The 71,249-nt window shown below is 40.4% G+C and overlaps 4 protein-coding genes across 8 annotated transcripts in view; 3 read left to right on the forward strand and 1 right to left on the reverse strand.

Annotated features, from left to right (window-relative positions):
- Nucleotides 1-1,421, reverse strand: part of redic1 (regulator of DNA class I crossover intermediates 1) — a 6,200-nt gene extending 4,779 nt beyond the window's left edge. The window contains exons 1-5 of one of the 3 annotated variants that reach the window (XM_008401176.1): nt 1,282-1,421; nt 1,158-1,197; nt 901-1,051; nt 129-258; nt 4-55 (exon numbers count right to left, since the gene is read on the reverse strand). In XM_008401176.1, coding sequence (XP_008399398.1) covers nt 4-55; nt 129-258; nt 901-1,051; nt 1,158-1,197; nt 1,282-1,304 — 396 coding nt within the window. In that variant the 5' untranslated portion in view covers nt 1,305-1,421. Of the gene's footprint in view, nt 1-3; nt 56-128; nt 259-368; nt 475-900; nt 1,052-1,157; nt 1,198-1,281 lie in introns of those variants that run through there. The other 2 variants (XM_008401177.2, XM_008401178.1) reach the window with 2 other exon arrangements.
- A 534-nt stretch (nt 1,422-1,955) lies between these two features.
- Nucleotides 1,956-15,323, forward strand: abcd2 (ATP binding cassette subfamily D member 2). Its single transcript, XM_008401179.2, has 10 exons — nt 1,956-3,083; nt 3,630-3,810; nt 3,913-4,034; nt 8,411-8,573; nt 9,370-9,464; nt 10,412-10,557; nt 11,893-12,038; nt 12,463-12,547; nt 12,813-12,938; nt 13,721-15,323. The coding sequence occupies exons 1-10, from the start codon at nt 2,139-2,141 to the stop codon at nt 13,980-13,982; spliced, it is 2,271 nt and encodes a 756-aa protein (XP_008399401.1). The 5' UTR covers nt 1,956-2,138; the 3' UTR covers nt 13,983-15,323.
- A 3,167-nt stretch (nt 15,324-18,490) lies between these two features.
- On the forward strand, nt 18,491-49,079 carry LOC103459533 (kinesin-like protein KIF21A). Of its 3 annotated transcripts, XM_008401171.1 has the most exons (37): nt 18,491-18,873; nt 30,472-30,694; nt 32,839-33,021; nt 33,427-33,576; nt 34,738-34,872; nt 34,974-35,138; nt 35,279-35,394; nt 35,471-35,666; nt 35,748-35,937; nt 36,092-36,155; nt 36,629-36,835; nt 37,011-37,058; nt 37,523-37,583; nt 37,846-37,957; nt 38,043-38,231; nt 38,318-38,517; nt 39,202-39,309; nt 39,399-39,467; nt 39,571-39,716; nt 39,787-39,931; nt 40,646-40,840; nt 40,940-41,041; nt 41,492-41,657; nt 41,918-41,938; nt 42,876-42,939; nt 43,809-43,863; nt 43,966-44,180; nt 44,353-44,526; nt 44,905-44,937; nt 45,470-45,606; nt 45,682-45,766; nt 45,859-45,948; nt 46,034-46,192; nt 46,316-46,433; nt 46,805-46,975; nt 47,056-47,252; nt 47,330-49,079. In XM_008401171.1, exons 1-37 carry the CDS (start codon nt 18,830-18,832, stop codon nt 47,385-47,387), a joined length of 4,791 nt encoding a protein of 1,596 aa, XP_008399393.1. In that variant the 5' UTR covers nt 18,491-18,829; the 3' UTR covers nt 47,388-49,079. The 3 variants fall into 3 exon arrangements, with proteins under 3 accessions (XP_008399393.1, XP_008399394.1, XP_008399395.1); XM_008401172.1 differs by lacking the exon at nt 41,918-41,938; XM_008401173.1 differs by lacking the exon at nt 37,011-37,058.
- A 6,505-nt stretch (nt 49,080-55,584) lies between these two features.
- The window catches only part of LOC103459532 (copine-8), a 73,239-nt gene continuing 57,574 nt past the window's right edge, over nt 55,585-71,249 (forward strand). Inside the window, exon 1 of the mRNA XM_008401168.2 lies at nt 55,585-56,057. Coding sequence (XP_008399390.1) covers nt 55,960-56,057 — 98 coding nt within the window. The 5' untranslated portion in view covers nt 55,585-55,959. The remainder of the gene's footprint in view (nt 56,058-71,249) is intronic.

Genomic DNA, 71,249 nt, shown 5'->3' on the forward strand with positions numbered 1-71,249 from the left:
AACCCGTCCATACGCGATCCTTTGTGAATTCTTTAGTTTTCTGATTTCTTGAACACTAGACACCATTGAAAAAGATGCAATAAGTAGAATGGTTTGTTCTGTATTTAGCTATTTGGTGTGGATTTCACCTGAGCTGAGTTGGGCTATCAGCAAGGCTGAGGTTTGATGGAGAGCACGGGCTCATTGGGAGCACCAAGGGCTTGTTTCTCCAAGGCTTGGATGCTTTAGACCTGCCAAAGACTGCAACTTTTGGAGGTTCTTAAAAAACAAACACACATTTATTTCATTTAGAAATGTTTCCAGTTCTAAAGAATATAGAAATACAGTTGCGTAAAATTTTAGACCTTTCGAATTCACAAAATACCTACAGTGGACTTGGTCATACTGGGCCCTGTAACAACAGTGACCTATAATTCATTTGACCGATGTTGTTTATCAGGGGTGTCAAACTCCAGTCCTCAAATGCCGCTGTCCTGCAGTTTTTAGATGTGCCACAGGTACAAAACACTGGAATGAAATGGCTTAATTACCTCCTTCTTGTGTAGAGGCCTGCTAATGACCTAATTATTCTATTCAGGTGTGGTGCAGCTGAGGCACATCTAAAGGTTGCAGGGCAGTGGCCCTCCAGGAGTTTGATCACCTGTGTTTTAGCTAAAGAGGCAAACACTAGCTTGGCTAGGGTGTCAAAACTTTTTCTTCAGTTATAGTACACATTTTCTATTGATAATTTAAGTAGCAAAACAGTTATATAATTGCTCTTGCAATTAAATTACTTTGCTTTCCATGGATATCTTAAAATAATTTAAGATATGTGCATTTCTTGATAAAGAACCAAATATTTAATGTGTTGCATTTTTTTAACATTGACTGTATTTTGACAGTGATAACCTGGCTCTTTACCTTGATTTGTTTTTTTGGAAGCTATCTGGTTGACAACAAACAAGGTCAAAAGGTCCTTGCTCCCGGAGCATTTGTCCCCAGCTGAGGAGACGGGTGGAGTCGCGCCCAGCGTCTTTAGTTTTTGCTGCAGTTTTCTCTTTGCAAAAAACTCCTTTGACAAACAAAATAAAAGACGACAAAACTTTACACGGGCCATGGGCTCGTCGACATTAGCCGCAACTACGTAAACCCACAGAAATTTAAAGTAGCAGACTCACCCTTTGCTTTTTTGTGTCATTCTTCATCACTAACCGGTTCCTAAAATGTTAGCAGAACAACCGTTGTTTCGTTAGCTCAACGTTATTCTACGAGGGGATTTTTTTTTTCCCTCTCGACTCTTACCTGGAGCCTCCAACCCAATTCATTTTTATTGGTTGTAAGTAAGTAGTTTTCAATATTATAACTAAGTATTAATATTTAGTATTAATCTGAAACTGAAACTTACTTTGCTAGTAAGCTTGCTAACGGCACCTAAATCTGAGAAAGTGGAGGCAGTATTGCACGCGCTGCACAGGAATCTTCTTCTACCGCCTGTGGTTTAAAAATAGGGACTTATTTTAACTTTTTATTCGTTTTGGCACCATTAGCCAGTATTTAGGTTTAAATTGTTGACATTTTTCTACATAATACATTGAATTAAACTTGCACATAATGTTTAAGGTTACCTCAATAAATATATATTTTATTATTTTCTTGAGATGTAATGTTATTCCACATTCTAACTCGAGTACAAAACGACTTAATTTTTCAACACCAAAGTACAAAACCAAAAAGGCAGCAAGAACTGTAAATTTACTTCCTCCCGCAGCTTACCAATTACATTAGCGCTTTAAGTCTTCTACAGGGGGCGCGACCAATCAGAAAAGCTATTCCAAACAACGTCATCAAAGTATCACGAACCACTGCAGTTTTACAGGAAATTAGTTAGCTGTACAAATTAAAACGTCCATTGGGTGTTGCTAAAACTCAGTTTAATTTTGGTAACACTACCCGGAAGTGAATTTTTAGTGTACATTGTTCCTCTTGTCGCAGGTGGAAGTGCAGCAGAATGTAACGGTGCTTCTTACGGACTGTCCTCGCATCTTCTCGGCCATCACAAGTCCCCCTCTTTTCCGCTATTCGGACCGTGCGGAGATTCGGTGTTTTCGGGGGATGGGTGTTGCAGGGACGATCAGCAGAGGCGACTAACGTTTGAAAAGATGTCCAACATCCTCGATGCGGCGTCCAGAGTGAAATGGGACCGCACGACTGCGGCGAAGAGAGCCGTGTTCCTGGCGGCTGCAGCTTACGGCGTTAAAACGCTGTACCCCATCATCTGGAAGCAGCTCTGCGGGAACAAAAAGCCGAACCGCGATCGCCGGGCGTCGAAGGCAGAGAACGGCTCGACGTGCTCCGGGAAGGCGCAGATAGACGTCGTGGATGATAAGAAAGCATCCCCGGGAGTCAATGCGGAGTTTTTCAAGCAGATCCTGGAACTTGGTCAAATCCTCTTCCCCAGGCTCGTTTCCAAAGAGCTAGCTTTGCTGTGCTTGCACTCGGTGGCGCTGATATCCAGGACATTTCTGTCTATTTACGTGGCCAGCTTGGACGGGAAGATAGTGAAGACGATCGTGGAGAAAAAGCCCCGGCACTTCATCATCCAGCTGATGAAATGGCTCCTCATCGCGATCCCGGCCACGTTCGTCAACAGCGCCATCCGGTATCTAGAGTGCAAGCTGGCTCTGGCCTTCCGCACCCGGCTGGTTAACCATGCTTACCGGACCTATTTCACCGATCAGACCTACTATAGAGTCAGCAACATGGACGGGAGGCTCGCCAACCCGGACCAGTCGCTCACCGAGGACGTGATGATGTTCTCCCAGTCGGTGGCCCATCTGTATTCCAACCTCACCAAGCCGATCCTGGACGTGATGCTGACCTCCTACACGCTGATTCAGACCGCCACGGCGAGGGGCGCCAACGCCAGCGGGCCGACCCTGCTGGCCGGGCTGGTGGTCTTTGCCACGGCCAAGGTCCTGCGTGCTTGCTCCCCCAGGTTTGGCAAGCTGGTTGCGGAGGAAGCGCACAGAAAGGGCTACCTACGCTACGTGCACTCCAGGATTATTGCTAACGCTGAGGAAATAGCGTTTTACAGAGGACACAAGGTAAAGTGGCCTGCTTTTGCTTTTTGCTGACACATAAGCTAATACTTGAGCTGATTATTCTAGGCTGTGGATTTTATCTAGAGCAATTTTTTTGCATGCTTTTCTTAAATTTAAATAGGCAACTAATTTTATATTGTCATTTTTTCCTGATTTTGTCATGTCACCAACAGGGATGCACCATCTACTTTTGTTGTTGTTGTTGTTTTACTTCCGCTACCAATATGTACGATTTAGTATCGCAGATACCGATTCGATGCAGAGAAATAGCGCTGAATTGACTCAAAACTTTTATACATTTTTTTTAGAACACAGTCCTAAATGTGCTGAATTGCAAGTCTATTTGACAACTCTGCACACTTAAATACACCAACAGCTTGGTCAAACATGTAAAAACAATAAAACTTTAATTTGTGTAGTCAGTGGAATTAGGAGTAGAACAGCCAATAATATCTAATCTAGAATTATTTTTCAATATCGGGACCAACACAGATACTATTGTCAGATCGATGCATCTCTAGTGACCAACTTCTGTGTCTATTATTACAGGTGGAGATGTGTCAGCTGCAAAAGTGCTACCGGGCCCTGGCCGACCAGATGAACCTGATCCTGTCCAAGCGCCTCTGGTACATCATGATCGAGCAGTTCCTCATGAAGTACGTGTGGAGCGGCTCCGGCCTCGTCATGGTGGCCGTGCCCATCATAACGGCCACGGGCTTCGCCGACAACGGTGGGGACCGCGTTGCCCTCGTTGCCCTCTCGAACAGATGTGTTCGAACCTGCGTCTCATCCTCCCTCTCTCTTCCCCGACCCGTTCTCGTCCGTTTTGCAGAAACGGCGGACGGACAGGCGCAGATGATGGTGAGCGAGAGGACGGAGGCGTTCACCACCGCCCGTAACCTCCTGGCATCCGGAGCCGACGCCATCGAGAGGATCATGTCCTCCTACAAAGAGGTTTGGACGATCACACGTTGCGATGCGAGTCAGAAGATATTCACGCGCAACTTAGTTGTCGGAAGCCGGGAGTGTAACAACTCCAGAAAGAAAACTAAAAGTGCAGCCCCGTCTAGTGTTTGCATCAGTGTGCACTCTGCAGGTTTACACGGCTTTGACGACAGCATATGTCACAAAGAGGATGAGTAGCTTGTTCCTGTGGTGAAGAGGAGGAATTGAAAGTCGTGTTGGTGGCATGTTTTCTGCTTCCTTATCTGTGTCATCTCTCTTATACGTCCCATTGTGCCACATTCCTCCAATGAGAGTGATCAGCAAAGCGTGGGCTTAAAATAAGTACAGCTGTGTTTACAAAAGTAAACCAGTTCATCGGCATTTCGTTGGGTCATAAATAACATATAGTGAAATAAGACAGCGGTTCTCTTTCTATAACACATCAGTGAACAAATTGTGCCGGTAAATGAATAATAGAAAACGCTAACAGATGAAATAATTCTGAGAATGTAAAGTACATGATCCAAACGGTTTCTGTAGATGTCTTAAATTTAATCTTCTCAATATGTGTCTTAAAGGGCAGTGTCATGTATTTTCCAGGCATAAAGTGCAATTTTACAGCACATGCAAGTAACTACAGTTATGAAAATTTCGTGCATATCAAATATGATTTTTTTTTTTTTAAACTAGTAATTTAACACCTTGAAATTAGGTCTCTGTCTCTTTAAAAACTCCTGCTCTTTCTAAAACTTGGCCTTCAGGAAGTCATCACAACATGGCTTCTCTATTAACCCTTTAACAACGCCTTTACCAGCGTCGCACTGAGAAGGAGCTCCTTTAATGAGCTCAACCGACGCACAGTTCCACCAGATGTTTGCTAATTGCTGCTGGCTAGTCTGAAGGAAAAAAAAAAGATTTTTGTGATTAAAGGAGGTTACATCAGCTTTAATTTGAATCTGAATACATGCTGCTGCATACTGTGGTCCAGATGTGTTCACTTTACCTTATAATCTCATTCAGATCCGTCTGGTTAATTTATAGAGCACCACGTCACAATAAAACCATCTTAATTCACCTTGCAAAAAAGATGCAGCCCCTACATAATTACACAAGAAATTACAATCCAAGTATTCCAGTTATTTTAGCTTCGTTTTGTTAGCCTGGCCAGGCTGTTCTTTATTTGTTTTGATTCCTACAGTTCCATTGGAGCCTTATCAAATATCTGCAAGCCTGACCCAAAAGATCAAGCACAATATGGCTCCGGCTGTTATTTTCTACCTCTTCTATAAAAAGAAATCCGTCGCAGAAATGGCAACTAATGTCACCGGAACGAATTACTGTTTCCGACACGACAATATCTGCATATCGTCACGCTCCAGATCCCCTTTTTCCTCCGCTCTTCGGAGGTTTGATTATGTCCGTCTGTGTTGCACCCCTGCATGTGTATCAGCATGGAGTACTAAAGTAACAAGCATCAAAATGACAGGCATTCTCACTGGTCAGCCGTGAACTGTGTGTGTGTGCGCGTGTGTGTGTGTGTATTCAGAGCTCCTTCTTTCAGGCTTAGCCTTGCTGTGAATAATCCACCATCTGTTGATCTTTCGGCCCTCTTACTTTCCCTCTCGTTCTGCTTTTCTGTCTGGATTTACTTCAGTGCTCTCTCTCAGAGAATGCAATGGGATATATTTCTTTTGATTTAATGTTATTGAGCAAAACGAGACTCCGGGATTTTTTATTCAAAACATTTCTGTTAAATTCTGATGAAGAGACTCTCTGCGCTAATGTGCAAAACGGTAGGTTTTGTTTTTTGTTGGTTCTGCAAGAAAATAGTTGGCCATCTAGAAGTGAATATTTCTGTCTTAATTTTGACAAACTTTCCTCTGTTTATCAAAGTTACTGCTCACAGTGACACTTGTTTAACTATCAAAAGTTAAAAAATTTTTATTAACCTATTGAGTATTGGAAATTTGGCAAAAATAAATATGCTAATGCTAACTATTAGCATGCTAACCCTTAGTTTTGATGGCACTTGTTAATTTGCTTTCTGACATTTTTCATTTCGGTGAAGTTATTAACTTTTTTTTTTCTTTGCAAAATTTCACTTGTTTTGCTTAGGGAATTTTTAAGAATGTATGTTCTCCTAATGCGTATTATTTATTAATGAGCTGCAGTTTTAATTAAGTTTATTCTTGCCCTACATTCTCTCACAAACATTCCTTTTTGATTATCAGATTCAGTGCTACATCTATGGACTATTTCTTAAGATTTAAATAAACATATGACATTTGGAAACATTCTTCCTTGTCTACATATTCTGTAATTATACAGTAATTTTTGTGGTTCAAGTTGGCATACAACACCACAGATTTGCAGTATTTTATTTTCAGTTTTTATACACATCCTGGGAGATATGTAACGCTCAATACCTGCTTGATTCAGTTCAAGAACATTTTAAAAGCAGAAACTCCTGGTATTTTGATGTATATCTAAAAGTGACAGAAAACCAACGGAATTCTCTCTCTAAAAAGGAAGTAGAGTTATCCAGTAAGATAGACGAAAGCCTAATATTGACATGACATTCCATATTGCGGGTAATTTCAACTGTACATTCTTTTGCTCTTGAACTTCGGCAGCCGGTCGGCTGTGCGGAGAGATGTGACTGGGTGAAAGAACACGAGGTAATTTTATCTGGGCTGTCCCACGTCGGTCTGTGGATTCTTAGAAATTCTCTGCAATGTTTAATATTGTCAAGCTGTGTCAACAGGCAGTATTGTTTTACTGCAGGGTGCAAAGACTCCAGTTGCCTGAACAGACATCTGGATCCTTTTTCTCATTCTGAACTCTGAGATTTGCCTGCTATCAGCCATCAATGACAATTTGAATTTGGAGTGATTGTTTCTTAACTCTCTAACCAGCATTTCAGCCCATGTTCATCCCAGGCACACAGAACATCAGTTTGTACTTTTCATCACATATATCCATTTGAATAGATCAATATGGCAATTTCAGGCATCTGGAAATTAGATGTAATTTTGGATTATTGTTCTGACTTTAAATTATGGCAAAGTCTAGATCAGAAGGTATTTTTTTGTATCTTTTTTCTTACTCAGTAGTAGGCTAGCTAAAAAGTTAGTTTCGCTAACCCTAAAGCAAATCATAACCACTTGGTGATAAAGCACTACACCAACACACCAATTAGTGAATGCTAATCCTAAAGCGCTAATTTCAGTATGTGAAAAACTGCAACCCTTGAGCACCTATTCGATTTTGTCATTGTAATTTACGTGTTCTATAATGCCCTTGGATATTTTATTTTTTGTTCCTGTTTGTTGTTTGTTTGAAGTAAAATTACTGGGGGAGGGGGGAAAGAGACAGAAAACGTGAGGAGAGGAAACAAAACTGCTGCGTGAGCAATCTTCACCACTGCAAAATAAGAGCGTGAATATAAACGTCCAGCTACGTGAATAATTCTTAACAGTCAATAACCAAAACTTCAACAAAGATGTCAAACTTTATTCAACTGAAAGCTTACAAAACACCAATTACATTAGCACATTATAATTTGTATGAAAATATGAATTTTAGGAAGCTAAGTGAGCTAAGCGGTGTGTTAAACATTTAGCAAACAGTAAATGCGTTAAATGAAAAATTGGCTCTATTAGTGCTTTAGCAGAAAGCAGAAGTCTACCCACTGCTGTTCTTCTTTATGTGAAGTAAGAATAGCTAAACAGCGAAGTTTAGCTATTCTTTTTCTCTTTTGCTAACATTTTCAAAGTTAGCAAAAGCGCTAAATGAAAAGTTAGCTCTGTTATTAGTGCATTAGCGGATTAGCAGAAATCTGCCCAGTGCTGTTCTCACTTATGTGAAGTAAGAATAGCTAAACAGCAAAGTGGGCTAAAAGTTTTCAAAGTTAACAAAAGCGCTAAATGGAAAATTAGCTCTTTTATTACCAGAGTAGCAGAGGGCTGCCCGCCGTTGTTCTTACTTATATGAAAGTCAACATATCTCCCAGCGTTTCATCATTTTTTCTTTGTTTTATCTCATTTTGAAGAATGTGTAAGACAAATGTTCCCTTTAGTTGATCATAATAGTTCCTCAGGTAAACAGGAAGTCATGGGTTACTAGTTCCAACTTTTTACATACTCTGTGCCCATACTTGTACAATGCAGTTAGATTGTGCAGATCTTCTGTCTGCCAACACCCTTGGGGGTTACTCCAGTTCAGACCCACTGGTCACACACACACACACACACTGCTTGGCAGAGATAATGCCCCATGACACTGTCTGCTTCCCTCTCGGATTGTGTCGACCTTGTTTTCTGACGCCTTCCTCGATGACCATTGTCCCACCTTCCCCCTGGCCCCCTGTGTTTTGGTTGCCACAGGTCACAGAGCTGGCAGGTTACACGGCGAGGGTCCACAACATGTTTGTAGTGTTTGAAGACGTCCAGAGGGGGATCTACAAGCGCTCCTCTCTGTCCGCCACCACAGGGACGACGCTGAAAAGCAAACCCGAGATGCATATAGATGGGCCGCTGGAGATAAAAGGTGGGTTAGTCCTGCTGTGTGTGCAAATTTCACCTGTGAGGGGACTTTGAATGGGTCATATGACTGTATAAGCAAGTGAGGCTCTGTCAGGATAAAACACAGCTACACCCACCGCGAATATTGATTTTGCAGTGTGTGCAGAGTGTTGCGGTGTATTCTGGTCCCGTTTCAGATCTAGAGAAATGGACACAAATGTCCTACATCAAAAATTTTAACTAGACTGACTAGAAGGATTAAACTTGTGTCAGATGGTGGCTATACAGTAAGAGATGGAATGGTTATAAACATAAAATAAACCTCTTAAAGTTGTTTTGAAGTTTTGTTATTTGATATTTATGCCAACACGACATGTTTATTTTCCTTTTTGAGTTAATGCGTATCAAAATGACATTAGAGATCAGATAAGTGAATTGTCTCCAGAGAAAAAAAAGTAAATTAAGAATTCACAATATATCAACACCAACATCAGTATCATGCAATTTCAGTCAATTTTTAAGATTGTATTGGTCTGATTAAAAAAAACTGGGTCAATATTAATATTTTACAGCAATGTTGCTATGCGTTATCCTTTTTGACCTTTCAACTCCTGCCTGTTCGTGGATTCTAAACACATTTTACAGTAATAGTAAAAACAAAATAGAACTATCTTCTTATTCTCCAGCTTCTTAAAGAGAAATCCAAATCGGTGCTTCCTAAAACTCAAGAGCCGGGACTTCTGCTTTAAAATCTCCGGATTTGGTTTGACATGAAGGTAAAACGTCATTCGGTTTTTAAACTCGACCGTTTTGCTTTGCAGGTGAAGTGATTGACGTGGACAGAGGCATCGTGTGCGAGAACGTCCCGATCATCACACCGAACGGGGACGTGGTGGTGTCATGCCTGAACCTAAAGGTGATGTAGACGCACTCTTTTTTTTATTTTTCCTTATTTTTGAATCCCACAGCCCCACACCGGCTCCTTGAGGACCGAGGTCTGAAAGGTGTTTATTAGTGTTTCCTAGAAATTCCCTGCAGCCTCATTAGTAAAGAGGTATTTCCTTTGGGGCGTCGACGTGTTGCTCCCCTCTGGATGCTGGCTTTTGTAATGAGATATCTTGAAATACTTAAAATTACAAATCATTCCTAAAGGTTTCAAACTCCAGTTTGCGGCGGTTATTTGTGCTTTTTTTTACAATTTGAAATCAGCTGTGTGCAACGTTTTCCATCCGTTTTTCTGATGCACAGCTGTAAATCTAAGCTTGATTAAAAGTTTCCGCTGTGTTGTCTGTGAAAGAGTTTTTTTTCATAGAAGCTACTTTGCTAAGCGAGTTAATGGGCAAAGTACTTTCAGAGATAACAGCGAAAAGATCAGATAGGGCGACATCATTGGAAATATTCACACCCTTCCTGATCATCAGGTCCAGCGTGTGTTTGTGTGAGTCAGACCAAAATTATCAAGAATATCAGAGTTTTTTTTTTTGTTTTTTTTTGCCCCTCTGTATTTTGCCCCTCAGAATGTACAGGGTGTGATAATTAGCTCAGGAACAGTGTAGATAACAGCTGCGCCCAAGTGTTGCAACACCTAACGCAACGCAAGACGTCGGTTGCAGTTCACCTCATTCATTTTGTTACTGTGGACACTTTCATATTTTTCACCTCACGCTTTCAACTTTCCTCTAAGTGTAGCTTACAGAGGTTTTTAGAGCATCTGCTGCACTGACATTTAGGGTAACATTGGGTGGATAACGCCATCTAACTCTGCACTCAGCTTCGTATTCTAATGATGCGCTGTAATTATCCTGATGGCTCCCCGCACTTCAACCGGTTTAATGAATTGTCGCTCCCTCTCCTTCCCTTTAGGTGGAAGAGAGCATGCACCTGTTGATCACGGGCCCAAACGGATGCGGGAAAAGCTCTCTGTTCAGGATCCTCAGCGGCTTGTGGCCCGTCTACGGCGGCCGCCTACACAAACCTTCGCCCGAGCACATGTTCTACATCCCTCAGAGGTAACCGCACTGACGACAACCACCACATTCCACCGCAGGGGCAGAGCTTTAAGCCTGGAGCTGCCCAACTTTCCCAGTAACCTAATACATTGTAACAGGACCTCTGTGTGTTGGCGGCAGGGAAACCAGAGCTTAGGAGAGAGTGAAACGTTCACTACGATTTGCAGAAAGAGCGTGAAAGCTGATTTAGATTTTTGGAAAAAGCTCATTTGTTGGAATTTTTTTGACACCGGTGAAGAAAAATGTATATTACGATAGTTACTTCAATGGAGAGATCTGAGACAGATGGAAGAAAAGAAATTGAACAAAGGTCATTAGGAAGTGAACACAAGCTTTTACTTTTTGTAGGGTTTTTTTTATGTGACATGTATTTTGGCGTTGAGTGTTGAGCATTTTTAAAAGGAAGATTTCCTTTTATATGCAAAGAAGATTCTTAGTTTTGCATATAATATTTGAGTTCTTAAAAAAAATAAACATTAACATCTTGTAATACTAATGTTCCACTGAACCATGACAGTTTGTTTTATTCAAGTGTTTTTATTTACACTTGGTAGCTAATTTTTTTTGGTTGACCAAAATCACCTTACATTTATATCGATCTGATTTATTTTTGCTTTGACACACTGAACATATTGTATATATTTATATATGAATCTGACTTTCATTCTGGTGACTGTTTATAAAGGAAAGTAAAAAAAAAAACTATTTTGAAGTTACATATAAATTTTTTTTAAAAAGCTGAAAATGTGGAGTATTGTCTGTGATATCGTTATCGAGGCTTTTAAAAATATACATCGTGATTTCTTTTTTTGGCAATATCCCCCAACTTTACTCTAAAGGTTAGTTTTAAAACTGCTATCTGCTTTATGAAACAGCTTTTAGATCATTTTCTTCATTTTTTTTTGTTTAGAATTTTTGTGTAAAGGCGTTAAAACTGTTTCGTCGTAAGAATGACGTCGTTTAGACAATTACAAATTACGTTGGTTTTTGAGCTAGCTGGAACTGAGCAGCTGCCCGATCGTAATGCCGCAACAAAAAACGAAGAGCCTTGTCGTCCTTTAACTGAACCAGCAAGAAACCACCAGTGTAATCATACCCAACGCTGGTGAGAGGTACCGACTCCCTCCTGCAGAGCAGTGAATATTTTATAGTCGCTACAAGAGACCACCTGGTAGCCGCAACAGAAATCCTTACACTACGTACGTACAATAGAAATAAAAGCAGCCAAAGTGACGTACGTACGCAATATCCCTTATTAGTACAATGAGGCTGTACTGGAGTCGTTGGTATAAGAAAGAAACGCTCTGTGTGTAACGAGTTCATGCGTTTCTCCAGGCCATACATGTCAATGGGATCTCTGCGAGACCAGGTGATCTACCCAGACTCTGTGGAGGACATGGCTGCCAGAGGGCTGACCGACAAGGACCTGGAGGCCATCTTGGACATCGTCAACCTCTATCACATCGTCACCAGAGAGGGAGGTAAGCAAATGGCTTTTCAAGGTTTGGAAAGTGCTCGACGTTCAAACTGAAACGGTTTTCGTAATAAAGTGCAGTATGACGTTTGATCACATGCCTGAATTTGGAAAACATTATTTACAGCTGAAACCAGATAGAAAGTGACACACATTAATTTGTTTCCCCTCGTCGTCTGAAGTTAAACCAGACTAAACATTTCTTGTTTTAGGTTTGTTAGAATTACCAAAAATAATTTCTGTTTGCTAAACGCCAGAAAAATGAGCGAGAACATTTTCTAGGAGATTTTTTTTTTTTTTTTTGTGTGTGTGTGTGACTTTCTTTGTTTATTTTGTTTAAGCATTTAATTTGAGCAGGGAAGGTCAGTTACGTATGGAGCATTCTTTGAGAAAAGAATATCCTCCATCAATGCTATGTGCTTTTTGTTGAGGCTGGGATGCTGAGCTGGACTGGAAGGACGTTCTGTCTGGAGGCGAGAAGCAGAGGATGGGCATGGCTCGCATGTTCTACCACAAGTAAGACTGACTTCTTGTCGTTTGCGTTTAAATTCACCCATCTCTTTGTCATCAACGAAGAAATTGAATGAAGATTTTTGGCACAACTTTAGCTGAGAGAATTGCAATTTCTTCAGTGTGATTTTCCCCATCGACAGCAGATTTTACATATGCTGTGCTTCGTTTGTAAAGGATAAAAACAGTGACATTGGAAAGACTTCGAACAGATATAGAGATTCTATTTGAATAAGTGATGTAATTACCACTCTGTGTACGGGTATGCCAGGCCCAAATACGCCCTGCTGGATGAGTGCACCAGCGCCGTGAGCATCGACGTGGAGGGAAAGATTTTCCAGGCTGCCAAGGACGCCGGCATCTCGCTGCTCTCCATCACCCACCGGCCGTCCCTGTGGTGAGACGTGTTGCTCTCTGGAAATCGTCTAAGGGCACGATAAATTAAAATGAGCTCAATAATTTCCATTCTGACGATTAATATTGTTTAGTTGCCAAAGCTTTGTAATCCACTTTTTTAAAGTGTCTTTCAGTGTCAAGTGTTTTTTACAAAATGATGCCATTATCGATATATTACTTGAAAACGGTCTCAAAACAACAATATTAACGTTTAAAGCAATAAATATTGGGACGATTTGACGTCCCGTAAAATTTATCATGACATGCCTAGTTGTAATATTAGCAGAATAAATATGCAGTTTTACTAGGAAAATGTCTAAAAATTATGAGAAAAGTCATTTTAATAAGAAAAAAGCTGGCATAATTCATATGTTATTTTTTTCAATCATTCTCCCAACGTTACTGCTTATTCTGGTAATATTAAGACTTCTATTTTTTTGTATTATTTTGACTTTTTTGTCACACGACTTCATTCTGGTGTTACCACAACTTTATTTTTGTCCATATAAGTAGAAACAAGATGGCGGGCTTTGGGTGTGCTGACATCACTCTGAACTATGGAAACCCAAGGAATGCATTGGTGGGGGAAAAAAAAAAAGTGTGTCCAAACATTAAATCTTAATAAACCAAGATTCGATTAATTGCTAAATTCGATCATTAGATAAAATCGCAATTTGGGAACCAACATATTGTGAGTGACCAGTTCTCAGTTTTCCCTTAACTGCTTGTGTTGGACGCTTGTTCTAACGCCAATTCAGCCCGATCTATCGCTCTCCATTTCAGGAAGTACCACACCCACCTGCTGCAGTTCGACGGGGAGGGCGGCTGGCGTTTCGAGGAGCTGGACTCGGCGACCCGCCTCTCCCTCACCGAGGAGAAGCAGCGGCTGGAGGCCCAGCTCGCCGGCATCCCCGAGATGCAAAACCGCCTCAACGAGCTCTGCAAGATCCTGGGAGACGACTCCGTCCTCAAAACAGCCGAGGAGGGGGGTGTAGGTGTAGGCCACGGCGACCAAGGAAAGCAAAATCTAGCAGCTTTCCGTTAGCTTTTTTTTTTTTGCTCCAAATGGGAGCTTCTAAAGACTTGAGCCCTGCTGTCTTCACCCCCCTTTTATTCCAACACACCGACTGTATGTTCAGTCGTACTTTTAAAAGCTGGGTTTTAGCAGTTGTTAAAGCAAAAGCAACAGAAACAACGACCCCAGATTAACTAAAATGATTGTTCGGTTCGTGATCTAGCACTTTACATTTAGAGGGCCTCCTCTACGAATTGTAATTGTTCATGCTGATATACAGGCATCAGTTATTCGTTTTTTTCTTTACCCACAGCAGTATTGCGAGGGACGGCAAAGACGGCTGTCGTTCTGTTGTTTTTGTTGTTGTTGTTTACCTCCAGCTCAGCAAAATATGTCACCGTAACGAGAGTTCTGCTTCTATTTTTCATACCGTTTCTCAAACCGTTTTCTGGCATTTCGCATCGTCTCCCTTCTGCCGAAGGGAGCAGAGGATCAGGGACGGAGCAGATGCTTGGTTGTCCTTCAGCGCGCGCGGACGTTTTGCTGCTGGTCAAGCTCGTGGCTACGACAACAGTCGTGGTTCGGCTGTCGACACAAACGCATACATCCGCTGAGATATATCGACCGGAGAGCGCCTGTAGTTTACAGTTTTTGTCCGGTCTCAAGCAAAACTGAAGTTCAAATGATGTCTCCACTGACCGTTGGGGGACTTTTTATGGCCTTCTTTCGGCGAAGGTACGCTTCTCCTCTTAAAAACCTAGTTCTGTCCGAACGTTTAGCAGGTTGAACCCAATTCTCAATTATACAAAGTGCTTTTTTTTTTTTTTTTTTGATGCACTTTATCGTTCCCGATAGCTGTTGATAGCACATCCTGCGGCGTCTACGGAGGAAAGGCTGTTCTTGAGGATTGTTTAGATGTTCTAGATTTTTACTTTCCGCTGTTTCATTTTGACGACTGATCGGATCGGAGGTTGCGATACTGTGAAACTACCGAATTGTGACGTAAACTCAACCCCATCCTTCCTCTTCAGGGTTTTTTTTTTTTTTTCTTTGGCCTAATCGGGTTCAAACCTGTGTACACGCTCGCTACGTCCTGCATGAATCAAATCAGGAGCAGGAGCTTATGCCTTATGAATATGAATATTCAAGTGATCCTAAAACATTTTTTTTTTTTACCTCAGCACAACCTGTTAATAACTTGTTTTATGTAGATGTTTAAGGTAATGACAACATTTAAAGAACCACTGCTTTATTTTATGAAATTCGTCAAACAATTGTTTTCAAAACTGCAACTGAGCAACACAGTATTTTCCCACCCCCACATGTTGCTGCCTGGCTTTTTCAGACATTCAGCTGCCTAAAAAAATCTTTTAAAAAAAAATCGCCAATTCATTGCAGATTTATTTTTTATTTTTTGCTGTGGTGGGAATGATCTACCACTTTTTGGTTTTAAATAAACACGGTTCCATTTTTTAATTTTTTAAAATTTGTTTTTTGTTTTTTTTAAAAATCTTTTACCGTTTGTAAATTCTGTGTGAAAACAGCGCCGCAGTGAAACTGTGAGGCTTTTACAGGATCTCCAACCAGCCCGAGCCCATAGCGGTAGAGTAGTAAAACTGACAATCAACACCGCCGTGGGCAGAATGTAAACAGACGTTCTGCTGTTTTTAAGACTTAAAGCATTTGACCCGAATGTGATGACGTTTCCTATAATGTGTCAGGACGGAGCAACCTCAAAACCTTCAATCGCTACTTTAAAGAGAGCTTTAGATCGGCTGGGTGTTTCTCAGATTTTTGATGGACTTTTTTCCCTCAAAAAAGGAAAAAAATAAAATAAAAATGGCTACTGAAAATGTAAACAGCTACTAGTATTTTTTTGAATAATGGTCATGTAATGCTATGAAATACATAGACATAAAGAATTTATTTGGTATGAAAGAAGCACCTTGTAAAATTGATTTTCTTTTCTCATCTTTTGTTTGTAAATGAACTGGATTTTCTGTTTCCAGCCCAGACTTTGTTGACAAGAGGACACACAAGCCGCTGAATGACACAGAGTCTGCCTAGTAACATTTGAGCATGAGGCCAGCTTTAAGTGGTGCTTGGTCTATACAGTTTGTTTTTAAGTGAGACAAAGAGAGAATCTTCACGTTGAAAGGATGGGATAGAAAATGATGGCGTGCCCTCTTCCTGATATGATTGTGCCCATTTGTTAGATCGTGATCTGTTCAGATTTTGTTTGAAATATTTTACATGTTTTAGATAACGATGGCTCTCTGCGCCAGTTTTTTCCCCAATAAAAATCCTAAAGCTTGATACTAAACTGGTCTCGATTGCTGGATTCTTTGTGTAAGTCTTTCACGTATTTCCGGGTGGAAAACGAGCGAGATGTTCTGATGCCCCCTGCTGGCTAAAAGTAGACAGTGCTATATTGCGATAATGCTGTTGGTGGGTTCAAAATTACAGAGCTCACGACTTAATGTCTCTGAACGACTTATTTATTTTGTGAGAGCGACTAGACTACAATAAATCGTGGGCATTCTATATTAAGTTTCTTTTTTTTTCTCTATGTCTCCAGACGGCTCCGTACCGTAGAAAGTTGTCCACATTCAAGTAAAAAACAAGAAGGCCCTAATCAGCATAGAGTTTCAAAGTCATGGCTGCTGCACATTGAAAATGCAGTAAAAACCGCGGCTATGAACTATTTATTTGCCCTCCTAATTTTTATCTGTCAGTATCTTTTTCAAGGTACTGAGATTAAATGTTATAAAACATTATATTTTTGACCCGACTCAACTGAGTTGAATACTAAAAGACTTCATTGTTAACTGAATAAATTCTCATACTGTCTGTATCTTCAGAGAAATACATTTCTGAAGAAACTGGCTTTTGCACCGTACATAAGGGGCAAATGATATCGGGTAAAGTTTAAAGCTTCAACAGAGTCAACACCTCCAGAGAAACGATACTGAGAAAATATCGTTTCTCAGTATCGAGAAACGATACTAAGAAACGATATACTCATACTCATTTAGTATATAAGTATACTAAACTCATATATAAATATATGAGTATAGTATTCATATATATAAAATACCCATAGATACATCCTATGGGTATTCTATATATAACCATAGTATACTATACTATATACAGTATAGAATACTATAGCCTACACAAAATGTTTGTGTCTGTCAAACATTTTGAAAAGCTTTTCTTCGTCCCGCCAACATCTTTATCCTCCTTCCTCTTTTGTTTTCTGTTTTATTGTACCCCTGATAGTTTTTTTTTCTACCACTCCATCGTTACCTCATTATTATCAAGAGTACTATATACGACGATTCAAATTTAAAAGAAAAAGAAAATATGTCTGAGTGCGTTCTCGAAAGGGCGTGTGCCCAAGCGACATGTTTGGGAGGGGAAGTGAAGGAGCGCCTAATCAGTGCCGTTCCTCTGCTATTGATCATTTCATACATGTTCAAACAGCTTTTAAATACAGAAAATGCAGAATAGAAAAAAAAATCCCGTTTTGGCGCCCGCTCTAGTGCAGCGCCCCTATGCGTTGCATACAGTGTATACCCACTTTTTGCTCCACTGCCGCTTAGACTTAATACTCTCAAGCCACCTGCTGACCGAAATGGGCGCAGTTTTATCCTTGCAGTATCAGTGCACAACCACTAGAGGGCAGCAAAGTCCAACAGGTTTCAATGACTCCACTCTTAAGTATCAAAATGAAATAAAATGACTGTTTAAATGTTTACGTATGTATCAGTTAAAAAAAAAAAAGCTGTATTAAACAGATTAAATCAATAAACATATATTATTTAGTGTATCATTTACACAAACAAGAGGTAAAATAACATACTTTAAATACAATTGTAACCACATGAAATTATGTTTAGTTAATTAAAAAAATTAACTAAAAATAATTAATAATTCACACTTGAACCGATTATATTTTGAAATAATATGCAAATATTTTAGTATTTAGTTACTGGAGTATTCACCCAATATATTTGACTGGTTGATCTTTTCGGCATGTCAATAATACTTACATTTATGAGGACGATGAAACTGAGAACTGTAAAAGAACAACTTTACATGTTGCTTAATTCAGTTATTTCTAAATTCAATTATGCATTTTATAAATGACCGAAACGATCAAATGATTATTTATTTAAATTATTTCCAGATTTCATCCCGCTATAAATATTTATTAAAAATTGTAAAAAAAAAAAATATATATATATATATAATTATAATAATAATTTTTAAAAAGTTACTAAATTGTGATAATTTGGGTCCTCCATAGTTTTAATTTATTGTTCTAGCTAATCTAATACTGTATTTGTGTTTATGTCTACCAAATCATTAGTTAGTAGATGGTGTGGTGGTAGATTATTATTATTATTATTATTATTATTATTATTATTATTATTATTATTATTATTATTATTATTATTCTGTGCTGTTGTGCTTTGTCAGGATTGGTACCGCTCGGGAGGAGGAGCCTTGTTACGTCCTCAGTCTTCGTGGAATCACACGCCAAAGCGGTTCCTCGCGCTTCCACACTCTTTACCACGCGCGGCTGGAGCGAGAGCGAGAGACGATGCCGCTGGAGGACTGACCACCGCCGGCTCCCTTTCTGCCCGGTGCCGCCTCATGTTCCGAGCAGACACTTCGCTGCGGAGCTGCATAGAAATGAGCCTAATGGCAGGTTGAATGAGAGCGGCCGCCGTGGAGGCTGCAGACCGACGCGCTTCGCCGAAGGGAGGCAAGAGGGGGGGAGGGGGACGCTCGGCCGTCTTGTAAGAGGATAAAGGAAGGACGAAAAGGGAAAGCGAGCTATTTTTAAGGCGGACTGTTTCGGTGACGCCATGAGCAGCGGAGCGGACGAGAGCTCGGTGCGGGTTGCCCTGAGGTAAGGATGCAGAGCAGAGGACCCTCCTCTGGAGAGATGCTCATCTGTCACACCTGCTAGGATCCGCACTATTCCTGCTTCAGCATCCCGCTATGTAAACACTGCATCCTAACCTGGATTTACACTTCTAGATCCATTTGTATTCCATTCAAAGTGCTTTATTTAACATTTAGCAGCATAAATCCTAACTTATCTGCATTATGAAGATCCTAGTGTATGTTAATATGGAGCTACTCCTTTTCAGTTTTGGCCTGTGGAGTGGATTTATGAATGAAAATGTTAGGTGCAGGGGGATTAGGCCTGTGCAGGTTGTCTCTTGTGCTCGGATTAGATTGTAATATGAGGATGGGGGATCACACTGTGCTTTTGATCGCCTCAAATAGATCACACTACTCAGCAGTACCTTCACTTTTAATACCTTGGATCTACTTGATCCGTTTCTTTGTTTTCAGGCTTTTTCTATTGTGTATTCCTGCAGTGTTTTTGGTTATGTTTTGATCTACTGGCGGAGCGCTGCCCCCGATCTGACCTTTGCCCCTCATTTGCTTGTCACTGACAGCATACTCAACTAAATCCTACCTATGTTTATCTGTGAAAAGAATAAAATTAAATAAACTAACATAAAGAAATGGCATGGCTTCACCGAACGCGAGTTTGTCTGCAAACATGCGTGTGTTTGTATTGGAATAGAGGAGCTGCAACGTCATGTGATCTGAGTGGAAGAGAGAGGACAAAAGCTGCTCCCTCTCATGTTTCTCGTCCCCCGCCTCGCTTGCCTTTTCTCGTTATTTTGCATTCAGACTTTGACCCAGAGCCGTGTTTGCTAAGCCAACTCGGTTTACAAGCCGGCCTCTCTCTCTCTCTTTCTCCATCTTAGATAATAAATAATCTATAAAAAGCAACCTGATTTCATCAGTGCAAGACAACCTTCAAGAGCAAAAACCCTTTTACTAACTTAAGGTTGTGGCAATTTTGCTTGTGAAAATAACTTATTTCAGCGACTCTTGCTATTGTATGATTGTGTACTCAAACAAGCTTCTCGGAGCATCACAAAATAGACTGCTGAACATGTTTGTTTATGTAATTTGTATAATTTGAAGTTTAATCTTTAACATTTTTTATTGGGATTTCATGTTTTAGTTCAACACAAACTACCACATAATTCTTAAGTGTGAATCTCAATCTCACTGGACGGAGACCATCTGTCATCACAAATTTTGAAGTCTTGTCTTCTACTCTCAGTTTCATAGGCTTCTGACTTTAACTAGACCATTCTGACACAGGAAAATATAGCTGCAGCTATATGTGTTGCCTCTAGCAGGGCTTTTTTTTGTTTGTTCAAGGTTAGCCTCCTCTGATCAGTTCATGCAAACTAATATAATTAATCGTAATGACATTTGCTCCAAAGTGACTCAGCGTGTAATTGTAAGGCGATTTAATGACTCAAAGCCAGTATGATCTTGTCTGAGGTCAGCAGTGTCTGAAAATGCTTTGTCACTGAGCTAAACTCACACACACACACACACACACACACACACACACACACACACACACACACACACACACACACACACACACACACACTGACAAGGTAATCCACTTCATGGTATCCTGACATAACTCTGTAATGGTAAGAAGATGGATCCAGCTGCTGTTTTACTGCAACTTCATTACAAAACACACTAGACTGCAGAAACTAATGCAACATTTTTGGTTAATTGAAAGAAAAATTGAAGATGATGGCAAAGATAGGAGCGTTTTGTAAGCTCTATGAGAATACCACAACAGGCTAACAAAAAATGCTAAAGTTTGTGTCTGTTTTGCAGCGTCACACCAATATGAAGTTTATAGTCTAAACTTCATATTGTTATTTAGTACAAGATATACAGTATTTAGACAACTGATATAAGGAAATTCTACAAACTAAATTAGATGATTCTATTCCCAACATGCTTTAGCATCTTTAGCATCTCAGCCACTATCAGATGAAGGCATTCAGCTCACTTAATAAATGATTGATGTACAGATTGTGAATGTATGATGCTTAATATATTAATAACATACATTAGAACTATATTAATACACCAAATATTGTACCTTTGTTGGAATATTACAGAACCTGATATTAGAATGACGGCAGTCCTAATTGAAATAAATGGAAACCCATTTTCATGTAGTCAAAAAGAGATGAGGCAAAATGTAAATTTATTTTCATTTAACTTTCATATTAAAGTTAAATATGATGCAAATCATTAGCTAAGTCAAATTTGCAGTTCATTCACTCTCCACAACTCAAATTGTGCAAGCAAAGCATGTGCCCCCCAATGATGACATCACTTCCCATATATGGTAGGGGAGAGGGTTTCTGACATTGGCCTAATAAAAAATTTTGATAAAATTTTTAAATTATTTTTTTAAAAATAATGCTCCTCAAACAAACTCATCAGATTTTGACATAGTGCGTTCTGCACCAGTCCTTTGTTAAGATATTAAAATGTGTTAAAACATTTTTTAAAAGTTGGTTTCTGATGACATGGTGAGACAAAACTAGGGCTGCACCGAGACCAAAATTTGGGCTGATATCGATATCCAGTATTTATATATTTGTCATGGCCGATATTTACTGATATTATGTATATTTCGGTTTCGACACCTTTGAAATAAAAACCCAATCAGAAACGGATAAAAATAAATATCGGTTGTTCATATTAGCCCAGTTTTATTTTTCCGGTCAATAAAAAATGACTAATATCGGCCGATAGCAATGTAGGTGCCGATATATTGTGCATCCCTGAACTAACGCATATGGACTTTCAGTGGATTCTCTCTTTAGCCTCATATAGCTACTACTGACCTGAGTTGATGTTGGGTATAGCCATAATCTGTGTTTAAAATTGTTGAGACACATTGGCAATATCTGTCAGCAGATGCATTAATACCTTTTGGTAATGGTGCTTTAATAGTTATTTAAATTATTATCATGTTGTTTCTTCTGCTTAATAGTTAAATCAACACAGATGGAGACTGATGACACAAATAGTTTTGTGTCGTAACAAAGAAAACAAAGTATAAATCAAAGTAAATGCAGTAATGTGTGTTTCTTAAATTTGTAAGACTTCGAAAAGAACACGTCATCCTTAAATTGACAACGGTGCCATTTGCATTCAGCGCCTAATAAATCACTCATCTCATTCCTTCGTAAGCCCCAAACCCCACCTCCACGTCTGTGTTTTCACCACAGCTAATCGTCATGGACACATTCTAATTATTCTAAACCTTTGTAGCTAGTGAATCTGGTCTTCTCTATCTCTGCCATATGGAGTCTGTCAGGCTCGGCTAGCAGGTCGCTGGCGTATACCTGCCTCAACTTGTGCCACTAATGCCGTCTTTTAACAAGTTCCGTAATCCGCCATCCCAACAAGACCACGGTGATGAATCGCTTTATCGTCTTTTTTTTTTCAGGTGTGGTAACGGACAAAAGGTGCAGGCTGCTGGGTACACAAAGGGAAGGCCCCAAATTTTGATTTATTAGTGGGAAAATGATCCTTTCTCATGTGTCCTGACAGTAGTATTAATCCTTAAATCCTGCTGGGAATCTCAATTGTAGTATTTCTACCTTGATGACAGAGAACAATTATGTTGCTATGTTACACCTACCTTACTTCACTGTCCCCCTAAGCAGCTGCCCCTTGGCAACTTTAGGTGTTTTGCTACTTACGTATTTGTGTCTATATTTTGTTTTACTGTTGGACACACCTGTCTTTTATTTAATTAAACATTGAAAAGAGGCACATAGTGGCGAGATGAGGCATTTGAAAACAAAACTTGCCTGTTATTAAGTAGACTATGTCAGTAACCTTCAGTAATGCTCCTGTATCTCTAAGTGGTACAATAATTGTACTTTATCATATTGTCAAATGTATTGATGTTAATTGACATCTGGAGCCAACAGTAAATTGAAGTCAAACTGTTAGTTTTTAGAGGTACACAATTATTATTATTAAGAATTTATCACGATAACACTAAATTCCTATTTACAATTTTTATCAAGTTAATGCGTTTCTGCTCGTTCTGAATTTAAAACAAGTTCTAGTTCTGAAAAAAATGTAGAGACTTGCTTATTTTGGCAACAGGATTATGTGTAAATGAGACAAGCATGAAAAGTGCAACAAATTGACCAAATATACCTTGACTAGTTTTTGTGGTTAGCTGTTGTTAGCTGCTAGCTGCTGTTAGCATTGTCCAACGGCTAGGTTTCAAGCAACTTCTATAGCAGCAAACGTCTGTAACCACTAAAGAAAAAAAAAACAATTTTCAAGGTGAGATTTTAAACTAGGAAGGGAACAAATGTTTGTTTATAATGACACAATCTGTAAAGTCGTGGTATGAAGAAGGTGCACTTGTCAAGTCTAGAGTTTGAATATTTTGATACACTCTTTATCAAGTGTCATTCTACACTGAGGAATGTAACATAACAAAATCTACAAGTACAACACAAACACCTTAGATACACACAAATAATAAGAACCTAAAGCTTAACGAATGGGAAGCATTAGCCAAAACTTGGTCGTTTTTACTCCTCGTCTGGAAGAAATCCTTCTTCTTTTGACCTTTTTACGTCACATTTGAGAAGAAAGACCTCTTGTTTCCGACATAAAAGCCGCATGTGCACATGTGTGTTCTTTGCACACATGCATAATCTGCTGTTCGTCCAGGCAAATCAATCCTAAATATTCATGAAGGAAGTCAAGCGAACTGAGACACAAAACAAAGCAAGCAGCAAGCCAGCTGCCAGCTGATGCCATGTGATATTCCCCCCTCAAAGACATTCGATTAACAAAGGTTAATTTATTATGGATTCCACAGAAGAGTTTGTGGTAGGCTTTAGAAATTCATCATGTTTTAAATACTGCTTTCTTCATCTCCAAATGAGCCTTGCATTCTTTTATTAATTGTTATCTGTCTTTCTAAGCATTTTCTGCATTTGAGTTCATTTCATACACGAGTCATGATTAGGTCACGCTGCCCTTGTGAGAGAAATGTTTTCCATGAAGCTAAAAACAGTGCTGGAGGCCAAACAATGTATGTGTCCTTTGTCGCTGCCAATCCAGGTATCATCCACCATGCTAGCCTTGCTCCTCCGCCTCTCTCTCCTTCCTGCTGGGTGACCTTTAGCCAAAGAAGCACTCAGTACTCTGCAGTCAGCGCTCTGACAATGGAACGGGTTCTGTCAAAGTCGCGGGTGTGCTCAGTGAAGGGATAGCGGTCAGTCACCACACCAAAGGAAACCAAAAGATGGCCTCAGCGGAAATAAATCTCCCTCTTTTTTTCCGGGTTTTCCACTCCATTTTGCGTCATTCCCAGATTCCCTCCGTGACTGCCGTTTCCAGATCAACTCCGGAGTTCAAAGTCTTCTTGAGTGGCGGTGAAACACTCCCAAACAGTGTCGACAAGATGTTAAATTATGTCTAATTTCATTTGCCTGTCCAAAATTCTGATGATTCTACACCAGTCTACTCTACCCAGCTGGAAAGCACTTCTATAGAGAACTTGTTTCAGCTTGAGTGATCCAATGAACAGGCCCTTGATGTCAAGACCAGCAGCAGGACAATAGAGACTGTTACTGAGATGCACTCCCACTGGATCGTGGTCAGTTACAGCACTTAACATCTCTGGATTTATGTCTTTCTTGTTTCTCTTCAAGGCCGCCATCAGACTTTAGCCTTCAAAAAAGGCATTACACAAGCCAGCCTGGTCCATAACCATAAGAATAAAAATACACGAGCGCCTGCTGGCTAAACAAAACATATGCTTTTTCCTATATGTGGTTGTTACGCAAGCGAGCTTCTCTTAAGAGATTCGTCAGGCAATCTCCAGCTACTTTGGTATGAGCGTTGGGTGGGTTTTATTGATCCCTGCTCTGTTCTTGACCAATTTTCCCGATAATGACTCTGGTTTCTCAGGTGCAAACGTAGCCTTACTGCCTTACTGTTCGCACCGTCATTGACAGGATGATTTGATGTCTTCACGCCAGTTCATGTCTTCGTTTTTTACCCCTCTACCTGCCACTGTATTCTATAGTACATAAACTACAGTCCATCTTTAAAGAATAATATCCATTCCTATATATTGATCATGAGGCTTTCTGAAGATCTTCAGCTCCTTAGTTGTCTGCTTGAACTACGAGTCAAAGCCAATTTAGGTAAATACCACACTACTTAGACTACATGTTGTAGTCTGAGTTGTACATTGAGCAGTTGACATATGCCACTGGAAACAAGGCATATAATGAGATAGAGCTCCAGTTATTCAATAATAGGGTTGTATTACAAACACGTTTGGGAACTTGGACATGTTTATTTGCCAAATTGTGCCTGATTTACGGCCTTATAAACATGGGGATATGATGATGTCAGGTGATGATGTGCTTGTAAGTCTTTTCGGAGCCTCTGAAGGAACAGTCTTGTTTTCTGCTGCCTTTTGGGCTCAGATGTACCTTTCTATTTCTGGCAAGGCTTTCTGTGTCGTCAGCCGGACACAAACTGGAGCGTAAACAAAATCCTAAGGGTTAGGTTGCAGGGCCCTGAATCAGGACTCAACGCTCTCATTCTTGTTAACGTTGGTGATAGTCAATCCTAAGGGGAATGGCTGCAAATCTAGGGAATTGACGGTTTGGATCGTTGTCAATAGAGACTGCTGTCAGCAAGCAAACTGATGGTGCGTTATTCAAGATGGATGACATCAGCGGTCAGGTATCTCTCTACTGTTCTTGTTTCTCCATCTTTACCCTAATCTGTTGATATCAAGAGGGAGCAAACATGACTTCATGAGTGATTTATGGATTCATAAGAGTAAAGCTTCCAAGTTTGATCATGTAGGACTTATTATGACATCATACAGTTGAAACCAGATATCTACATACACAGAATAAAAAGACACATGCACCCAAAAAGATTGTTCCAAGTCTTTAAAAGACAATTATCCCAGTACTGAACAACTGTATGTTGGCTTAGGAATTTGAAGAAAGTTACAAAATAAATCTCTAAAAGGTTCATTTATCATTTAAAAGTAGAAATCATTTTCGGTAATTAGTGCACTTTAGTCGAACTTCAATCTGAATATTATGTGTATATATATTTTTATGTACACACCAATTCTTTCACACTTGGAATCCAATTTGACTCTTTATTTTGTTACACAAATAAATATGTCTTTTTGTTTGTTGAAATGCATTTAATCACTTAAAACACTAAAAAGGATGAATAAAACTCTCAATTAAAATTGAGAGAGAACAGCTAGCAGGATTGCTACACGTTCCTGCTGCGTAATTTTATTACTATCTCAACCTGTGGTGTAAGAGAGGTGCAGTCAAAGCAGCACAAGTATAATTTGGAATTAACTTGTTTATTTTACAGCGTATTAAAACAGCTTAAAAGGGGCTTTGTAAAATCGGAGCTCTTATGTAAAGCCAAATCGACCATAAAAAGTTGGTGTCGGTTTGTGCTTATATTGCAAACTTTTACTACAGAGCAACCGCCAGTAGAGTACTGAAAAGGAGAAAGAAGCTGCGCAAGTTAGAACTGGCTGTTCTCCAAAACAAACATAGACAAGGCGAAGGGTATGGAAAATGGAGCAGAAGCAGAGCGGACTGGGTTTTGTAGAGGTCAAGTAATATGATTATGTCTTCTGGTTAGCGCCCTTTCAATACAATCTACACATCAATCGTCCCTTAGACTCGTATAATGAAATATCTTAACATTTACGTTTTCTTTTCTTATGGACTGCAGCAAAAGTTTGACAATCATAACTAATCCCAAAAGAACACATACATACATATGCTTGACCAATAAGCATGTGACGCAAGCATGTGACCTGACCTGTCACAATAACAAGTTTTGCTGGACGATGAATTGTCCCGGAGGTTATTGCTATAGACGATAATATTGTTTTGAGACCAATTTCAAGTAATAATATAACGGCAGTGCCATAATAATGCAAGACCCCATTCTTAAAGATGTTCAATTCTGATTAACATATTTAACACTGGAAGTGGAAGACATTTTAAGTATTCAAAATAAACAAAACGACAGAAACAACTAAAGAAAAAGAATTATAGCGACTCTGTAATCAAAATTGACCTTCAAAAAAGGGCCAGTTGAGACCAAAGCACCAGAATGAAGACACTTATCACCCCTGTTTTGGTAGAAAGACAGAAATAAACAATGCAAATGGAAGTAATTGAGTCTATTTTAATTTATCAAGCGATTAATTGACTTATTTCTTATTGCGACAGGCCTATTTGTGATGTTTCCAGTCATTTCCTACTGCGTGTACTCGTCTCTGTTCGAGGTTCACCTGTGATTTAGCCTCGGTTTATTAGATGGTGCACAGAGATTCTTAATGTTGTTGGGTGTCTTTTTGTTTTTGTCTTTGTTCTGATGAAAACAACCACTCAGATCGGGCGTGTATTCCTTGTATAATAATCCTCGTTCCTGTGGTTTCCTTTGTGTAACCGCTCTTTTTCTTTCTGCAAACATATCTTTATTCTAAAAGTAAAAAAGATATAGTGTTGCTATGGTTTTGGTGCAGACTCAGTTTAAACAATAACTCTTTGATTTATTACTGTCACTGCGAGCACCCATGAGTACCACCGTTATTATTCTGGATTAGAGTCCTGTGTTGAGTTTTTGGGAAGGTGGCCAAAAGGGGATTATTGTACATTCAACCCTGTAATGCCTTAAATCACTCAACTAAATCACCGCCTGCTCAGATCACCTGAGCCCTATGGCTGTAATGCTACAGTCGGTTTCACTGGGGACAATGTGGTTTAATGAGACCTTTTGAACACGTTTGTCCGTGATTGTAGGTGTTGGAGGTAAAACAACTGAACGTTTCTCCTCTACCGAGCCCACCACAGTGAAACCACAAAAAATATTGCACTTTGGGGAGTGGCAAAGTGCTAAACTGATTATTTATTTGTTTGTTTTACTAGTTAAAGTAAAATATAGTAGTGAAGTTATTCAAATGCAGATATTGCGAGAACTATTTTCAAATTTAGTTTGTGATTGAGAGCTTATTTAAATACACTGCGAAAACAGTTTTTAAAAAAATAAATCAGATTTCTTAAGAAAATGTAGATGTAGACTTTGTGAGAAGATGAATTGGATTTTGGATACGTTTAGGATGGCTCCCCATTCAGGGTGGCATCAAAACCAGGGCAGCACAGAAATTCAGAATTGTTTTCTTCTTTTTTTTGTTGTTTTGTTTATTTCTATGTCTTTAATTTGCCGTTTCCTAAGTTGAATGTCTCCAGACACCTCGAACTCAAAGTACTATTTGTTAAAAAAAATAAAACTCAAAATATTAACTTTAGCTAAAAAATATAAAGTAGTGTCACTGGCTCCTCTCCTGTTGTCATCAGTGCTGTGTAATCCCCTGGAGGCTTTTTTTTTTTTTTTGAAGAGATATGCTCTGAAGTCTCACAAACACACGCATGCATACACACACAGTGACCTCTCTGTAGATCACTTATGTGTTCACGCTCCCATTCTCCTTTTCAGACACACGCACACACACACACACACACACACCCGCACACATATACGCACACACACACATACACATACACACACACACTCATTTGGACAAAGAGAGAGACTTTCATGCTTTTCATTACATCCAAAGACTCATACTGTGGTGAATGTCAGTCTTTTTTAATGTAAACACACACAAGTGTACAGTACACACAAGTACTGCACATAGAGTATAAAGCAATGCTCTCTCTCTCCTCTCTCACATACAGCTTTAACGTCTGCCAGCTGAAAGGCACAAAAGCAGTCATTTAACTAAAGCTCTCAGGTGTCTGCTTATGTTTTGAGTTTATTTCCATTTATTTATTTATTTGGGTTTGGATATAGCCTAGAAAAAACAGGATTTAGAACCGGAAATTTTGCTCCCTACTCCTTACTATTATCTCAACACCTGAACTGGGTCTCAGACTTGTTTTTGCTTAAAAATTAAACTTCATTCTAAATTTTAATTCCTTAGAAAACATCTAGATATGTTATCTTATGACAACCTCTATGTTTAGTTTTAAAAACTGGGTCAGGCTATGATATAATAAGAAAGTTTTTTTTTTTTAAGTGAACGAAAGCAAACAGAGCAATTTCTTAATGAAATCCAGGGCGGGACTGTTTGCTTAGAGCTCACTTCTCGCACCCTCCCTCAGGACTGAACACTGAGAGGTCTGTGTATGGGAGTGTGCTGGTACTGCAGGGTTTTCCACATGTATAAACACACACATTACACAGTAGCTACCCTCATCTGCCTTCTCCTCTTGTAAATAGGTACACTTTTGTCATTACTCCCACAATAGCTTGTCATGGTGTCCAGTGTTTTATACTCCTTAATTAAGTGCTGCTAAAAAAATCTTCTAGCAATTTAGAAAAACAAATGGTTAACTGGTACTTTAATTTATTATAGCTTCTTTGGTTCATTATTAATTTTACTTGTTGTGTTTACTGCTAACTGGAAAATGTTAGCATGCTAACACATTGAAGTTTTTTTGTTTTTTTTATCCTATTACTTAATAGATGCCTGGCTGGACTATTTCATAATAGTTAGTGATGAACACAAAAACATTATCAGTTTATCTCAAAATTTTTGAAAAGCTAGAAACCTCATCATCATTGTTTTTTTGTGCTAATTGTTAGAATGCTAATGGATTGAAGTTTTGTTTTTATCTTTTTTAATAGATAAAAACAAAACTTTAATACTATCTAGTGTAAAATAAACCTAGCTAGTATAAAATAAAACTTCTGAGCTTTATTTTAGACTAGCTAGCAACAGACACAAAATACAATTTCTTGTAAAGCTAGAAAAGTTATTATTGTAATAATAGTTAGCATGCTAACACATTGAAATTTGGTTTTATCTTACCATTTAATAGGTGCTGGGTGTATTTTATTTTATACCAGTTAGTGACAAAACTAATCAGTTTACCACTAACTTCTTTCAAAAACTAGAAGCCTTGTCATCATTGTATTTTGTGCTAATCATTAGCATGCTATAGCTTTGATATTTAGTTTTTAAATTAAAATGTAATAGGCTCCTGAATGGGCTTTATATTAGTCTAACTTGTAATTGGGGCAATTGGCTTCTTCTCACAAAGTAGCTAAAAGAAAGCTAGTGTTGGGTACTAGCTTGAAATTGTTAGCATTCTAACACTTTAAGCTTTTACCAACATGTTAGTAACAAGCTGAATTCACACAAATTCTGATCTTATATTGTACTCTGTTTTATTTGGGAGTTGAAACTTAGGAGTGATCTTCTACTGAAGCCAAATGTGTGGATAAATCAGGAGGATTTAGCAGAGCAGCTGGTAGATTATGTTTATGTAATGATACTACAATTTCCAAGTCATTTGGCCAGCAGTGATGGCACAGAAAAAAATAGTTCAAATAAATTAGACCACAGGATACTTAGCAACCCTGAACAGGAGCACCTAGTTTACATACTTTAGATCAACATTAGATTATTTTACTTATTTTGCTCATGGTTAAAATGTCTCTTCGCCTCTCTTTTTTTTTTTCTTTCTAGGATCCGTCCTCAGCTGGCTAAGGAGAAAATCGAGGGCTGCCACATCTGTACTTATGTGATGCCTGGAGAACCACAAGTGGTCCTCGGTAAGGACAAAGCCTTCACCTTTGACCACGTGTTTGACATGGACACGCAGCAGGGGACCATCTACACCCACTGCACAGAGCGACTCATCGAGGGTTGCTTTGAGGGCTACAACGCCACCATCTTTGCGTACGGACAGGTTGGTCAGCTGATATCTCTCGGGCATGCCTGCGCGCGTTTCAGTGCAAATAACGCAGCGCGCGTGCGCGCTCATGCATCACTGTCTGAGGATTTCTCAAGTTTGTATCTCTCAAGGTAATGGAGCTGCTTCAAGAATCCACAGATATTTGGCAGTGCAGGGCATGAAGCTGATTTTATGCCTCACCACCTCTGCCGGAGCAGCTTGACATGTTTTAACCTGCCCTCAACACCACAGCTTCAAATTGGCTCACTTACATTAGCCTGAGAGGGAGAGATGGAGGAAGGAGTCTATTACCCAATCAAAGCAAAGTGAGGACAATCTTATCTCATACTCGAGCACAGAAGTAAGCTCCAAAGTAAAAACATATCCTGGAGACATTGAACGCTTGCTGCACTAACCTGTCTGTGGACAGCTGGGATTTCCCAGGAGGATCAATAACTCATGTCTGCAGCTACTGACACTGCTGCAGCAGTGGCACAAGTTTTCACAGTTTACTGTATTTCCTTCAGTCAATGAATGAATTCATGTGGAAGCACTAGAGAAAGGTAGTTTTGGAGTGGTTTTAAAAAAAATGGTGGTGTTTTTTTGCCTTTTTGCGCGTAAACTGTGGCCAGTTATGCCTGCATACTTTCTGGAAGCTGTAGGACTACTGCAAAAAGAATAATTCATGAACCATCAATTATTTTTCCTACATTTCTCTTATTTTATTTGACTCTAGTTCTTATTTTCATAGGCATGGGGTATGTTTATATTTTAAGACCGGCTTCTTTGTTCCATTGTTTGTTATAATAAACAGATGAACATCAGTTTTCCACGTAGAAAAGCTCTTTTATTAAAGATGCACATCTGTCCATTGATGCACTTGTTACCCTATCCCTAAATCTGTCCGTCCATTTATCTACTAATAAATGGACTGTCCAGAGGGACTGTCCATCCAACCGTCAGTCTCTCTGTCCATTGATCAAGCATTCAGTAAGAAAAGATTCTGTTGTGTCCTTTGGACTACTGGTCCATCAGTCTGTCCAATACAACATTCCATCCAAACATTGATTAAACTGTCTGTCCTTTATAACATTCATTCATCCAACCAACCATCAGTACTCCTATTGATTTATCTATTAATCCAACATTCCATTGTTGTCTTTAATCTATTCATTGATCCACCAATTGATCTGTTTCAACAACCCATTTGTCTATCAGTCCAACAGTTCCAACTATTGATCTCTTTCAGTGAAACCATGAATCCTCGTCTCCCTTATCAGTCGATCCATCAGTTTTTCCATTCACTGCTTTCCTTCCTTCCTTGCAGTGTCAACTTGTTTGTAGGTTTCACATCCTCATAACGGCAGAATTATCTGCAATGAATTAAAAATTCAATCAAACAAAGTTTGTGCATATAGATTTAGAAAGATAAGTGGTTGAACAAAGGACTTCTCAAAAAAACCAAAGGCAATCCTGGTTATAAAAGTGAAGTTTTATATTTTTTGGGTCAGAAATTGATTGGGAAATCTGGAGACGCGAGTTTGGAAAAGTTTGATAATTTGACCTGAAATTGCTATTATAAGACTTTGTTGGAGGTTTTAGTTGTTGAAAAAATGTAACGGACAAACGACGCAGTTCATTCTTTAAATTGTAACTCTGCTGTTGTGCCTCATCTCTGCCAAGTGAACCGGATTTAACCGGAATAAAATGAGCAATGTCTGCATTGGGTTAATATTCTTTCTGCGCATTCGTTCCGCCTTTACTTTGATGTATTCTCATCTGAGAGCTTCTGACTGGGGAGCAAACATTCACGCAAAGAAACCACAGGTGTGATCTTGGAGAAGTCACACAAACCTCCACATGACGTATGCTCCTCCTGCCAGGGTCGTTTTTATTTTATTTTATTTTAACGGTTTCAGCAGGGAGAGGCAGGGTGACGCATGAATTTAAACCCAAAGTTGCATTCCTCCTTTGGTCACCATGGAAATCGCCCCCTTCCCTCACAACCCACCGTCTCTCCCTTTCACCCCCAAGTGTGAAGGAGGGTTGACTAACTGAAGCAACAAGATGAAGTTTTTACTTCTTTTTTTTTTGACTAAAATAAAGAAAACAGACATTATGGAAGAAGCTAAATTAAAGTTGTGTCCTCCCGTACCCAGACAGGTTCAGGTAAGACGTATACCATGGGGACCGGCTTTGACGTCAACATCGGAGACGACGAGCAGGGCATCATTCCGCGCGCCGTCCACCACCTGTTCAGGGGGATGGAGGAGCGCAGACAGGCGGCCACCGAGCAAGGCAGGCCCGTCCCCGAGTTCAAGATCAACGCGCAGTTCCTGGAGGTACGCCAACTCTCTTCCAGGTAGATCAAAGCGGAGTCAGAGCGACGCGTTCGAGCGCTGGCAAATTAAAGCAATTTTTCAGGGCACGGTCTGAGCTCTGAACTCGCTGATCTGGAAGCATTTTGGCTCAATTAAGCAGACGCTGAAAGAACACGCTGACAGCCAGAGGTCAAAGGTCTGCCGTGGGTAGTTAAAGTGTCCCGGATGACCTCCAGCGTCATTAAACTGTCATTAGTTTGTCGCCGAGGTCGACTTCCGGCTTTATTTTTAACCGACACCAAGTAGCTGCTGACAGCTGCCGAGGAAGCAGCTGAGTGTTAGAAGATGACAAATCATTTTCTTGTGTTTTACCTGTTTTTTTGTTTTTTTGTTTTGTTTTGTTTTTTGCTCCCTCCTGGATTCTAGCTGTACAACGAAGAGGTGCTGGATTTGTTTGACACGACCCGAGACCTGGAGGCCAGGAGGCAGAGATCCAACATCAAAATCCACGAGGACGCCAACGGGGGCATCTACACCGTGGGGGTCACCACCCGCACCGTGACCTCGGCTGCTGAGGTCGGCTTTAAGCCGCCAGAATGCTCTGGAAATCTGCTGCTTTTTAAAAAATGTTGACACTAAATCTTTATGTGCTTTTTATATAATGCAACCTCCAATATAGATGCAATTAAATGAGTTTTCTTTTTCTTTTTTTTTACATCAAGTTTTCTCTTTTTCAAATTACTAGCGCCACAGAATTAGGACCCATACTGTTTTCTTTAACCCAAATGTAACCAAAGCAGGAGAACATTCAAATAAAACCAATGAGCAATGATGATAAGGGTGATAAGAAAGATAAAGAGTAAAGAATTACATTTTATGGTCACCATAGTGACAACCAGGCTTTCTACAACCAGTTATTGCAAGGTGTGGCAAGGAGAACCACAATTGTAAACATGAGAAGCTTGCTAAGTTTTACCAGAAATATAACCTGGGATTGTGTTTTGTTTAAGTGAAGACTAAGATAGTATTGCATGTGAGGGAAAGCCCCTAATGAATAAAGCCACTGAGGCCCAAAGCAAATAGTGAGAGATCCGTCTGTATCAGCAGACTAATTAGTGCTGCCTTATTGTTTAAACGGGGTTCTGTAATGTAGAAACACCAGGAGTCCCCATAGCAGTGCACTGGTTATTCTCTTCAGAAATCCCAGTCATTTCTTAATATGATTTTTGTTTTAATTCCTTAATTGGATGTAGAAACATTACAAAGTTTCAGTGTGACAAAGTTTCTGAAAGAAGATCTTGTTTGAAGGCTTGTGTCAGGTTCGCTAATAAGTGCGGCGCTTCCTGTATTTTCTTTGTTCACCATAGTGATTTCGGGATATTTACAGCTCATGTGAAGCTTTCCAAAATGTTTTACTACTCAACCCTTATTGCAGCAAACAGCTGTTGTGGGCCTGTTGAAGCACATAAGAACTCTTAAAAATAATGTAACATTTGCCTGTGAAGGAAGTGGAAGGATTTATGATTTAAAATATTTCAAATCTGTTTATGTTGTTGTCTAGAACAAAGAGCAACTGTGAATGGATGGTACATAAGTCATTCAACTTGTGTCAAAAGATTTTATTTTGTTTTGTACCTTTTTTAATCTCCTTATATGCCGATGACACCCTCCTTGTTTTTCCCTGTGTTTCTCAGAGTGTGCAAATGCTCACATTGTTGTCTCTTTGCCCTATAACAGATGATGCAATGTCTGAAGCTGGGCGCCCTGTCCCGCACCACTGCCAGCACACAGATGAACGTTCAGAGTTCGCGCTCCCATGCCATCTTCACCATCCACCTCTGCCAAGTCCGAGTCTGCTCTCCGGATAACAATGTAGGAAACGCATAAGGCTAAAGATTTGAAAACTGTCCCCACTGGTCATAACCAACAGATTTAAAGTTCGAGTGTTGCACATGTCGCTCCTTCTCATCCAGGACAATGTCACTGACAACCGGCTGGCTAATGACTCCGAGATTGATGAGTTTGAGACTCTGACCGCCAAGTTCCACTTCGTGGACCTGGCCGGTTCCGAGAGACTGAAGAGAACCGGAGCGACGGGCGACAGAGCGAAAGAGGGCATCTCCATCAACTGTGGACTGGTGAGGAAGCAGATTCTGATCTGTCAATGTGGAAACACTTAAGTGGCAGATCACTTTGGGTAGCTGAGTAGGGGAACATTTCCATGGAGCGACAGAGACCGCTGGTGGTTAGAGAAGCAAACACTCTTGGCTCTCCTCAGCTTGCCTTGGGAAACGTCATCAGCGCTTTGGGAGACCGCAGTAAACGTTCCACCCACGTGCCTTACCGAGACTCCAAACTCACCCGGCTCTTACAGGACTCTCTGGGCGGCAACAGGTTTGTGGGTCCGATTACTACAAGGCGACATTACAGGACACATGTTTATTCATTTCTTTATTTGCCAATTTTCCAGCCAAACTGTAATGATCGCCTGCATCAGCCCGTCCGACCGAGACTTCATGGAGACTTTGAACACGCTGAAGTACGCCAACAGGGCACGAAACATCAAAAACAAGGTGATGGTGAACCAGGACAGAGCCAGCCAGCAGATCAGCGCCCTGAGGACGGAGATAGCCCGGCTGCAGATGGAACTGATGGAGTACAAGACGGTAGGACAGGGGAACCGGGGTTGTTCAGACATACAAGAGGAGCTAAAGACTTGACTGACAATCTGGCTCTATGATGCACAGGGGAAGCGCGTCCTGGGTGAAGACGGAATGGAGGGAATCAACGACCTGGTCCACGAGAACTCTATGTTGCAAACGGAGAACAACAACCTAAGAGTGAGAGTGAAGGCCATGCAGGAGACCATCGACGCCCAGAGGACCCGGCTGACGCAGATCCTCAGCGACCAGGCCGGCCAGGTGTTGGCCAAAGCAGGTGGGCTCGTAGTTTCAGACTGTATGTCACTAACTTTTTGGATTTGAAATCTTAACCAGTCATGCCGTTGAAGGCAGGTTTCTGGAAATGTCACGTTTATCTTTGAGGACGTTTTCCTTAAAGGGAAACTCAACTGTGTTTTATCTGTTCACAGGCGAGGGCAATGAAGAAATCGGGAACATGATTCAGAACTACATCAAAGAAATCGAGGAACTGAGGCAAGCTTTTACAGTATTCATTTGCTTTGAGCATCTCGTCACATAAAACAAAAAGTTTCAATGTTTTTCGTTGAGATTTTATATGTGTATATGTTTTATATGTTATTATGTTTTTTGGGGGGGTTAATAACTGAATAACAAAAGATGCTCAATGGGAGGTTTTATTTACAGAATAAAACCACACTACTTGAGGAGTTCTGGATAGAATATAATTACGGACAAAGCATTTTTTGTCATCTTAATTGCAAAATGTAAATATTCTTTGTAAAGTTTCAACTTGGTGTATTGTTCTTTCAGCAAACAACCTTTTTCTTTAGTTTGTATCCTCCAATTAATCCACAGATTACGACGTTATTTGATAATTATTTCAATTATCAATTGATCGCAATTGATTCGATTAATCGCTTCAGCCCTAGCATGCAGAACGCGATTTTTCAGATGACGTCTAAATCTCGACTTTGCGCGTCTCCCAGGGCGAAGCTTCTGGAGAGCGAGGCCGTGAACGAGGGCCTGAGGAAGAACCTGTCCCGGGCGTCGGCCCGCTCCTCGCTCTACGCCGGCCCCGCCTCCTTCCCCTCATCCGCCCTCATCGCCCCGGAGAAGGAGGCCAGCGACGTCATCGAGATGGCCAAGAAGAACCTGCAGAAGCTCAAGAAGATGGAGAAGAAGAAGAAAAAAAGGTGCGGCGCTCTTTCTTTGAGAAAGTTTGAGACGGAGACTCCGTCTTCTGCGGCGTTTCCGTTGGGCTGCTCTGTCTCACTCTCTGTCCCTCTGCTGTCTTGTGAACTGCCCCTGTTCTTGCTCCCGTCTTCTCCACGTAAACCTCCCTCTTACCCCGCCACGTTCTCTCTAAAGGTTGAGGCGGTACGAGGAGAATCAGCACCTTGAGGCTGAGCTCGACAGGTCTGCACAGAATCGCTCACAAAATGGAACATCCAGACTAACGGATGGCATTTTGAATTAATCATTGACCCAAATCTTCTAACAGCTTCTTAAATCGACTAACCCTGACCCTTTTTCAGTCCCTGCAGGTGGTTTTTGCTCCTGAAAGGAGTTCCTAAATGTTTTTTGTTCTTTCCTGCACTCTAAAAGATGTTCTGTTGAACTTAAAATTTTGGATTTAAGTCGATCATTCTAGAAGGTATTCCAATGAAGTGTGCCGGTTTTTTTCTTAATTTACGTTTTGGCTCTGGATGAGTAACAGTTAGTCATGATTTCCTTCCTGCCATGGTGTGATTCATGATGCATTCACATTTAACAATCATCTCAATTCTTCCTCCTAATCTGACAAAATCTCTAACTGTTTATCCATAGCTGCTGAATGAACAGGATTGAACTTTTTTTTTTCTTTTTTCTTTTTTTTACAGCGTCGTCAAGGAGGAGCTCCCTGACAACGACCAGGAGAGAAGCAATGAGGAGGCGGAGGGGGTAAGTGGAGTTGAGATAGGAGCTCTTATTTTGAGATGTTTCATTTCTTCTTGCAAGATATGAACTGCGGGATTTGCTAAGCACATTTTTAAACAAATTGTTGTAAGATTCATTTCTTCATTTCATTTTCATATTAATTTTTTATGCACTCTGACACCAAGTATTGGAAATCATTGATTTCATTTTAATATACTATGCAATTTATTTGATTTGTTGCGTATTAGTGCGTTTGATTTATTTTATTTTTTCCCCTGTTTTGCAGGAGGTCAGCGGCCATGAGGACGGAGAAGACGCAGACGGAGAAGAGGAGGACTTTGATATAGAAGGAGAGGAGACGTCCGAAGGCTCCGACTCAGAGGAACTGGACGAGAAAGGTGAGAGGTCGTGCAGCGACAAAGCAACAAAATCCCACGCGACGGTTATGGAACTTTATCCGACGCTGCGTTTTTTTCCGCGCAGAGAACGTGCAGGCCGACCTGGCCAACATCACGTGCGAGATCGCCATCAAGCAGAAGCTGATCGACGAGCTGGAGAACAGCCAGCGACGCCTCCACACCCTGAAGCAGCAGTACGAGCAGAAGCTGATGATGCTGCAGAACAAGATCCGAGACACGCAGCTGGAGCGGGACAAAGTCCTGCACAACATGGGTAACGCAGAGTTTAACTCCTGAAAACCCGAGTCCAAAATATTTATTTTTAGCTTTTTATTTCTTTCTTTTCTTTTTTTTTTCCAGGTTCGGTGGAGTCTGGCACAGAGGAGAAGGCCAAAAAAATCAAGGTGGAGTACGAGAGGAAGCTGAGCAGCATGAACAAGGAGCTGCAGAAGCTGCAGTCGGCCCAGAAGGAGCACGCCCGCCTGCTGAAGAACCAGTCGCAGTACGAGAAGCAGCTGAAGAAGCTGCAGCAGGACGTGACCGAGATGAAGAAGACCAAAGTAAAGCTCCCCGCTTTCCATTCCGCCAGCACCAATGCCTTCTTTTGATTTACGTCAAGAAAACGAGAAAATAAAACTACGAGAATAAAGTCATAATATTACAAAAATAAGGCAATACTACCAGAATAAAGTTGCAATAATATGAGAATAAAGTCAGAACATTACAAGAAAAGTTATACATGAAAAAAAATTTATAATGAGAATAAGGTAGTATTACAAGAATAGTCATACTTTTTATTGTCATATTGTTATGACTTTATTCTTCCATGATCTTATTCTCATGTTAATACAACTTTACTTTCATATTATTTTGACTTTATTTTCATTTCGACTTCATTTTCGTGATATCATGACTTCACTCTAATTTTTGCGACTTTATTCTTGTGATATTATGACTGTACTCTCTTAATACTACAAGTTTATTCTTGCATTATTTTGACTTCATTCTCGTAAGATTTTGACTGTACCACAACTTCATTCTTGCATTACTATGACTTTATTTTCACGTTATTTCGACTTCTACTTGTAATACTATGGCTTTATTCTCGTAATACTATGATTTTATTCTCATAAAATGACTTTCTTCTCATAATTGTATTTGTTTTTCTTAGTATGGCACTCATACTCTGTCGCACCAATTACATTTTTAACATGGTTTGAATTTTGTCTTGACGTGTCCACCAGGTGTCGCTGATGCGTCAGATGAAGGAGCAGCAAGAGAGGAGCAGAGCGGCTGAGTGCCGGAGGAACAGAGAGATCGCCTCTCTGAAGAAGGACCAGCGCAGAGCGGAGGCAAGAAACACCAAAACCCTCAGAAACGAATACTAGTTTAATAGGAAAAGATGAAATTATTGGAAATCTAAACTGAACTCCTGTTTCAGCTTCAAGTGAGGCAGCTGGAGGCCCAGAAACGGCAACAGGAACTCATCCTTCGCAGGAAGAACGAAGAGGTTAACCAGGCCGCTCATTAAGAAAGCCAATTTAAAAACACAACCAGGTTTGAACATTTCCTCTTTTTTTTTGTTTTTGTTTTTCCCTCCTTTCTGTTTGCAGGTGACTGCTCTGAGGCGACAGGTGAGGCCCCTGTCGGGGAAGGCGAACAGGAAGCTGAGCTCGCCCGAGTTCGCTCAGGAAGCCTCGCCCCGGGCGATACCGGGACGGCCTCAGACATCCGGAGCGAGCCCTTCCAACGGAGCGAGGTGCGCCCACCTGAGCCGCTCCACCAATCACAGAGTTCGGGGGATCTGACTGAGTCGCCTCTTCTTTCAGGAGCTCCCCACTACGAAGGGGAGGCGTCCATCTGAACCGCACGGCCAGGGCCAAATGGCAGTCTCTGGAGAGACGCGTCAGTGACATCATCATGCAGAGGATGACCATCTCTAACATGGAGACGGACATGAACCGTCTTCTCAAGGTAACGGTGGGGAAATGAGTCCAAGAAAGTAGAAGAAAGGGAAATAAAACTATGAAATTACAGTGGACTTGTTTATGTTTATAACTCTTGTTTATGTGTTTCATTGGGATTCTATGTTACTCACCAACAAAATGGCATATTGTCAGTTTAGGATCTATGGAAGCCCATTTCTGCCATGAAAGAAAATATAAAAGCCCAACAGGAAGTCATAATTTAGAGTTTTGATATAATAAATTATGAGAATAAAACAATATGAATTTTTAAAAGTCAGAATCCTCTTAGGATTCTTGCTTCATTTTCATATTATTGTGATTTAGAAAGTCAAAATTGTGACTTTGAATCTCATAACTATGACCTAGAAATTATAGCTTTGAAAGTTGAAATTCACTGACTTATAATTAGGACTAAAAGTTTAAATTATGACTGAATCTCATTATAATGACTTACAAAGTCAAAGTTATAACTTTGAATCTTATAACTATGACTTTGAACTTGAAATTATGACTTCCTGTTTGACTTCTATTTTATTTTCTTTAATGGCAGGAATGGGCTTCCATAGTAGAGTAAAATGGGCGGAAAAAAAGCATGCCACACTTTTCACACTTTTATTTGTTATATAGGCATTCACTGTTTCTCTTCTACTTCACAATGACTTGTTATAAAATAAAAACCCAGGGCACGTTGTCTTCACCTGTCTTCTCACTGTTTCTCCAGCAACGAGAGGAACTGACCAGGCGGCGGGAGCGCGTGTCCAGGAAGAGAGAGAAGCTGGCGGCGGACGGCGCCGACGCCGACCGCTCCCTGGCTTCCCTGAACGAGGAGCTGGAGTCTCTGGCCGCCAACATCGACTACATCAACGACAGCATCGCCGACTGCCAGGCCAACATCATGCAGATGGAGGAGGCCAAGGTAACTTATACTAGCAAACTATTAGCTTAGCAGTAGAATATTCAAGATCCATTGTTGAGCTTCCACCAAAGCCACTTCTTGAATGTGTTTTTATTGCAGGAGGAAGGAGACACTGTGGATGTGACCGCTGTCATCAGCTCCTCCAGCTTATCAGAAGCCCGCTTCCTTCTGGACAACTTCGTGTCCATGGCCATAAGCAAGGTGCCTGCTTCTCCTTCTGTCACTTTTCTGTTTCCACCGGCTGTCAAAACAGTTTTCCCAGCTTTCTGAATTATTCAATAGATGCAGGGATGCTTTTCATATTTTATTTTGTGTGTGTGGAAGAAAACTCTCAACACGAAAATTTCCCAACTATACTCATGAGAATGGAGGCAGACCTGTTCGAATTTACCAAACAACCAGTGGCGCTTGATTTAATTCTGAGCTCTGTTGATAATATTCACTCTTACTTATTTGTTTGATTTTGTTTCCTCGTCGCCATGGTTCCCGATTAGATAAAATGCAGAGCGAGTCTTTAATCGGATCAATTTGTTTGAATTAAGTCCATCAGATTAGATTTGATCAAACCTAATTGGTCTGATGAGAGAACGCCTCAGACCCAGGAACCAGAAACGCTCAAAAACGCTCTCTACGCCGTTGGGTTTTTTCCAGGGCCTACAGGCGGCTCAGAAGGACTCCCAGCTGAAGGTGATGGAGGGGCGGCTGAAGCAGACGGAGATCAACAGCGCCACCCAGAACCAGCTGCTCTTCCACATGCTGAAGGAGAAGGCCGAGATCAACCCAGAGCTGGACGCCCTGCTGGGCAGCGCCCTGCAAGGTTGGAAACGCCAGCGAGCGCCCAGTAGCCGACCCGGCAGCACGTTGATCTACCTTTCCACAATCATCTTTTGATTTTAACCGACCGGCTGCGCTTTACTTTGCACGCTCCAATTCAAAAAGTAGAGAAAAAAACAAACAAATAAAAAAAAAGAAAGTACAAATTAAAGCGCAGCCGATTTGTCCGCTTTGAATTCGATTTAATTTCTGTTTGTTTTTGTTTTTTGTTTTTTTGTTTCTGTTGTGTTGGTGTGATCTCAGAGTTAGGGTTCCTGCTACCAGGTGAGTGAGAGATACAAATAGAAATGTGACTGTGGTTGAGAGAGCGAGGTGCTGAACGTGCACACTACATGATTTCCATCAAAAAAAATTATAATAATGAGTGAAAATAAGGAAGAAGCCTTATAATAAACTTTTCTTGTAGTGGAGAAGAATAAATGGAGTCAATATTTCATAAATCAAACCTGCATTTTGACTATATTCACTCAGAAGAAACTTCTCAATTTCGACTATTTATTTATTTATTTTATTTTATTTTATTTTATTTTTTTAGAAAAATTGCATTGTTTGCCCCCTTTTCTGTAGAAAAACACTTTTTAAGCTGCATTTTTTAAATTTATTTGAAAATGACCTCTCAGGAGCGCTATAGTTAAAAAAAATTATCTTTTAGCTTTAGATATTTCATTCTATTTTGGTTATTTCTGACCAAAGTTTAAGTCGGTGTTGAACTTATTTAAAAGTTTCCTTTTCCTATTTTGCGTTACAGTATATAAGATTATAAAATTGTAAATCTTGAAGTGTGCATCTGTATTAGACTAACCCGCGTCCAGTAACTCCGCTGTAACCTGCATGGTTCGCCAGCCACTTCCTGGTCCAGTCCCATCTCAGGACTAAAACTTAACCGCAGTAAAAACCTAAACCAACTGCACCTCCTGTGTCCACAGCTGTGTGTGTATTTTTTTTTGTTTTGTTTTTGCTTTTCTGTGTTTGAATATTTTGTCACTTACGCTTTTTCCCTTCATCCCACACCCAACAACCTCTCTTCATCTTTGTGACCTCTAACTGTCCCGAGCTGCTGAAGATGGCGTCACTGTTGAGTTGCAGTGTTTTTACATAGGTGTTGCCTTTGGATTAAATAAAAACACACACACATTAATGCTTTACGCGTGTGTGTGTGTGTGTGTGTGTGTGTGTGTGTGTGTGTGTTTTGTGCTTCCAGCTGCAGAAAACGGGGATTGTAGCAGTAGCGACGAGTCCACTCCAAGTCCTGCTACAGATGGCAGGTAAATAAACAAACAAACAAACAAACCATAAACTACGGTGTTCCTCAGGATTGCAATAAAAACCATATCTAAAAATTGTTGAAAATTGTGTACTTTTTTTTTATTCTATAAACTTCATCTTGCATTTCCTTTTTTTTCTTCATTTATGAATTTGCAGCTTGACATCAGACTCAACTCAAGTCGTTTAAAAAATACAAGTCAGCCCAATCAGTTTGAAACAACAAATTATACTCGTCTTCCATTTTCTAAAAGACAAAAGTCCAATGATTCACAATAAAGTACAGCGGTTTTCACTTTGATATATGTTCAATTGATAGAGTTTATCTTACATTGGCCACATTGCAGCTGTGATTTTACAGTTTTATCCCGGTGTATTTTGATATTGGGCTCAATAAGTGCACATTAAAATCACAAATGGGCCATTTCACTATCTGTCTGGTCTCTAGACAACTATAAATTCAGATCCAACTGAATCATAGTTTCTTAAGTTGCGCCTGAAATGTGACACAAAGCACTACTATGACAAGTCTGTGGAAATCTGTAAAGGAATTCAGCATAAAGTTATCAAAATTACAGAAAACAATCCAGAAATTCTGTTTTTTATAGGATCTTGTAATTAAGTGTTTACAGTAAACATGCTTCTTAGTGTTGGTCGGTAAAATAAAATCCCAAATAATATGTAAGCAGTTTGGATTTGAATGTTGGAAGGGTTTAACAAGATACAGGAAAGTGAAAACCGGAATCTTCTAGTCAATATAATCCTAAATGTTCTTTACTAATACTGAATTAAAGTGAAAACGAAAAATTGTGGCTTGTATCATTTCTTCATATGTCCACTTCTCTAACTGACACCACATTTTGCGTTTCAGCACGCTGTCGTCAGATTTAATGAAGCTATGTGGCGAATCAAAGCCGAGAAGCAAGGTAGATGACCATGCACGTGTTTTAAACCACCATTTTGCAGCATTGGCCAGCGGCTCTTGGTGAATTGGATTATTTATATTTCAACCCATCCTGGCTCCTCAGGCTCGACGGCGGACCACCACCCAGATGGAGCTGCTGTATGCCAGCAGTGGGGATTTGTCCTGCGAGTCCCCCACCGGAGACTTCCCGGCCCCTCTGCTGCCCCTCGCCGAGCGCCTGGAAGGGCCAGCAGACATGTGGGGTCAGGCAGCTGGTCATGCCCCGGACCGCGAGCGAGCCGTTTCTCCATCTGCACTGTCTGCCAGGCCAGCTGGCATGTAAGTTCAGAGGCAATATTTTTCAGAGGAGGGCAGGAATCTCAAAGAGAAACGGAGAGAGAAAGTTCCTTGTACGGAGTCTGGGAACGCAGGAAGTTTGAGGAAAAGAAACCAAGAGTATCAAAATGTATTTATTTTTTTATACTGACCGGATGAATTGTCTTGTCTTCAGTTCTGGATCTAGATCACCTACGGGGGTGGAGAGGAGGCAGCTGGAGCGTTCGCCTCTGAACCGAAGGAAGGTGCAAGAAAAAGGGCCCATCGTGTCTCCCATGGCAACCCCCACACAGATACCATCAGTGGGTGCCACGGAAACTAAAACTAAAGGCAGCGAATACAAATCAATGTAAAAACCTATATTACTCAAACTAACTGTAATGGGGATTTTTCTCTAGCCGTGCTTCACGTTTATGCAGCCTGCTGCTTGTCAATATAGATACAAACTATTTTCAGTACTAGAAGATGCTCAAATTTTATCTATGTTTAATTGAACACAAGTGGAATATGAAGCTTCCTAAGCTTTTGTGTAAATTAGCATGCAAACGCTCAAAAGTTATGTTCCAGTTTTACATCATTTTTAAGTGTTAAAATTGTTGAAATACAACCTTCTTTACACACAAATTATAGAAAATTATTTACATTACAGCTCTGTTCCTAAGTGTTATTAAGTTAATACAGGTAGCCAGAATGCTAGGTTACATTTGACTTTGTCCTGTTTTCTCAGGCTGGATGAATCCCCTGTATTTGAAGGACACAGGTAATGTACTATAATCTGTTTTAATCATTTATGTTAGATTCTCTGGTTGGCACTTTTGTTTTCAACAAAGTAGAAAGTAAAGACTTTAGTGTGACAGCAAAAGAATTACATCAATATTTGTCATGGACAGGCAGATTAAAGAATGCCAAAAAAAAAGTCTAAAGTTGTGTTTGATGCTGAAATCTGATTTTATTTTTAGTTATTTTCTAATGAAATTTCAAATAAGTCAGGAGAAAATAGGCTGGAATGCTTTTGTGAATTATATATTTTTTTAAACAAAGATTATTTTAAAAAAATGGAATCAATTGGAAGGGTTAAATAAAGCTGATCACTAAAGCCTCAAATGCAATTAAACCAAACTCACTTCTGAATAACCAAACAGAATTAATGTTTAATTAATTTAATTATTAAATAGGGACCTTTATGACTCTTTATCTCTGCATAGTTTGCCATTTTCAAGCAGTTGGTTAGTAAAATGGCTGTGAAAATGACAAACAGCTGTATTTCGTTACTGTGTAATGCTTGTTTTCAGAGGTGTGATCAATCCGGTGGCAGCTCCAAAGAACAGCCGCGGCACCAGAATTCAGTGCATCCACGTAGCTGAAGGCCACACCAAACCTGTTCTCTGCGTGGACGCAACGGATGACCTACTTTTTACTGGCTCTAAAGGTAAAGACCGAAAAACGCGACATCAGATTCTGTCGATGTGTTTCTCCTAAGATTACACGCAAATCTTCGTCTCAGATCGGACCTGCAAGGTCTGGAACCTGGTGACGGGCCAGGAGATTATGTCCCTCGCAGATCATCCCAGTAGTGTTGTCTCAGTCAGGTATTGTGATTTTTGTTTAGAAATGACCTACTCTGATGACAATTATTGCAAAATTGCATTCTCTCCCGAATAATTATTTGCTTTTATCACAGGTACACCTCCAGTCTCGTCTTCACCGTTTCCACTGCTTACATCAAGGTCTGGGATATTCGAGACTCAGCCAAGTGCATCCGTACGCTCACGTAAGTACACGAGCTCATGCAAGATGGGATCATAAGTGATCTAGTTATTAGATGAGTTATTTATTTATTTATTTTTGAATATCAGATCATCAGGCCAGGTGGGGTCGGGGGACACATGTTCGTCTGCTCGGAGTTTATCCATCCCACCCGGAGAGAGTCAGATAAACCAGATCGCCCTCAACAATTCTGGCTCGTTTCTGTACGCTGCTGCTGGGAACGCCGTCCGCATGTGGGACCTTCGCAAGTACGCTGCCAAACGCCGAGCTTTAAGAGTTGCAGTCATGCAAACTATTTGCAACAGCTCAAGTTCATTATATTGCCGTCAAAAGGTTTGTTCAAAGCACAAATTAAACTATCCTCTCTCAAGGTTCGTGTCTACCGGAAAGCTGACGGGCCATTTGGGACCCGTTATGTGTCTAAGCGTTGAAAAGCTGGGCCATGGACAGGACGTCGTTCTCACCGGCTCCAAAGACCATCATATCAAAGTAATTATTATTATCAATATTAACATTACAGTAGAATATCTCCTGTATTTACATTTTAATAGTTTTTTTAACGTTTAAAGCTGCTTGTTTCCCAGTGAGATTAACTAAAAACAGTAAAAATCTAAGTAAATCAGTACTTTCTTCAAACGTTGGTACTAATCTCAGGAAGATACAGGTCAAGTTTTATTGAAGTGACGGAAAACAGAAAGGAAAATTGAAAAATGTATTTCCTAACCTTTTTTTTTGTCAAAAAGAGATCTAGTATCATGGTACCGAGTGCCCCTCCAGGGGGTGCACCCACAGTTTCTGAATCACTCCGTTACACGCCTCGTTATCAGATCGGTCATCACTAACCCTCTCCGCTTTTCCAGATGTTCGAGGTGACCGAAGGTGCTCAGGGCAGCGTCGGCTCCAGCTATACGTTTGACCCCGCCCACCAGGACAGCGTGGAGTCTCTAGCCGTTCACAGAGACGCCTTATATAGCAGCTCCAGAGATTATTACATAAAGAAGTGGGACATGGCCAGCAAAACCCTTGTCCAGGTGAGACGATGTCGCGGTTTGGATATCCATGAAGTCGATATGATCTGGGTTTGACAGCTGGTTGTGTCGTCACCTTACAGTCGGTCAGCGCCCAGACTGACTGGGTCAGCGCTCTGGGCATCGTACCAGGCTCCCCGGTGCTCCTGAGCGGGTGCAGAGGCGGGCTGCTTCGCCTTTGGCACGCCGACACACTGGCACCCCTCGGTGAAGTCCAAGGACACGACAGTCCCATCAACGGCTTGGCAACCAACAACACCCAATTGTTCACAGCTTCAGAGTAAGTCTTCATACAAGTGCTATATGTTTTCACCATCTCCTATTGTTTTACTGTTTTATTTTATTTCTGTTTTATAGTGACCGCACCGTGAAAATCTGGGAAGCAAAGAGCTCCATAGAGGATGGAATCCACTGACACCAGCCTCTTCCCACACACATTGGACTGTCTACTTGTCAACATTAGCTTTATTCTTTGAGTTTGAGACGTTGAGCCATGGCTGGTGTCCCACAGGGATCTGTGTCAGGAAGACCAACTTAGATGAAGTAAACTTTTCCAGGTTTAAACAGTTGCTAATATTTTAGGTCAGAACAACTCGCAATGAACTCAAGGAAGCCTTGGAAGTCTATGCTAAAGTTCCAGGTTCCACAAGACTGTTTGTTTGGTTGATCAGGGAGTCTTTTTAAAGCTGCTGAGAGAAAAGAAGCTGCGTTAAGGAAATAGTTTGATGTGATCGTATCCTGTGTGTTGACTTGATGTGTGATATGTCTTCCCGACAATGCTGAACAGGTCATTTTGTGTGTGTGTGTGTGTGTGTGTGTGTGTCTGTGATGTTTTTGTTCCCAGTTAAAGGACCAAACTACTGAAGATTTGCTTCGAAGCTGTTACTGCCAAATGCGCCGGAGTTAAACACTGAAAGTCTCTAAAAAAAAAAAAACATGCTTTAAGGTCTATCAATATGCATGTTTTTCCTATTTGTTTTTCTTCTTTTCTTTTGTTTATCAGAGGGTAAAAGAATAGCACTACTTCATGATATATTTACAGTTCAGGCTTTCAGGAAAGCATAAAAGGCTCAAATTACAAAGCGCGTCCGTCTGGGATAATTAGCTTAATTTGAAATGGTAATTAGCCTTGCAGCCTAAGATTTTTAATACCTTTTTGAATTAGTTTTGCAAACAATATTGACTTGTTAACCGTGGCTGTATTGTTTTCATTAAGGCTGCAGCTTATTTTCTCTTTTTTTTTCAATCTTGAGAAGTCTATCAACCTGGAATCATGTTACTTAACATCTGAACGTCAATGACAGGCCGTTTGTGATCTGAACGATTTGAAAGCAAATACTGTACGTTTATGTAATCAAGCACCTTGTACTTTTCAGCTCAAATGGACACAGTAGAACGAGTCAAACATATCGAAGTGGGTCCAGGAAGAAAAAGAAAGAGACAGGCTTTTGTCGGCTGAAAATGCGACCTGTTCAAATCAGTCACCACAAACGGAATCAAATGTTTGAAAGATCTCTGAAATACTACTATTTATTTCTTTTTTTTTCCTTGAATCCAAGATTATTATCCATTATTTCTGCATCACTAGTGACTGTACATGTGTTCAATGTATTGTCCTATGTGTCATAGACGATTTGCACAGAATCGAAGGGATGGATTTCTCTTTGATCATTTGTTTATTCCGTGCCTGTCCTAAATCCTGAACTGTACGTTGATTTATTTATTCTTGTGATGTGATTTTTGAGGACTTTCCTTCGTTGGGAAAAGATCAGGTAAACATTTTTTTAATAACATGACGTTGAAATTTGATGTTTCGATAACGTTGCGCTCTTCTTTTTGAGGCAGCGCTGTGTAGCACAGATTGCATTGAGGATCATGGTTTTCTATACCAATGACTGAGTAATTTGCTTTAGATGATCTTAACTAATCAACGAGGCAACTCAAGATGTGAAGACTCCCTCTGATTTTCTAAGTTGAGCTGAAAGTTAAGTTTATTGTGTAAATATATTTGTTTATTCCGCTGATTCTGCTGTGCGCAGCTTCTTGTAATGGGCATATCAGATACAGTGTGTAAATAAATTGTGATAAAAAGTGCTTTGTAACAGTGTAGCAGTGTGTGAGATGGCCACGCGGTGGCAGTGTCGTTCAGTGTTCCTTTAATAATAGACTGTGGAAGAAGGCAGACTTTCGTTTACTGTCTTCCCATAAAGAAATACTTGAATTTGTAAGACTTACAAGGAAAATGAACGTTTATTCAATCCCTCTTAAAGTTAGAACTGAAGTAGAAATATTATTTCTGAGATTACAACGGGAGGAAAAAAAAGAGAAAGGTAAAACGGGGTCAGAAACTCCACCTGAAGGCGAAAGCTAATGTGACGAGTGATGGAACGATCAATATTTAATGTTCAGCTGCTTGGAAGAATCGCATTGACCCAGAGCTACTCCGACTGTTCTGCTTTACAGCATTACTCCTAATAAGTGCTTTCAGATAAAAATAATAATAATCCATCCTGCTTTTGACAAGGAATAACAAATCAAAACAACCGTGATATTTAAGTGGTGCGAGATTTTCAAACCATCAGGACAAGAAGCAGATTTGCGTTCATGATGTACGTCCTCACCAAGCAGCTCAGAAACTAAATGAACATTGATGCTCTGTTTTAGAGGCAGTGCAATAAAAATGGTAGTCAGCTGGAATTCTCAGCTTGTCTATCATTCAAAACGTAAGCAAGAGTGGCATTTCAATTAAAATAACATTGATATTTACACAGGAGCGCCGTCTATCACATGCCATCCTCCTTACTCTCTGCTAGGGAACAGCTCGCTAGCATGAACACCAGTGACAGGGATTGCTGTTTTGCTAACCAGGTTTCCGGTAAGGGCAAGTTGTTTTCCCACCATTAGCACACTGAGTAGCACCCAGATGAGCTTGATGGACAGCTCTAAGACCCTCCTCCTTGCTGTGATTGGTTATTTCAGATGGAGCCTGGTGTATTTCTGCAGATAGGATCATATGGAGAAGGCAGAGGAGCTTGGTTTTCTCACACGTTATATTGTGACGACATAGTGACAATTTCAACAAATACGTAAAGAAATACATATTGTTTATAAAAGCTTTAAAAGGGCAGTATTATGTGTTTTCCAGCCGTGTAGTGAGGAGGAGCTGTGCCTCTGTAGGCGGGGCTAGGTCCACCAAGGCGTTTTGTACAGCTGAATGGTTGCCATGGGAGATTAGACGATTTCTTCAGCATTCAAAAAAGAATGAAGGCAGCACTCAAGGCATGTTTTTTGATGAGGTAATAACTATTAGATGATGTGAAGCTTAATTTTTTTTTTTTACTTTATACAGGCCTTTAACAGTTTTTTTTTTTTTTTTTTTTTTTTACAAATAAAAAGCTGTAAAAAAAAAAAATCATTTTTAAAACGTCCTCCAAGTTCTGAATCAGCATAATAATCCCCAGAGCATCACACTCTCACTACCATGTTTGACTGCTGAGATTTAACACAGCAGCTGGAGTTAAACGCGATTGCTTTTAGTCGACTGTGGGCTTCTTTTAAAGCAACAACAATCAATTGTTGAACTGAACCAAATATTTCAAACTTCTTGCAACAAATTTCACCGTCAGTTTGTCGCTAAAACTTCCCAAACGAACCTCCGCATTATTCTATAAACAGACGAACCAGAATAGAATCGCATGTTTTTATGGAGCAGCACGTGGATTTTACATGAATAAAACCTATGCAGTCATATGGACCCCCAACAGGATGTTGCCAAGCAACTAGTGGAGAGACCCACATAAGGCGATCAACACTCCTTTATGTAGATTTTGCTTTATGTGTAATGGATATGAGCACAGCTCAAAGAAATTGGAATACTATGGGAAAAAAAGTTCAATTTTTTGGTTTATTTTGGAAACTGAAACTCAGACTCTTAATTTATCAAACATAGATTATGTCTCGTAATTCTGCCGATTACAGCTTGAACTTAGTCTTCTGCTGTAAATTTCGTCCGGTCTTTCTTGTCAAAACTGTTTGTTTGTTTTCTTGTATCTTCTGGCTAACAACAGAAGAAGAAGAAGAACAAAATTCTAAAAGACTTTTATTAGAAAAATACCAGGTTTTGTGCCTTGGCAGCTTTTTCCTAGTATGTGGAGGAACTAAATAATGGCCTAACTGCTGGAACATAGCCTTTATTATCAGTTTTTTCCAAGAAATCAATAACTCCTTCTCAGACAGCCTGCGTGGGCCGAAAGTTTCCCTTCCAGTTTAATAGTAGCGCAGTGTACAGTCCTTTTCGATAATATATCCCCCTCTAATCTGTTCAGTGAAAACATTGATTGGTGATGCTTGGGTCTGACCAGATGCTCTTGTTTCACCGTTAAATCTGCCTTTGCAACGGGAGTTGTACCGCTGCAGGCATTTATATAGAATACAATCAATTTTGATTATTTCCTGTGTGAAACAATGGAGGAGATTTGGCTTTATCTTTTGCTTGGATGTTTTTTAGACACTCGTGTGTTGAAGATTTTGCTGGACATTATTCATGCTGCCTCTTTTCTCGCATTTTGTCACATTTATCAACCGTTTAAGATAAATATTAAAAGAATTTAATGTAAAAATCAGAGTTAATATCTCATATGTAACCAAAATGGCACATTTTGAACTTCGCCCTGAAAGCACGTCGCCCTGAGCACACTATCGCATGGTGGTGGCAGCATCATGCCGTGTGTGTGTGTGGGGGGGGGGGGGGTGCTTCTCGACAGGATGCAGAAGTGGGTTTGCTGCGATTAATTGTAGCAATTGCAGACGAATGGTCAGTCTACGAATTTTTCATTCCGGGATGGAAAAACACATGCAAGCCACACATTTAAGACTTTTTGTGGCACTTGACACGAGTTCTCCGAGTTCACTTCGTTTCAAATTCGACGCTTGCTTCCAGTATCCGCCGTTACCAGACGGATTGGAGCCATGGCGACCGTCTCGCGACGGAAATAGAACACAACGGGAAGGTAATGGAGGCAGCCGAGTGGCGGTTGAGGACGTTCTCCGGGCGAATCCTCCTGCTAAAAATCCCAGAGCTTGAACCGATGAGCCGCGGCGCTGCTCCCCCAAAGGCCAAACCCCGTCCCACTCCCAGAGGAGACAACAACACGGATGTGAGAGAGAAACATCAGTGACATGTCTGCAAAAGGATTTCAGCGTGAAATTGGAGGACTGCATTTCATCTTTTTTTTTTTTTTTTTAAAAGACCTGGCATCTGTGCCTAATTCACCGTTTGATGTTCATTTGCAAAAAAAAAAAAAAAGAGCGGGAAGAAAGAGGTGGGATGTGAATAGTGATGATCAGGTGGGGGGATATTACTGAGAGAGCAAGAGGGAGAAACGGCTGACAGTGAGCAGGTCAAGCGTGTGCTGCAGCTGACAGGATGGGTCTCTAGGAATGGAGCCGTCTGCAGTGGGTCTCTGTGTATAGTTGCACATCAGTAATAAATATGTAGGTGTCAGTGGCTGTTAAATCAAGAGGGTTTTGCAGCTGAACTGAGTAAACGAGTGCGTGCACCATGCTACATCACCACTACCCAGGCAACAAGCTGGGTAATGATGTGAATTTTTTTTTTTTTAATCAGAAAATTGAGGGATAAAGTTTTTTTTTTTTTTTTTTTTTATCAGAATGAACTACTCAGAATAATTAGGAGATTTCTGTTAAGGTTCCTGCTTCCAAAACAATGCAGGTAATGTTTCGGTGTTTCTTCCTGGTCGGTTTTATTCTGATTTGCATTCTCCAGTAATTTTGCTTGCAAGGAAAGCAAAACAATAAAAAAAAAAAAAAAAAATTAAAAATCTCTTCCATATCTCTAGGTTAAGCTTTTCCAAAGTCTCACTAGTGCGAAGCACCTGAGCTTCATCAGGTGTTTGTACCATCAGAAAATAGGTCAAACCAAATGATGCAATCAAAAAAAAAAAAAAAAAAAAAAGAAAGAAACAGGAGTACGACTATTAATCTAATTTACAAACTCACTTGAGAAATTGTTTTTGAAATGCAAATTCAAAAACGATGCTTCCTGGCATGGTTCATTGTAGCTCAAAATGTTACTTCAACAACAACAAATAATCCCATACAAACAAATTAAACCCCCCACATGGTTTTGCCCAGTGATGAAATCGATGACATCATGACCTTCAGAAAAACAGGAAGTGCTTGACGGGCTCCTCTTAGACGCCTGTCCTTGGTAGAGTATCTGAACTCAGAGGCAAACAGTGGTGAGAACAATCAAATAACTTTTAACACAAATGAAATTCTCACTAAGTAAATGTTATTTACTTTAGGATGTGCTTGGGTGCAAACTGAGGTAAAAACTAAGAAATTTTGGTGTTGTTTTGGATCAATTTTTCTTTTCAAAATTGGACTTCTGTGCATATTAGTTTCCAATGGAAACACTACGATTGAGCACAAGGTGAGCCATACATGTACTTGGTAGACTTCAATCTTAGGTCAAAGGTCAATAATCCATTTTATGACAAGCAGAGCTGTCAACTGGTAAACTTTAATGACTGTTAAGGGTGAATCCAGGAAAGTCTGGCCACTCGATTCTAGCTATGGCTTCCAAAAGTTGTGACCTGATTTTAGTTTGCGTTAACACCTGCGGACTGACAGCCAAACGGAGTGACTGCCCTATTGTTTAAGAAAGGGGATTGCAGAGTGTGTTCCCATAGCTCAACCTAAACTGTTGGGGTAGATGCTCCAATCCGGATCCAGGAGGAGCGGCTTTGCTTTAATGCTAGAATAGTGGACCAGATCTTTAATGATGCAAAATTCTTGAGTTTATGTGAGTTTGGTTGGCCGGTTCAAATGTGTTTTATGGATCAAGAGGGGCTGTTTGATCGTGTCCCTCAGTGTTCGTAAGGACAAGCCGGTCCTTGTACGCCCCATAGAAAGATCTAAGTCTACACAAAGTCAAGTTTATTTTTAGTGCAGGATGGAATTCCTAAGGACTTCCACGTGTTCCCAATCCTTCTTTTGGTGAATCTCAAGTTATGTTCGTGGAAAGGTCGCTCTGGTTTGGCAATCTTCAGGAGTTGATGTCTTTCTGGCAACGGCCTTCAGCTTGCAATGAAGTGGTTTGTAGCCAAGTGTGATGGCACCAGGATGAAGGTCTCGCTGTCTGACGTGGAGGCAATGGTTGTTGATATGAAAAGAGTGGACTTCACCATGTTTGGAGAAAGTTTTTCCCTCAAGAACTTGAGTTCAAATACCTTCATGTCTTCCAGGTGAATATTGTCCCTATGCATAAGGAGGTCTGTGTTACCCATGCAACCCCATCTTGTCTTGATTGGCTGGATGATTTTGTCATTTCCGTGTGATTTTCCCTCTCTGTGGGACTTAGACTCATGACAGTGATGCTTAAATGCAGTAAGCCAACGAGTCCATGCTAATTTCCTGGCCTCTTGTGAGTGTAGCCAGTAGTGAACTCATCTGCCCCCACACGAACCAGAGGGCGGGGACATGACGTTTGCCCAAAGGTGCTGTAATGGTTTTCACCACCACCACCACGCTACTCATCAAACCCAGGGCGTGTCAGAGAGCGTGTGAGACGGCTTTATTTAGAAACGCCGTAAACACACTGAGTAATGCAGGGGATGTCTTATATTACCGTCCAGTGACTTTATTATCTACCCACACACTCGCAAACTGATGAAGCGCACGGTTGCTTTGTACTTTTTCCCAAATTATTTTAAGGATTTTTTTTTTGGGAGGTCCAACAAAAACCCCAGAAAAAGAAAAATTCTGTTTTTGTTGCTCCCTGATGACGTTACATTAAGTACGCTCTCTTTTCCTTTCCGTTAATCCGTTCATGTTCCACATGCCGTCCTTTATCTCTTTGCTCACTTGTATGCAAACACACATCAAAAGACAAACCCTGGGCTTTATTGCTCTTGACATCATGGACATTCCCAGAAACGGCTCCAACTACCTGAGGTCCCTCATGAAAACACAGTGTCCTCATAATGTGCCACTCCAATATTTCTCAACATTCATTTTGGTGTCGAAATAACAGTGTCTCTTCAAACGTGTTCTCTTTATATTCAGATTTTTACATTTCGAGTCAAAAGTTACAAGAGCGCTGCCTGTAGTTGGAATTTTGACGTGGAATGTCGGGGATTAGAGGAATGTTATTGTCATCCAAACTTTTTTCTTAGCTAGAAGATACATTTTTGTTTATCTTTTAAGTAAAAAAAAATGGCCACTGTATTTTCTTGAACAGAATGTATCACCTTGTTTTCCACCTATTGTATGCCAATATTAACACTGAACTCAACCTATTATTTCTTGTACAAGTCGAGGGTCCAGCATAAGATGAAATAACGTTGAGGGCGCGGGGGGGTAGCAGTGCACCGTTGCCCTGGGTTTCATAAAAACGTTGAGTCGGCCCTGGAGAATGTGGTAACTGGGGCTTCCAACTTGAACTGAATAGAACTGGTGTGAACGAGACCATTGAAATGTGTGACACACACAGGCACGTGCTCACAGGAAGGAGTTTGCATGAAGAACGAATTCTGTTTGATTTATTGCTGATTGTACCGTTGTTGTTGTTGTTGCTGCCACTTCCACGCCAATAAAAAAAAAAGAAAAGAAAAAAGAAGGGCAGCTGAAATTCAATTAGCTCAATACAAGTCAGTTGAACAGCAGTGAATCGGAATCGAGAGACGGAGCCAGGAAAAGCGGGGGAGGGGGTTGAAGAGCACGAAAAGAAAGCTGGAAACAGGGGGATAAGCACGCAGAGAGGAGGGGAGAGAAAGAGTGAAGTGACATCACATTTCTCAGCTCCTCATTCCTCTCCTCCTCTGTGGCACCTTTGCTCCACTTCTCGCCGAGGAGGCGCGCGCACAGTTCGCTATTTATCCTCCTCCGTCGCTCGTAGAAAAAAAAAAAAAGGGGGCTGGACTGAAGGAAAGGAAAAGAAGGAAAAGCTCGCAAAAACTGAAACCATGAACAACACTTTCCTAAACATGGCGTCGATAGGCGACTTCGACCCGCTGAACCCTTCTATTCCTGCCACCAAAGTTGAAATCACGGTGTCCTGCAGGTAGGCGAATGGCTCTTAATTTTTTTTTTTTTTTTTACACCTGCTTTTTGTCTGACATGCTTACGGGGAAACGGGGGGGGGGGGGGGGAGGCGGGAAACGCTGCTGAGGACTTTATTTGCTTACAACTCTGGCAAGTTTGTATTGAACCCAAACGTTTCAACCAAGGTGTTAATTTTATATACCATAAAGGTGTGACTGAAACCTTCAAGAAGTGAGACGGTAGTTTGGCACTTTTACTCGAGTTCAGCGCTGTTGAAAAATCGACTTGTAATGACAACTGGAAGTAAAACAGTCGTTTATGTTTACTAAAGTCATTACAACGATAGCACACTCATATTTTAGCGCTAAATGTGTACTATTTCGTTACGCTGGCGTGTTTATTAAGATGTGTCTAAAACGCACGCAATGAGTCTTGTTTGCCACGTCTTTAGAAAGTGTTTACAGTGATGTCACGAGCATTGTTTTGTTGATGCTCGCATTTTTTTTAGGTCATAGTAGTAAATTAAAACGGCCTCATGTATGATTTGACATGGTTTAGAGGGGGGGGGGGGGGATTCAGGTGGGTTATTCCTGAGAAAAACGTAATGCCGTGACCCCTTTCACAGTTTTTTAGAAAAACCCACCTGTGGAGGGGACTCTATTCGCTCCACTGGCTTGTTGATACTGTTACGTGTCAAGGTGATGGTTTATAGAAGAGTGCTTTTTTTTCCCCTCCTTATTGTAGTTTTTATTTATTTTAACCAACTTTTATTAGGAAACCTCCTACTTCATTTTTTTTGTTAGTCTCATCGTATATACATTAGTTTATTCCAGGCACACAAATAGTCAAAATCAGCATTACCTTTATAGATCATTTAGCTAAACTGTGAAATTTAATGGGTAAATCTTGGATTTACTCATTAATGAGACAAATCACTTGCAAAACACAGCTCCAGGAATCACTTTGGCAAATAACAATTACAATTCTGTTCACTAAGTTGATATTAAAAATGAAAAGAGCAGCCACATTCAGAGTCTTTCAGTATTTTAGGAAATTTAGGGTTTAGATCTTATAGCGCTTACACAGGAATGGAAGAAGAACAATCTTAGTCAAGAAGTAAACATTTACGTACATCTCTAGGACAGAAACACTTTGACTTTGTAAGAGTATGTTTCCTGGAAGATCTCTTGCTTAAACGGGTGCAGATTGCATTGACAGAGTTCTTCAACATTGTTTTGATTCCCCACATCCTCCTCTTGTTGTTTACATTAAAAACTGCTGATCTGGCTGAACTGAAACCTGAAAGTCTGCTTAGAGTGGCATTAAATTCTCACAGTATGATAACCTGGAGGTTTATTTTTAATGCAATTATTTTTAACAGAAAGTTATCTAGGATCTAAATGTGTAATAGAATACTCTACATTTTCAACTTTTCCAGACCGGCTGATTACACTACACTAAATGTTTTCAGTGTAGAATTGACTGGTATTTCTTGGTATTACTTAGTTTGATGAAAAGCAGTCCCAGATCATTACATTACCTCCACATTTTTCTGTGGGTGTGGTGTAGCGTTTTGTTGTACCCAATGTTGTTATATAGCCAATGTAAGTTTTGTCATTTTTTTCTGTAAAAATATCTAAATAAATATGATGAAAATAAATGCCTTAACTGGATGTTAGGTTCCATTTATCGGCCCCCGATTTTCTTAATTTTTGGCGTGTGAAACCGATATTTTCCATCGACCTCATCTACCTCCACAAAGTTCTGTAAAGCACCCACTGTCCCCTTTTTCTCTGCCAGGAAAGAGGGCTGACTGACAGACCAGGTCACGTCTGCATGTGAGCTGTTAACAACAGACACCCCACTGTTACCTACTTAGCAATTTTACTGCTATTTTTAACAGCTAAAAATAAAACGGTACTGGTCAAAATCCAAATCACCCGGTCGATTGACTCCAGTAGCTTTAGCAATGCTTCTTAAGTAAATATATTAGAGCCAACATGTTGGCTCTAACATCAGTCTTATTTATTTATTTATTTATTTATTTATTTATTTATTTATTTATTTATTTATTTATTTATTTTTTATTTTTTTATGTCGGAATTGATTTGATAAATTCAACTGTGCTTGATATATTAATAAGTGATATTTATTTCCAAGTTGCTGCCGTTTGATTCTGAAGGGGAAGTGGAGAACGTTGGTCATGTGATGTGACGCACGATTGTTGGGAGTGTAACTGAAGCCATGGTAAAGTCAACAATGTGCTCGTTTTTATTTCAAGATGTCGAAAGGGTTGTAAAATGTATATAATATTTGTAAAAAAGAGGCAATACCAACATCAGATATCGATATCGGTTCAGATTTTTATATCATGCATCCCTAAAACACGCAATACATTTCTTTTTAAAATTGTCCCATTAAAATACAAACCATTCTAAAAAGAAGATGCTTTGGTGATTTTTTTTTTCTTCTTTTATTACCCATCTCCTGACTGATACATTTGTACAATCCACATCCCTCTGATCCTTTGTCACCTCTCTGCAAATTATAGCTTTAGCTAAATACTGCAAATGTCAAGAAAATCCTACAGGGACAGCTGAATTTTATTTCTGGTTAATCAGATTCCCTTTTAATTGATGTAAGGTGTGTATCCATGACAACTAAATTTTGAAACTGGATAAAAAAGATGCTTAAAACAAAGTATTTGTTTGAGGGATGTGGACTTTCATGTGCCCGTGACATTTGAGAATTTTTCCTCTTCTGTTTTTTTGTTGTTGTGGGCTTGTACAGGAACCATGTCAAAAAAATGGATTATTTATCATCACCTCATCTATTTCTATTATTTTTGTGTATGTGGTTTTTCCTCTACATCTCATGCATTAGTATCCTCACGGGGAAAAAAATATCCAATACTTGCTCTTCGTTCAAGTTGCCTGCCATTTATGACATAACAAACTCCTTACAAAAGCCATTAGGGAAAGAAACAATTTATCGAAGTAACATGTGAGTCAGATCCTTTCACTTGAATGTAATTAATTTATAGCAGAGATTGCAGTGTGGGCTGGTCATTAATAGAGTGTCAGTCAAGCCTGAAACAGTGGAACACGGTGTTAAAATAATGATGGTAGCATGACATTTCTCCTCGTCCAGCTATTTTTAGATCGGGGGTTGAAAGCCATTTGTATGGCTATGCATGGAGATCCAGTTTGAGTAATTGCTTTATGAATGACTCAAGAATACTTCCTTGAAAAAAACAACTCCTTAATGTGCCTTCAGGGCTTTAAAGGGGGGGGAAAAAAGGAAATTCATTCGTTTCCCCACTTTTGTCCCATAGATACTGTAGCTACTGTATCCCTGCAGGGTTTCTCTGCACCATCTCCTTAGTAACAGAGGGATCAAGGCATCTTCTTGTAGAATATGCGAACATGCTTGGCGGAGTTTGTTCATGCTTGAGTCACCCCGCTTGCCAGCCCTGACGGGGGCAGAAAGCGCCTCGGATGCCTGCTCCTCCTACCTCCAACATGAAGGAGGACCAGGAACGTCATGGTTACGGGCCCGGTGCGAGCCTGCCCGTCTTTGTGCACGAAAGGTTCATTTTCCTTCCCCAAGTTGTGCGCTCTATTTTGTATTTTTTTGAGTGCCATTGGTCACAGTGGGCTGTGTTGGATATCGCCATGGTTACTTCTAAGTTTCCCTCTGCGTGTGTAGGGGGGAGTGTTGGAGTGAGAACTTTTACAGAGGAGGCAACGCTTCAGGAGAAAACAACATACTGTACATGACCAGTCATTATATCAGACTGTGATATTTGTGTGGCTGCAGTGATATTCACTGGTAGCTGACTCACATGCATTCATAAATCTTTTAACTTTTGTCACACTAGAAACACAGAATTTAATATGCTTTATTGGGATTTGGTGTGGCAGACCAACACAAAATGGTACACAACTGGAGAGTGAGAGAAAATAAAAAGTGAAAATAGATGTGTTTTAATTCACAGGCTTGCTTCTTTCCTCGCCCAGCCTGTTAGCTTAGCTGGCAGACAGACATATTTTGACATATTTCGGCCTGTTCGTTTGGGAAGGTGGGAATTCGCAGTCGAACTCAAACTCCAGTCCGCCTTAAAACCTAGGTCTCTGTTCTGTTGAGGTGGACGTTGGAGCGGTTCGAATGCGTATGTGACCGGAGACTGCTTCAAAAGTAGGAAGTGGACTACAACGCAGAGTATTGGAGTTTAAATGAAACAAAAACAAACGTGCTAGTCTAGCTCTCGCTTTAGAAACGGCTTGTGGTTTCTTCACCAGACAAAAGGGAAATACCACAACCACAACAATCTGGCACCACTCCATTTTTGTTTACATTTTGCAAAGAAGGAAGTTGCGCTCATGTTGTCTTTAGAGGTTTTTGTGTTGTTTTGCTTTAGTGGCTCTTAATCGAGTGCCCCCACAGGCGAGGAGGTGAACAGGATTCTCAAAGGGATCAAGATAAAGCAGGCTGAATGCTACTTTGTATTCCTCTATCAGGTAAAACAACAGCAAAATACGCTGAAGTTTGCAGCATGCATTTTGAGAAAATCTGAAAATGTTCAAGAGTTGTGAATTTTGCCTTGCTTTTATAAATTTGCTAGTATGCATTCAGATTTAAAAGACAGTGCAACTCGGTTTTGGAAAACAGACATTCCATAACCCAAGCTAATTGTGTTTTTTTTACTTCCTTGAGCACTTGTTAAAATGCAGCCAAACAAGACTGGGACAAAATGAGACTCTGAAGTAGCTCCTCTTGTGTGATTTCTGTAAGTGGTGGCATAAGGCGCTTCAAAAGTCCTCTCATCTCTCATTGACGGCTAATTCAGATAATGTTTAGATTCTTTGGGGAGATGAGGTCAGCGCTTCACTCCGCTGTAAGGCTCAAGGGTTTCTGCTGATCGATGGGAGAGCCTGGGGTATCTGCTGGGGATCGATACCCTGCCAACTCTTGCCTACTGCGTCGCACAAAAAAAAGAAAAAAGAAAAAAACCCACACATGCTTTAAAGGTCTGCTCGCATGTACTGTACACAGAGTCGTGCAAGAAGAAGAAGAATTACTGCTTGATATACTGTAGCTTTTCCCACCTACATGATGGAGCCAGGGGACAGTAAAGCCACTGGCGACTGGCTCCAAGTGCTTGTGTTCCATTATGGTTATTGATTGGACCAGATTTTTGTGTTTTGTTTCTCAGAATAAGTGTTTTCAATATATAAAAAAAAAGAAGAAAAAAAAAGTGAAGCTAATAAAGTTTTCGAAGCATCTCCACAAAGCAGAGCCTATTCATGCGGCCAGCTCAGTCCTCGGTGGGCGCAGATGTGGGCTGATCACTTCTTGATATTGCTTCTTAAGTAACTGCGTCCGTTGCGCAGGTGCACTTTTTAATTAGCCTACACTGTATCCAGTTTTCTGTGACGTCTGTGAGGGAAGAAAAAGGCCTAACTCGGGATGAGTCCGTGGTACAGAATAAAAAAAAAAATCACTTCAAACTCAGTCTTGTTTACTCCACAAACGTCATATATTTAATTGAATCTGCATGGAATACAATCTCTTTAATATTACCAGAAGTTGGTCTGTTGAATCTTAGTAGAGTATACAAGAGCGTCTGAGGGTATTAGCCCTGCTTCTTTGAATAAAGTCAGCGCTCTGCTCTGAGTTTCATGCCGACCTTGTGCAGAAGAAATGAAGCAGTCTAGATATTCTTTTGTGTAAACAATCGACTTCCTGTTGGGCTTCAGCCAATGTTGTGTTGCTTTCTGTATCCTGGAAAAAAAAACTAACTTAATGCAAGAACAATTAATAATTGAGTGATAATTGTACTAAACTCTATAAATTATAACATTTGTAAACCCTAAGAACGAGTATATTTTAATTATTTTTCCCTTGAAACATTTTGCTTCTCATCTGCCAGTTTCACAAAAGCAATATTCACCTTTAAAAATGTTACTGAATGTTATTATAGTTGTGCAATATTTAGAGCTGCCATGCTTAGCACAAGTGCTCAATTTCCAGTTTGAGATTTCATATTTTGCATGATTTACAGACTTCTTGTTGGATCGAGGATATATAAATGCATCACATAAATTTCTAAGCTTTGAGCACTATGTAAAGACCCAAGGTTGACTCACGTCTCAATGAGGTCTACATGTTGCCTCAACATTGAAATCAGCTCTCGGTGGGATCCGTTTATTTTTTTCAATTTATTTAAAGGAAATAAATGGATACGACCAACCTATAGGAATTACTGTCCATTTTTGATGCTAGATGGGGGCTAGATGCTAGTAAGGTTTAACAGGACTAGTTAAAGCGTTTCACCTGCCACTAAAAAAAGAAACCAGAGTTCAGTAGATGAGATTAACATTGATTGATTGTACAGTACGTGCAAGCTGCTACCATGGACATTTTTCAGATTGCAGTTTTTTTCTTTTGTTTGTGAAAAAGTCTGCAGAGGCTATAAGTTTTTAACCCCCCCGCCCCCAAAAAAAAAGACTGCAGTGCTGACTGTGATGGTAAGTGGGGACAAAGTTCTAAATTACAGGTTTTCTAACGGCTTAAAATGCTAAATCAGAAGGTCACGAGGATGGCTAAAGTAATGCTAGGCTAACAGTTGTCCCAAAACAATTTTGGTCATGTTTTCAGAATCATTCATAATTCACCAGACGGTTCTCTTTTTCCTTTGTGTAATGAATATATGCCAAGTAGGATTGCTTTTTTATTTTCTAGCTGATCAACATGAATGTACCATGTATATTTTTTTAGAATTTTGCGTTTGTCCGTTTTCTTGCACCAAACCTCAGCTAGCATGCTAACGAGGGATGCTAGGGCAGCAGAAAGTCTCTGTTTCGAAGAGTACCCCTGGTAGTGTGGGCTCAGTTGCATTGGCTTGACAGTTTGAGGGCATTGAATTGGTTTTAGCAACTGGCATCTGCTAACAGAACTGCTGTCAAAGCACGTCAACATCTGCACTGACTTGAAAAGACAGGAGGTGTGTTCCTGTTCATTGTGAAAACGGATTTGTATATAAACTGTTGTCAGGTATGTACTTTTTTTTTTTTTTGTCTTGACCCACCCACGGCCTGCTTTATCATCCAAAAAGCCCCAAGTGTCCATCATGGGTTGACAGATGGATGATCCTGTGTTTTATCTAAACCCTTTCATCCACTGGCTTCCAATACCATTTACCTCTCCCCGGTTCTTGTCACACACCCTTGCCCTGCCAGTAAAGACCGAATCTGTTGGCGGTAATAACTCTGTTTATCACTTGTTGTGTTCTGGCTTCCCTATCTAATGCTGAGTGACAGCAAGTATGAAAGGCTCTCCCCCCTTTTTACTGCTTCCCTTCCCACCATAATGTATTGTATCGACTGGAACGTATGAGACAGCAGGTGCAGGCTGCAGACTGTGCTACTTCTATGGTGATGTGCACCTGATTGCTCTTTGTTTCACGCTTTGTTTCCGCTGTTTGGGAGAACGGAAAGAGGTCAAACAAGGTTCTGTTGGTGCAGGCCTGAAGTCTGGGACAGGCGACTGCCTCGGTCCCAATGGGTTCACAAATGTGTCATGGTAGTAGTTTCAAAGTGTAGGAGTCCATGTTGGGCAACACTCACTCTCTTTTTAAATGTGACTCTCATTTTTGTCAGCGCTGTAGGTTTGATGTTGATGTTGGGGAAATATTTGTGCTGATATATAATATGACTGTTGAAGAAGGAATGTGTCACAGTAATTCAACTCAAAATTTAAATGGATATCTTATGTTGATTTGTTACACACAGAAATATATTACATCTTTATTCCTGTTCATTTTGATGTCTGCAGCTAATGAAAACCCCAAATTAAATTATTTTTTTTAGAAAAATCCTACATTAAATAAGATGGGGGTGGGAACTTAAGACACCAAGCAGGTATCAAATTTACCCCCTTCTTGAGCTACAAAGGTAAATAACAAAAGATAGTTATTAAAAAAGAAGCTAGATGTTTAGAACGCTTTAGCCAGCACCAAAGGAAAGTTAAGTGGAAGGAAAACAGATGGTTATTCACACAAATGGAGTCCCAGAAGCATTGAGTACATAAACTGTACAGCACATGGAGATATGGTTTTCAGACATTGACATTTCTGTGGTAGAAATATTATTGATTTGATTGAAAACATGTATTTTCATCTGAATTTCATACAAACATCATTAAAATTGACGGACAAAATTCTTAATTATTTACCCGTAATAAATGTATAACATATGGCATTCACATTTCAAATTGATTACAGAAATGATTTCACATTTCACTTTGCAACTTTCGAGCTTTTCCATGCTTATTCACATGCTGACCCTTCTCGACCTGCTGCTGCTAACTGCCATTCAGCTGGCTGAAAAAAAACAAAACATATAATGCCTAATGTCAATGAATCAGAAATTGCCAGTGTTTTGTTTCTACCTACAGATCTGGAAAGAATAGTGGCAACGTTTACAGCTGTAGAAATGTTCGCGTCTCTTGTCACCAGCTGTTGAATGCTTTGTTGCACCGTTGTCAGTTCCCATACAGAATTGGTCAAACTAAAGCCAAAGCAGCTCATCAAACTAACCTATCGTGCTATATTAAAACCTTGGCGTTTAATCTGTTCCACCGGGAAAGTGAGACGGAAGTGTTTGAAAGGAAGGACGGTTAGTAGTGAGGCTCCAGACTTAAGGTGAAACAGAATCTGACTTCAGAAAACATCCCAAATGAAGAGACACACTGTGACTGCTTGGGGCTCCTGCTACCCTCCCAGCCTCCTCCCTCTGCTGATCTGTCAGTGCACTGGCATGACTTAATTTCTACCCAGAGGAAAGTTTGTCTTCCTGTCAGTCTCTTTCCCCCCTTCCATCCCGCCCTGCCTGTCATTTGGTCGCTCTGCCCACACAACAAGCAGCAGTGTCAGTCTTCAGAAGTGAGGGGAACGATGGCTGTTTGGATTGTATTGTTGTGCCTGTGGGTTTTAGTCTGTCTCAGAGGGCCTCCTCTAGCCTGCTGATTATTTAGTCCTGCTTTTCTCTAGATGCAGACAAAAAGGGGATGCACTTTTATTTTACTGAAGTAAATAACCATGCATGGCTTTTATAATCTCTCCTCAACTGAAATTCATTGCAAAATGTTTTTTCAAGCTGGTCTGACTTAAACAAGAGTGGCCAGCTGGTATTATTATGAATCATCGTTTAACATTTGTGGGGCTCTCTTTCCTTTGCCATAAGCGTAATAACTCCAGGAACAATGACTCTTGTTCTGACTGTAGGACACTTGCGGCAGGCTTGTAGGTGAATGGTGGGAAAAATGCAGCTCTGTTCCTGTAACAATTAAAGATGCTGATACAGATTCTAATCTATTTACTGTTCCTTTCTTGTCCACGGCTAAAAACGGACAGAGGAGATCAGAGAGATCCGAGTCCAAAATGTAGCTATTCGTTTTTTCTTTGGTGGTTGTCTAATTTTTGCTTACAAAACCTTAGTCAAGCAAGATGATGTACAAAGAGACTGTCAACAGCTGTTCTTCCTCACACCTGTTGAGTTGCTAGAATACCAAGCATTTTTTGTGATAAAAGTATATATTACCAACTTCTGTAGGGGCCAATTTTTTCTTAGTCATGGAAGCCATTGTACAAATAGAGGCTTTCATTTGAATCTCACTGTGGGAAGTGGAGGGAGATGATTTACAGGGAATTACTGGGACACAGTCAAGAAAAGGATAAAAAGTAGGTTAGGTGAATGTAGGTTGGTTGGGGCTACATCATACAGAAACTCGCACAGTGCTGCAGCATTTGGTGGGCTGTTTTTCTAAGGCATTTTGGGGAAAGGTGTCATATGATTGTGTGTTTATTTATCATAGTGTAACTAATGATACAATCTGCACTTTATTGCCTTGTACTTGTTACATAGGCATTGACAATAACAGAACCAAAACGCCAGTGTTCTTTTGTCTTTAAAAGAGCAAACTGATTTGGATTGATGCATTCTGCAACTTTACACCTGGGTGACACTAAATTACACTTTTCCTTCAAACATATCCTTGATTGACAAAGACATTTGTAAGCTCAACAAAGCAATTATTCTTCAGCCTTCAGACGTTTCAGTGCACATGTGCAAATCAAAATATACTGTCTAGCAAGTTGTAGATGCAACCAGGCCGTTGCTAAACTTGATACTCAGTCATTTGATTTAGCCGTGTTGCAGGAAGGATGCATCTGGAACCTTCCGATGGTTTGGAAGACCCCGGCAGCCCATGGTGTTCACTCTATATGAGGAAAACTATACTAGCGGAGTTCCATTAGGTGAGCCAACACCTCCCGTTATTTTTATTTTTTTAACCCTTGTGCTTTTCTTGGCACCTCAGAGTCTTACACTTCTGCTGGGCGGAGGTGGGCGGACCCCCAAAGATCCATTGCTTTTTCTCTGGTAAAACAACTGCTGACAATCCTTCACGCTCATATTCGACTCTCGGGGTGCGAGCGCTCCACCCAGCAGCCCCCGCGCTTTAACGACACCAGTCACGATCGACCCTCTATCTATTTTCATGTCGCTCGCTGCCATTCCCTGTATGGGAAGTGATTGCGTTGACCTTTCTGGCCCCCATGTAGCTCGCGTAATAGTTCTCCTATTGAAGACACTGCTGACAACCGTCACTTTGAGTGGAGGAGGGGGGGGAGGTGTGTGCAGAGGTGCCTGCTGTGTGCCCATTCAAAGCCAGCGAGGAGCACAAAGGGATGTGTTCGCAATGACGCGGCGGCCAATAACTTCCCTCTGTCTGTTTATATGCAGTCCTCCACAACGGGGAGCGCAAATGATTTTGGATGTCAGCACAGTGGTGCTGGCAATCACGGAGACAAAGCTGTATCGGAGAAAAGATTTCTGGGCCAACGTGAATAGATGCCATTATCTTGTCTGCCTTCTTTCAGCTCCGTTTCTGAACATAGTTCCTTGAGAGCATCAATATACATCTCTGGGTCCTGGTAGGCATGTCGCAGGGCACAGTTTGGACAGCAAAATCGCGTTTGGGCCTTTTATTAGTAAAGTCGGAGCAGATTTGCACGGTGTAAAAGAATTAAAATTGACCCATGTGCTTCTGCAGCTCACTCAGTTCAGGCGGTTTACTCCGTACAGGACTTGGCTTATGCTGACAAGCCTAATTGTACCTTACAGCTCACAGTGCTCCGGTGCCTGACTTCCATTATATGATGGAGAAGGAAGAGAAGTCATTGGCAAGGACTACCTGCCCATCACAAACACTTACACACAGAAAGGAGGGGGGCTCTACTATTGCAGGCAGTAAATAGGAGAGGTAATAGGCATAGAGACTCTCAAGGTGAGACAGCTGTGGTGTTATTTTAAAAAGCAGGTGCTGTAGTTGCACACACACCCAAGGACATCCCAACCTTCAACATCAGCAACTGCACACTAAGCAGTCTCTGGTTAACTTTCAGATTGCCTCATTTGCTCCCCTATCAATAAAAGTTACTGTGGTGGTTTAGGACCTAATGGAGTTTCATATCTACTGGATAGACTCATCTATATAGATTATAAATTTATTGATATCAGGGTTTCTCTAAAGAAATTGTGGATGTCAGTGTTTTAATCACAAACCTTTGTCACTTTATATTTACACTCAAAAGTCCAAATGTTGGCCATTCAAGTAGAACACAATGAAATTCAGACATTTTGACTTTTGAACCCAAACTTAACCTGATGCATGTTGTTAAAGTTGTTGGAAATGTTTCTTGAATTTCTGACAGTTTGACTTAATCAGCCAATGGATTACATGGTACTGCATAATCTCTGCCTATGAATGTCTGGTTAGGTTTTTGATGTATAAAAGAAAACCTTGTAGTAGTTGGGGGCCACGACATTGAGAACATTTTTTATTTTGCAAGTAAAGGATCCTCAACCTGTCTGTATTCAATATTTGAATATTTTCTAGTATTTTTTTCTTCAGTTTTCACCATTGGTTCTTCTCTGGTAATAACATATCTTGACTTTTTAATAATGTCTTGCCTTTCAAATCCCTCAGGTTATAAGAGCATTGACATTTTTTGCACCCTTCTCCTGACATTTTATTCTTTTTAATCATTCTAATATTCCAAAGAGGGGACATTAGAAAAGCATTCCCACAGCATGATGCATCCACCACCATGTCGTACCATTGCACTGATTTCTTCAAGATAGTTTACAATCATGTTGGCCCAAAAATGACATTTTGTGTTATCTGACATGTCCGCTGTGTACCATACATGGCTTGTGGGACTTATTCTGGTTTTCCTCTTGCTTCCTTTACATAAAGGTCTGATTTCTGGAGTGTGTGAGTAATAGTTGAGTTTTTACAGTGTTTTGGGAAAACAAATTAGCCTTATTGATCTGTTTGGCATTAAAAACTCTATTCAGAATATCGGAGATTAACTCACCAACATCTGCCAAGATGCACAACAGCAGGACGCCTCAGGGGAAAACTCAACCCAAGAAGATCATGCAGCTCTGACGTCAACTTGACACACACACACACGCACACATACACACACGTATAACATATGTATGCATACATGTACATTTCACAGACAGGTGCAGACATTCGTGCTGCCGTTCCTCACTTCAACCAAACTACCGATGCCATTTCCTGCACGAGACTCATTGAGACGTTCACAGTTGAATCTCTGACATTTTACTTTCGCACAGATGTCATTGTCTACAGTTGAATGAAAAGTGAAGCAAAACATCTTCCACAAATTCTGCGAGCTCCTTTATATTCGTCTTGTTCTCAAACCCCGTCTAGAGAGAAATCCATCTAGCGTTCCCACTCAAAAAGGCCAACATGTACCAAACAGATGATCCTTCACAGCAGGAGTGTCAAATGTATTTTAATTTTGGGCCAAGTCAAGATCATGAATGTTCTAAACGAGCCGGGTGTGTCAGAATGTGTTGGTGAAAGCCATTAACAAACCGCTTAAATATTAAATGCCTGGATTTGCATTCGATAAGTACTTCATAAAATTAAGTAATGCTAATCATCTTTTTGCTGAATTGAAAAATCATTCTTTTTTTCTGCAATCAAACTCATAGATTTTGTTAAACATATTTGCAATAAATTTTGCTATATTTGCTCTTACCTAGGGCTGTAAATGTGACATTGCTACTTGTTGCATCGACCACGGGTTGTAGCTTGAGATCTAGGAAGGCTAATGCAGCATTTTAGTCGAAGAAAAAGGATACTGCCACCTGTGGGTGGGAGCTAGCAGTCACTTAAACCCAACGTTTATGATTATTTCTGCAGAAAATATGAAACAAACTCACAATTACGTCTTAGTAGGCCTGTTACAGTAACGGATTTCACTGGACGAGAAATTAATCTAGAAACTATTGTGATAAACGATAGTATTGCCATTTTGGGACCAGTAGTGATGATGGCATAATAATGCAAGTTTGTCCTCTCAGAAAGCAATACACTTTAACTTTGTTCAGAACACTCAAAACTGGAACTGGAGAGGATTTTAACTAGCCAAAATAAAACGCAACAACCAAAAACGAAAAAATAAAAAGGCAATAAAAACGACATAAAACAATTTTGTGTGCTACTTCCACGATCGCGGACTTGCAAAAAACTGGAGGGACTGATTGTAATTTGGCAGATAAAAACAACTTTGACTTTATTGGTAAAATAAGACAAAAGCACACAGCACTTGTAAGTTCTGTCTATATGTCCCTCTGGAGTCTAGGGGCCCACATAAAAAAATCTAAGGCACAGCCCTCTGACTGCTGCTGCAACAGTGGAGTTGCTGGGAATGAATCGACCTCAGAGCCACGTGTGGATCTACAGTAGCGGAAGACGGAGACAGCGGCCGGCCTAATCTAGTCATCTCCATCGTGATCACAGAGCGGAGAAGTCTGCATGAATTCCTCTAGGGATGCTGTCTCCCTCCCTGTCTCTCTCTCTCTCTTTTTCTCTCTCTCGTGCAGAAGCCTCTGGCCTCTGCACATCCAAGCATTGCGTCTGAATTTCCTCCACATGCACAAATTCACTCTGAGCCTCCTGTTGATAACAGTCTGAGAAGGCCACAAGTGTGGGTGAAACGGAGAAAAAAGTAGGACGTGCAGGTAGAATCTGTGACACACACATGCTTTTTGGCAGTCCTCCTGCTTTATAAAAACCTAAATAAACATCTTTGTTTTGCCCTTACGGTTACAATAGTGCAGTGTGTTGATACGGGGGGAGACTTGGTGAGTTTAGCAGAGGCGAAGGCAATTAAGGTAAAACGCCACGGGGCTCAGTGTACCTCGACCGTGACTGCTGTTGGTTGCGTCGCCCATGCCTGTGCCTAAACGGACAGCGCAGCGGCGTGTGCGTTAGCACGTGCCTGATTCTGTGTGCGGACATGTTCTCTTGGCTCTCCCAGCCCTTGTCAGGAGGAATTAGGACAGCCCCCTTGGAGAAGCAGGGAGTGCACACAAGCTGCTGAAGCTTCCTCTTCTGTAAACATGTTTGTGTGTGTGTATTGCAATGAGAGATACAGCGAGAGGAGGTTCTATCAAGTGTTTTGCCTTCAAGTTGTGTATCGAATGAACAAAGCTAGATGGATCAAGGAAAAATGAAAATTTAGGAAAAAGTGCCTGAGGCGATGATGGAAAGAAGCACAAAGGGGGATTCAGAGGTGGAGGTACCTGTAGCAGTGTGCTCAGCGACCTGTTGAGAGCATCTGAGCATGCCCAGTGACTCCTCTCGCTCCACATGGTTCCAAGAAGGGTCCTGATCTGTTGCTAAGCGTGGCCGCACGCACGCACACACACACACAGGAGCATGACAAGTATTCTGCAGTTAATACACTGAATTTAACCAGACTGTAACATAAAGTTTCAGTTCCGTTTGAATATCATCATCACAAAAATACATTTTTGAGTAGATATTAAAATGAAAGTCAGATTATCCTCTTTAAGCCTTTAGAAAGAAACGCAGGAAACAGTATTTTTGGAATTTATATTTTATAAAAGGCCTCATGATAGGCGTGTCTAAAATACAAATCATATTTCTCATAAAGGTTGCTATTTCACATGAAGCATTTCCTTTTTTTAAATTTTTTTTACCATTGTTGGCTGTCAACAGACTTCTTTCAAGTTCAGTTGAATTGAATTTGATACATTTTTTTAATTCACATTTTAGAGCAACGCTCATTAATAGCTTTGTA

Source organism: Poecilia reticulata, linkage group LG23 (genome assembly GCF_000633615.1).
Source record: "Poecilia reticulata strain Guanapo linkage group LG23, Guppy_female_1.0+MT, whole genome shotgun sequence".
Taxonomy (NCBI): Eukaryota; Metazoa; Chordata; class Actinopteri; order Cyprinodontiformes; family Poeciliidae; genus Poecilia; species Poecilia reticulata.

Excerpts from the sequence above, each read along its gene's own strand:
- LOC103459533 (XM_008401171.1), top strand. The coding sequence starts at position 18,830 with ATGAGCAGCGGAGCGGACGAGAGCTCGGTGCGGGTTGCCCTGAG. Across the intron at positions 30,695-32,838 it reads CCATCTTTGCGTACGGACAG|ACAGGTTCAGGTAAGACGTA; the intron begins GTTGGTCAGCTG and ends TCCCGTACCCAG. Across the intron at positions 43,864-43,965 it reads AATCAAAGCCGAGAAGCAAG|GCTCGACGGCGGACCACCAC; the intron begins GTAGATGACCAT and ends CTGGCTCCTCAG.
- abcd2 (XM_008401179.2), top strand. The coding sequence starts at position 2,139 with ATGTCCAACATCCTCGATGCGGCGTCCAGAGTGAAATGGGACCGCACG. Across the intron at positions 8,574-9,369 it reads TGGGCCGCTGGAGATAAAAG|GTGAAGTGATTGACGTGGAC; the intron begins GTGGGTTAGTCC and ends TTTGCTTTGCAG. Across the intron at positions 12,039-12,462 it reads CATCGTCACCAGAGAGGGAG|GCTGGGATGCTGAGCTGGAC; the intron begins GTAAGCAAATGG and ends CTTTTTGTTGAG.